The sequence below is a fragment of the Bubalus bubalis genome, chromosome 16, assembly GCF_019923935.1.
Source record: "Bubalus bubalis isolate 160015118507 breed Murrah chromosome 16, NDDB_SH_1, whole genome shotgun sequence".
In the NCBI taxonomy this organism is placed as follows: Eukaryota; Metazoa; Chordata; class Mammalia; order Artiodactyla; family Bovidae; genus Bubalus; species Bubalus bubalis.
Genome location: NC_059172.1, coordinates 4,142,019 through 4,214,107, shown reverse-complemented (window position 1 = coordinate 4,214,107; position 72,089 = coordinate 4,142,019). Strand labels below are relative to the sequence as shown.

Here is a 72,089-nt window from a genome sequence, read left to right as displayed (position 1 = left end):
TGTTAGGTCCATACCATTTCTGTCCTTTATTTAGCCCATCTTTGCATGAACTGCTTCCTTGGTATCTCCAATTTGCTTGAGGAATTCTCTAGTCTTTCCTAGTCTATAGTTTTCCATTTCTTTTCACTGATCACTTGGGGTTGCTGTCTTATCTTTCCTTGCTATTCTTCCGAAATCTGTATTCAGATGGATATATCTTTCCTTTTCTCCTTTGCCTTTCATATCTCTTCTTTTCTCAACTATTTGTAAGGTCTCCTCAGACAACCATTTTGCCTTTTTGTGTTTCTTCATGGGGACGGTTTTGATCACTGTCCAAGTACAATGTTATGAATCCTTGTCCGTGATTCCCCAGGCACTCTATCTATCAATTTATTTCCTTGAATCTATTAACCTCCATCAGATCAGATCAGAGTAGTCGCTCAGTCGTGTCCGACTCTGCGACCCCATGAATAGCAGCACCCCAGGCCTCCCTGTCCATCACCAACTCCCGAAGTTCACTCAGACTCACTTCCATCGAGTCAGTGATGCCATCCAGCCATCTCATCCTCTGTCGTCCCCTTCTCCTCCTGCCCCCAATCCCTCCCAGCATCAGAGTCTTTTCCAATGAGTCAACTCTTCGCATGAGGTGGCCAAAGTACTGGAGTTTCAGCTTTAGCATCATTCCTTCCAAAGAACACCCAGGGCTGATCTCTTTCAGAATGGACTGGTTGGATCTCCTTGCAGTCTAAGGGACTCTCAAGAGTCTTCTCCAACACCACAGTTCAAAAGCATCAATTCTTCGGCACTCAGCCTTCTTCACAGTCCAAATCTCAAATCCATACATGACCACAGGAAAAACCATAGCCTTGACTAGACAGACCTTTGTTGGCAAAGTAATGTCTCTGGTTTTCAATATGCTATCTAGGTTGGTCATAACTTTCCTTCCAAGGAGTAAGCGTCTTTTAATTTCATGGCTGCAGTCACCATCTGCAGTGATTTTGGAGCCCAGAAAAATAAAGCCTGACACTGTTTCCACTGTTTCCCCATCTATTTCTCATGAAGTGATGGGACTGGATGCCATGATCTTCGTTTTCTGAATGTTGAGCTTTAAGCCAACATTTTCACTTTCCTCTTTCACTTTCATCAAGAGGCTTTTTAGTTCCTCTTCACTTTCTGCCATAAGGGTGGTGTCATCTGCATATCTGAGGTTATTGATATTTCTCCCGACTATCTTGATTCCAGCTTGTGTTTCCCCCAGTCCAGGGTTTCTCATGATGTACTCTGCATACAAGTTAAATAAACAGGGTGACAATATACAGCCTTGACGTACTCCTTTTCCTATTTGGAACCAGTCTGTTGTTCCATGTCCAGTTCTACCCGTTGCTTCCTGACCTGTATACAAATTTCTCAAGAGGCAGATCAGGTGATCTGGTATTCCCATCTCTTGAAGAATTTTCCACAGTTTATTGTGATCCACACAGTCAAAGGCTTTGGCATAGTCAATAAATCAGAAATAGATGTTTTTCTGGAACTCTCTTGCTTTTTCCATGATCCAGCGGATGTTGGCAATTTGATCTCTGGTTCCTCTGCCTTTTCTAAAACCAGCTTGAACATCAGGAAGTTCACAGTTCACATATTGCTGAAGCCTGGCTTGGAGAATTTTGAACATTACTTTACTAGCGTGTGAGATGAGTGTAATTTTGGGGTAGTTTGAGCATTCTTTGGCATTGCCTTTCTTTGGGATTGGAAAGAAAACTGACCTTTTCCAGTCCTGTGCCACTGCTGAGTTTTCCAAATTCGCTGGCAAATTGAGTGCAGCATTTTCACAGCATCATCTTTCAGGATTTGGAATAGATCAACTGGAATTCTATCACCTCCACTAGCTTCGTTCGTAGTGATGCTTTCTAAGGCCCACTTGACTTCACATTCCAGGATGTCTGGCTCCAGGTCAGTGATGACACCATCGTGATTATCTGGGTCATGAAGAACTTTTTTATACAGTTCTTCTATGTATTCTTGCCACCTTTTCTTAACATCTTCTGCTTCTGTTAGGTCCATATCACTTCTGTCCTTTATCGAGCCCATCTTTGCATGAAATGTTCCCTTGGTATCTCTGATTTTCTAAAAGATATCCCTAGTCTTTCCCATTCTGTTGTTTTCCTCTATTTCTTTGCATTGATCGCTGAAGAAGGCTTTCTTATCTCTTCTTGCTATTCTTTGGAACTCTGCACTCAGTTGTTTATATCTTTTCTCATTTGCTTTCTGCTTCTCTTCTTTTACAGCTATTTGTAAGCTTCCCCAGACAGCCATTTCACTTTTTTGCATTTCTTTTCCATGAGGATGGTCTTGATCCCTGTCTCCTGTACAATGTCACGAACCTCATTCCATAGCTCATCAGGCACTCTATCAGATCTAGGCCCTTAAATCTATTTTTCACTTCCACTGTATAATCATAAGGGATCTAATTTAGGTCATACCTGAATGGTCTAGTGGTTTTCCCTACTTTCTTCAATCTAAGTCTGAATTTGGCAATAAGGAGTTCGTGGTCTGAGCCACAGTCAGCCCCTGGTCTTGTTTTTGCTGACTGTATAGAGCTTCTTCATCTTTGGCTGCAAAGAATATAATCAATCTGATTTCAGTGTTGACCATCTGGTGATGTCCATGTGTAGAGTCTTCTCTTGTGTTGTTGGAAGAGGGTGTTTGCTATGACCAGTGTATTTTCTTGGCAAAACTCTATTAGTCTTTTCCCTGCTTCATTCTGTATTCCAAGGCCAAATTTGCCTGTTACTCCGGGTGTTTCTTGACTTCCTATTTTCGCATTCCAGTCCCCTATAATGAGGAGAAGGCAATGGCACCCCACTCCAATACTCTTGCCTGGAAAATCCCATGGACAGAGGAGCCTGGTAGGCTGCAGTCCATCGGGTTGCTAAGAGTTGGACATGACTGAGCGACTTCACTTTCACTATTCACTTTCATGCATTGGAGAAGGAAATGGCAACCCACTCCAGTGTTCTTGCCTGGAGAATCCCAGGGACACAGGAGCCTGGTGGGCTGTCATCTCTGGGGTCGCACAGATTCAGACATGACTGAAGCGACTTAGCAGCAGCAGCCCCTATAATGAAAAGGACATCTTTTTTGGGTGTTAGTTCTAAAAGGTCTTGTAGGTGTTCATAGAACAGTTCAACTTCAGCTTCTTCAGCTTTACTGGTTGGAGCATAAACTTGGATTACTGTGATATTGAATGGTTTGCCTTGGAAACAAACAAAGATCATTCTGTCATTTTTGAGAGTGCATCCAAGTACTGCATTTAGGACTCTTTTGTTGACCATGATGGCTACTCCATTTCTTCTGAGGGATTCCTGCCTGCAGTAGTAGATATAATGGTCATCTGAATTAAATTCATCCAGTCCAGTCCATTTCAGTTCGCTGATTCCTCGAATGTCAACATTCACTCTTGCCATCTCTTGTTTGACCACTTCCAATTTGCCTTGGTTCATGGACCTGACATTCCAGGTTTCTATGCAATATTGCTCTTTACAGCATTGGACCTTGCTTCTATCACCAGTCACATCCACAGCTGGGTATTGTTTTTGCTTTGGCTCCATCCCTTCATTCTTTCTGGAGTTATTTCTCCACTGATCTCCAGTAGCATATTGGGCACCTACTGACCTGGGGAGTTTCTCTTTCAGTATCCTATCATTTTGCCTTTTCATACTGTTCATGGGGTTCTCAAGGCAAGAATACTGAAGTGGTTTGCCATTCCCTTCTCCAGTGGACCACATTCTGTCAGATCTCTCCACCATGACCCGCCCATCTTGGTTTGCCCCACGGGCATGGCTTAGTTTCATTGAGTTAGACAAGGCTGTGGTCCTAGTGTGATTAGATCGACTAGTTTTCTGTGAGTATGATTTCAGTGTGTCTGCCCTCTGATGCCCTCTTGCAACACCTACCATCACACTTGGGTTTCTCTTACCTTGGGCGTGGGGTATCTCTTCAAGGCTGCTCCAGCAAAGCGCAGCCAATTATCCTTACCTTGGGCGAGGGGTATCTCCTCACTGCTGCCCTTCCTGACCTTCAATGTGGGATAGCTCCTCTAGGCCCTCCTGTGCCTGGGCAGCCACAGCATGGGGTTGGTCCTCCCAACCACTGCCCCTTGCCTCGGGCATGGGGGGCGTGGAGTAGTTCCTCCCTCCCACCACCCCTGGCCTCGGGCTTAGGGGCATGGGGTAGCTCCTCCCGCCCACCGCCCCTGACCTCAGATGTGGGGTACTGCATGCTGTATTACCACTCTGCCCTATCCTTGGCTAACACACTGCTTTCATTACCTACTAATATTTCTGTTGCCACCACTGGACTGCAAACATTTTTGAAAGATGTGATACCCACAGCTATTAAGGTCCCTGGAGATAATAATTGAAGGGCAAATATGTGCTGAATAATTTAAGGAAAGTGCAGTGTTCTTTTAATTCAGTGACTGTACAACGATTTTCTTGGCATTTCTCTCTCAGGTAATTTTGCATTCATTGAAGACATATCTTTCTCCCTAGAAACGGAAACTCTGTAGGGAGATGATATGGGAAAAGGGACTCTCTTGTTTAAAAAATATAGGAAAGAAAACAGAATTGGAGTAGTTTTATATAGATCATAGGCACTGAATACTTAGTATGTGCCAGCATTAGGCTTATCACTTTACACGTATTAGCTTAATTAATCCTCACAAGACCATGGGCCATTAGTACTATTGTCTCCATTTTTTAGATTGGAAACTGAGGTTAGTAGAGGTTAATTAATTTCTCTGGGAGAGATAACTAATGAATTGTGAGGCTGGGATTCAAACAGACTAATAGATAGTTTTTTTTGTTTTTTTTTTTTTTTAATATCAAACAGTTTAAGAAAGAAATGTGACGAGTTTACATATTATTACATAGCCTCTGGAGGTTTGTAACATTGTACAGATGACAGAAATCAAGACCATCCCCAAGAAAAAGGAATGGAAAAAAGCAAAATGATTGTCTGAGGAGGCCTAACAAATAGCTATGAAAAGAATGGAAGGGAAAAGCAAAGGAGAAAAGGAAAGATATACCCATTTGAATTCAGAGTTCCAAAGAACAACAAGGAGAGATAAGAAAGCCTTCCTCAGCAATCAATGCAAAGAAAGAGGAAAACAATAGAATGGGAAAGACTAGAGAACTCTTTAAGAAAATTAGAGATACCAAGGGTACATTTCATGCAAAGATGGGCTCGATAAAGGACAAAAATGGTATGGACCTAACAGAAGCAGAAGATATTAAGAAAAGGTGGCAAGAATACACAGAAGAACTGTACAAGAAAGATCTTCACAACCCAGATAATCACGAAGGCGTGATCATTCACACTGTCCTAGAGCCAGACATCCTGGAATGTGAAGTCAAGTGGCCCTTAGGAAGCATCACTACAAACAAAGCTAGTGGAGGTGATGGAATTCCAGTTGAGCTATTTCAAATTCTAAAAGATGAGGCCGTTAAAGTGCTGCACTCAATATGCCAGCAAATTTGGAAAACTCAGCAGTGGCCACAGGACTGGAAAAGGTCAGTTTTCATTCCAGGCCAAAAGAAAGACAATGCCAAAGAATGCTCAAACTACCACACAATTGCACTCATCTCACATGTAAAGTAATGGTCAAAATTCTCCAAGCCAGGCTTCAGCAATATGTGAATCGTGAACTTCCTGATGTTCAAGATGGTTTTAGGAAAGGCAGAGGAGCCAGACATCCAATTGCCAACATCCACTGGGTCATCAAAAAAGCAAGAGAGTTCCAGAAAAAAAACATCTATTTCTGCTTTATTGACTATGCCAAAGCCTTTGACTGTGTGGGTCACTATACACTGTGGAAAACTCTGAAGGAAATGGGAATACCAGACCACCCAACCTGCCTCTTGAGACACCTATATGCAGGTCAGGCAGCAACAGTTAGAACTGGACATGGAAAAACAGACTGGTTCCAAATAGGAAAAGGAGTACGTCAAGGCTGTATATTGTCACCCTGCTTATTTAACTTATATGCAGAGTACATCATGAGAAACGCTAGACTGGAAGAAACACAAGCTGGAATCAAGATTGCCAGGAGAAATATCAATAACCTCAGATATGCAGATGACACGACCCTTATGGCAGAAAGTGAAGAGGAACTAAAAAGCCTCTTGATGAAAGTGAAAGAGAAGAGTGAAAAAGTTGGCTTAAAGCTCAACATTCAGAAAATGAAGATCATGGCATCTGGTCCCATCACTTGATGGGAAATAGATGGGGAAACAGTGGAAACGGTGTCAGACTTTATTTTGGCGGACTCCAAAATCACTGCAGATGGTGACTGCAGCCATGAAATTAAAAGATACTTAATCCTTGGAAGGAAAGTTATGACCAACCTAGATAGCATCTTCAAAAGCAGAGACATTACTTTGCCAACAAAGTTCCATCTAGTCAAGGCTATGGTTTTTCCAGGAGTCATGTATGGATGTGAGAGTTGAACTGTGAAGAAAGCTGAGTGCCAAGAAATTGATGCTTTTGTAGTGTGGTGTTGGAGAAGACTCTTGAGAGTCCCATGGACTGCAATGTGATCCAACCAGTTCATTCTAAAGGAGATCAGTCCTGGATGTTCTTTGGAAGGAATGATGCTAAAGCTGAATCTCCAGTACTTTGGCCACCTCATGCGAAGAGTTGACTCATTGGAAAAGACTCTGATGCTGGGAGGGATTGAGGGCAGGAGGAAAGGGGGACAACAGAGGATGACATGGCTGGATGTCATGACCGACTTGATGGACGTCAGTTTGAGTAAACTCCGGGAGATGGTGATGGACAGGGAGGCCTGGCATGCTGCAGTTCATGGGGTCACAAAGAGTTAGACACACGACTGGGCCACTGAACTGTGTTCTCTTAATTAAATTAAATTATTTCCATTAAATTCTCTTCTATTAATGAGTATAATTTTGTTTTACCTCTGGAGTTTGACCTCCATTCACCATGCCGTCTACCTCTCTGCCCTACCCTTGACTAACACACTCTGCTTTCATTACTTACTTATATTTCTAGCGTCAATGCTAGAATTCAAATCTTTGTGAGCAGAGGTGTCATTTCCATAGCTAGCACAATGCCTGGAGATAACAGTTACAAACCAATATTTCCTAAATTCTTCAGGGAGTGTGCAATGTGTATTTATTGAGGACTGTAAAACAATTTTTAGTTTTCCTGCTCTCAGGTAAATCTGCATTTCATTGAATGCATAATCTCAGCCCTCAAGCTGAAAGTCTACAGAGAGAGGATTTGGGATAATGACAAACTTGTTTCAAAGTCACAGGAAGAAAACACAAGAGGAGTAATTAGTTATAGGTAACAGGCATTGAGTAATTAATATGTGCCAGACTTAGGCTTAACAGCTACATACGTATTAGCTTAGTTAAACTTGGAAATGGTGTAGGTTCTTAGTACTAGCACCTTCATTTTACAGATAGGAGACTGAAACAAGTAGAGGTTAATTAACATTCCCTGGAACTTACAGTTAATACATTGTGAAGCTGGGATCAAACAGACTATTAGTCAATGATATCATATTGCTTAGAATAGAAATGTGGCAAGTTCACACAATGCTGCACATTCTCTGGGTATAAAGGCATTCACTTATTGATTAATCCGTTCACACATCCATCCACATAGTTGTGAAATATTCAGAGAAAATCTTCTGTTTGCCACTGTGTGGTCAATGGAGAAAGTGTAAGGAAAAGACAAAGATGGTTTTTGTCCTTCAAATGTTTCTGTTTCATGGTAGGAGGCATAGAAACTGTACAGTCAGATTCTAAATAAAAATTGAATAAAAATTATGTTGGAAAGTGGAAGGGAGTAGATCTTTCACTACTCAAAGAACTGTAATGCAAAGGTCATAGTGATAGTTTATTAACTCAAGTGATATTTATTCAGAATATTTCTATTCGAGGTTTTGTGATAAATTCTGACTTTAAATTAGTGAGCAAAGCTAGACAAGGACCTTAGACCTGGCCCTCATGACACTGAGAATACTGGGCATAATATAATCATGAGTCAATCACAATGATAATAATAAAAATGCAGTTTTAAAATTTCTATGAATTAAAGTTATATGATATTGTGAGAATATATTCTAAGAGGATATGACTTTAAGAGATCAGCAAAGAAGCACTGAAAATACAAAAGCATAAATATAACTAAATCCCAACAAACACTGAAACTGAATATTAGAAAATGAAAAAGATAGTATCTTACCCAAAGAGAAATAACAAATAATCTGGTGATACATCCATCTGCATCAGTTCAGTTCAGTCGCTCAGTCATGTCTGACTATTTGCGACACCATGAATCGCAGCACGCCAGGCCTCCCTGTCCATCACCAACTCCCGGAGTTCACTCAGACTCACGTCCATCGAGTCAATGATGCCATACAGCCATCCCATCCTCTGTCGTCCCCTTCTCCTCCTGCCCCAAATCCCTCCCAGCATCAGAGTCTTTTCCAATGAGTCAACCCCTCACATGAGGGGGCCAAAGTACTGGAGTTTCAGCTTTAGCATCATTCCTTCCAAAGAAATCCCAGGGCTGATCTCCTTCAGAATGGACTGGTTGGATCTCCTTGCAGTCTAAGGGACTCTCAAGAGTCTTCTTCAACACTACAACAGTTCAAAGGCATCAATTCTTCAGCGCTCAACCTTCTTCATAGTCCAACTCTCACATCCATACATGACTACTGAAAAAACCATAGCCTTGACTGGACGAACCTTTGCTGGCAAAGTAATGTCTCTGCTTTTCAATATGCCATATAGGTTGGTCATAACTTTCCTTCCAAGAAGTAAGCGTCTTTTAATTTCATGGCTGCAATCACCATCTGTAGTGATTTTGGAGCCCAGAAAAATAAAGTCTGACACTGTTTCCACTGTTTCCCCATCTATTTCCCATGAAGTGATAGGACCGGATGCCATGATCTTCATTTTCTGAATGTTGAGCTTTAAGCCAACTTTTTCACTCTCCACTTTGACTTTCATCAAGAGGCTTTTGAGTTCCTCTTCACTTTCTGCCATAAGGGTCGTGTCATCTGCACATCTGAGGTTATTGATATTTCTCCTGGCAATCTTGATTCCAGCTTGTGTTTCTTCCAGTCCAGCGTTTCTCATGATGTACTCTGCATATAAGTTAAATAAGCAGGGTGACAATATACAGCCTTGACGTACTCCTTTTCCTATTTGGAACCAGTCTGTTGTTCCATGTCCAGTTCTAACTGTTGCTTCCTGACCTGCATATAAATTTCTCAAGAGGCAAATCAGGTGGTCTGGTATTCCCATCTCTTGAAGAATTTTCCACAGTTTATTGTGATCCACACAGTCAAAGGCTTTGGCATAGTCAATAAAGCAGAAATAGATGTTTTTCTGGAACTCTCTTGCTTTTTCCATGATCCAGCAGATATTGGCAATTTGATCTCTGGTTCCTCTGCCTTTTCTAAAACCAGCTTGAACATCAGGAAGTTCACGGTTCACATATTGCTGAAGCCTGGCTTGGAGAATTTTGACCATTACTTTACTAGCGTGTGAGATGAATGCAATTGTGTGGTAGTTTGAACATTCTTTGGCATTGCCTTTCTTTGGGACTGGAATGAAAACAGACCTTTTCCAATCCTGTGGCCACTGCTGAGTTTTCCAAATTTGCTGGCATATTGAGTGCAGCACTTTCACAGCATCATCTTTCAGGATTTGAAAGAGCTCAACTGGAATTCCATCACCTCCACTAGCTTCGTTCGTAGTGATGCTTTCTAAGGCCCACTTGACTTCACATTCCAGGATGTCTGGCTCTAGGTCAGTGATCACACCATCGTGATTATCTGGGTCGTGAAGATGTTTTTTGTACAGTTCTTCTGTGTATTCTTGCCATCTCTTCTTAATATCTTCTGCTTCTGTTAGGTCCATACCATTTCTGTCCTTTATTGTGCCCATCTTTAAATGAAATGTTCCCTTGGTATCTCTAATTTTCGTGAAGAGATCTCTAGTCTTTCCCATTCTGTTGTTTTCCTCTATTTCTTTGCATTGATCACTGAAGAAGGCTTTCTTATCTTTTCTTGCTATTCTTCGGAACTCTGCATTCAGATGCTTATATCTTTCCTTTGCTCCTTTGATTTTCACTTTTCTTCTTTTCATAGCTATTTGTAAGGCCTCCCCAGGCAGCCATTTTGCTTTTTTGCATTTCTTTTCCATGGGGATGGTCTTGATCCCTGTCTCCTGTACAATGTCACGAACCTCATTCCATAGTTCATCAGGCACTCTCTCTATCAGATCTAGGCCCTTAAATCTATTTCTCACTTCCACTGTATAGTCATAAGGGATTTGATTTAGGTCATACCTGTATGGTCTAGTGGTTTTCCCTACTTTCTTCAATTTCAGTCTGAATTTGGCAATAAGGAGTTCATGATCTGAGCCACAGTCGGCTCCTGGTCTTGTTTTTGTTGACTGTATAGAGCTTCTCCATCTTTGGCTGCAAGGAATATAATCAATCTGATTTTGGTGTTTACCATCTGGTGATGTCCATGTGTAGAGTCTTCTCTTGTGTTGTTGGAAGAGGATGTTTGTTATGACCAGTGCATTTTCTTGGCAAAACTCTATAAGACTTTGCCCTGCTTCATTCCGTATTCCAAGGCCAAATTTGCCTGTTACTCCGGGTGTTTCTTAACTTCCTACTTTTGCATTCCAGTCCCTTATAATGAAAAGGACATCTTTTTTGGGTGTTAGTTCTAAAAGGTCTTGTAGGTCTTCATAGAACCGTTCAACTTCAGCTTCTTCAGCTTTACTGGTTGGAGCATAAACTTGGATTACTGTGATATTGAATGGTTTGCCTTGGAAACAAATAAAGATCATTCTGTCGTTTTTGAGAGTGCATCCAAGTACTGCATTTAGGACTCTTTTGTTGACCATGATGGCTACTCCATTTCTTCTAAGAAATTCCTGCCTGCAGTAGTAGATATAATGGTCATCTGAGTTAAAATCACCCATTCCGGTCCATTTCAGTTCGCTGATTCCTCGAATGTCAACATTCACTCTTGCCATCTCTTGTTTGACCACTTCCAATTTGCCTTGGTTCATGGACCTGACATTCCAGGTTCCTATGCAATATTGCTCTTTCAGCATCAGACCTTGCCTCTATCACGAGTCACATCCACAGCTGGGTATTGTTTTTGCTTTGGCTCCATCCCTTCATTATTTCTGGAGTTATTTCTCCACTGATCTCCAGTAGCATATTGGGCACCTACTGACCTGGGGAGTTTCTCTTTCAGTATCCTATCATTTTGCCTTTTCATACTGTTCATGGGGTTCTCAAGGCAAGAATACTGAAGTGGTTTGCCATTCCCTTCTCCAGTGGACCACATTCTGTCAGATCTCTCCACCATGACCCGCCCATCTTGAGTTGCCCCATGGGCATGGCTTAGTTTCATTGAGTTAGACAAGGCTGTGGTCCTAGTGTGATTAGATCGACTAGTTTTCTGTGAGTATGGTTTCAGTGTGTCTGCCCTCTGATGCCCTCTTGCAACACCTACCGTCACACTTGGGTTTCTCTTACCTTGGGCTAAGTATCTCTTCATGGCTACTCCAGCAAAGCGCAGCAGCTGCTCCTAACCTTGGGCGAGGGGTATCTCCTCACCACCGCCCTTCCTGACCTTCAACGTGGGATAGCTCCTCTAGGCCCTCCTGCACCTGTGCAGCCACGGCTCCTTGGACATGCGGTTGGTCCTCCCGGCTGCTGCCTCTGGCCTCGGGCGTGGTGGTGTGGGGTAGTTCCTCCCAGCCGCTGCCCCTGACCTCGGACGCGGGGTAACTCCTCTCGTTGCAGCCCCTGACGCGTGGTAGCTCCTCTCGGCTGCCCCCTTGATCTCGCATGCAGAGTGGCTCCTCTCGTCCGTTCCTGCGCCATCGCAGCCTGGCACTCTTGGCCGTTGCCCCTGACCTCGGACACGGGGTAACTCCTCTTGGCCGCCGCCCTTCAGGCATGGGGTCCTCCTGGCTTCTGCCCCTGACCTCAGACGTGGGGTAGCTCCTCTCGGACACGCTTAGTGCACCGGTCGTCGCAGCTGCCTGCGCTTAGTGCGCCGGTCGTCGCAGCCGCGCCGGTCGTTGCAGCCGCCTGCTTAGCTAAACAAAAATAAGCCAGAATATAAGATATTTTAAATACTGAAAGCAAGTATCTGTCTTTCTACATTCATACCCAAATAAATTCTCTGAGAATGGACAAGTGATATTCTCAGATAAGTGGATAGAGAGGGACTCTCACTGAAAGAACTGATTAAGGATATATATCACACAGAAGAAAACTAAACCATAAATGAAGAATGGGTGCCATATAATGTGAAAGTGAAGTTGCTCAGTCGTGTCCGACTCTTTGTGACCCTGTGGACTGTAGCCCACCAGGCTTCTCCGTCCATGGGATTCTCCAGGCAAGAATACTGGAGTGGGTTACTATAATAGTGAGAGAAAAATCGATAAATGTCATGAAAGTTAAAGGAACATGAACATTGAATCACCATTTAATATAACTGTAATCATATACAATAAAGATAATATTTAAAGTTCATTAATAAATAATTTACTATTGATGATTTATTCTATACCTGCAAATGACAGTTTATAAGTTAGAAGCAGGATGAATTCATAATTAAAATATTGTATATTCCTTTTGGGAGAAGACAATGGCACCCCACTCCAGTACTGTTACCCAGAAAATCCCATGGATGGAGGAGCCTGGTAGGCTGCAGTCCATGGGGTCGTTAAGAGTCAGACACAACTGAGCAACTTCACTTTCACTTTCCACTTTCATGCATTGGAGAAGGAAATGGCAACCCACTCCAGTGTTCTTGCCTGGAGAATCCCATGGACGGAGAAGCCTGGTAGGCTGCAGTCCACGGGGTCGCACAGAGTCGGACACGACTGAAGCAACTTAGCAGCAGCAGCCTATTCCTTTCATTATTTAATATCAATGTAGATATACTGATTAATGAAAACTAAGTTAAGACAAGTATGCATACACAATTTAAGGGAACTTACTAATAATAGAAAATAGAATGTGTCATAGTCAAACAAGGATTAAAAAGGAAAGAAAGTTGCAAAATATGATTTAATTCATAGTAGGTAAACAGGAGAAAAAGCACAAAAAGTTTGTGAAAAGCACAAACTAAGTTGTCAGAAATATTCAAAAGTGTCAATATCCACAATAAAATAAGAAATAGTGATCAAAAGGACTCTGGGCCTGAAAATAAAATGGTAAAAATAAACATACTGGACATAACCAACTAAAAACAAAAAATAAACAGCCAAATATATGTGAATATCAGACAAATCAGACTTTTAGACTTTATACATCATAGAAGGGATAGAAAGTATAAGTGATAAAAGGAATAAAAAAAAAAGGAATAATACCAGTTCAGTAGTTGATAAGACCTAATAATATAGTCTAAATAGTTTTAAAAACTACAAAAGAAAATAGGCAAGTCCACATCATCATTCTCCATTTTCATGTCTGAAAATTCAAACATCTGTAAAAACACTGAAGATGTGATAAAAGAAAATTTACTGGATTGACTTAATAGGATGCTGCTCTGCTCAGTTCCCATCTTTTCTAAGCATGTTTCAGTGTCATAGTCTTTCCCCCAGATATGCTTCAGGAGGAGATGCCAAAGATGAGCCCTAGTGTCCATGACATGAAGAGGTGATGGATCTGAGTTTCTGAAACAATGAAATAAAAAGACCTGCTGTTATAGCACAGGGAGGACTGCTCAATATTCTACAATAGTCTAAATGGGTAAACAATTTGAAAAATATAGATACATGTATAGTTATAACTGAGTTGCTTTGCTGTACACCTGAAACTCACATAACATTGTTAATCAACTATGCTCCAAGATGATAAGAAAGCTGTGGTACACATACACAATGGAGTATTATTCAGCCATTAAAAAGAATACATTTGAATCAGTTCTAATGAGGGGGATGAAACTGGAGCCTATTATACAGAGTGAGGTAAGCCAAAAAAAAAAACACCAGTACAGTATACTAATGCATATATATGGAATTTAGAAAGATGGTAACAATAATCCTGTATCAGTTCAATTCAGTCACTCAGTCATGCCCAACTCTTTGCGAGCCCATGAATCGCAGCATGCCAGGCCTCCCTGTCCATCATCAATTCCCAGAGTTCACCCAGACTCACGTCCATCAAGTCAGTGATGCCATCCAGCCATCTCATCCTCTGTCGTCCCCTTCTCCTCCTGCCCCCAATCCCTCCCAGCATCAGAGTCTTTTCCAATGAGTCAACACTTCGCATGAGGTGGCCAAAGTACTGGAGTTTCAGCTTTAGCATCATTCCTTCCAAAGAAATCCCAGGGCTGATCTCCTTCAGAATGGACTGGTTGGATCTCCTTGCAGTCCAAGGGACTCTCAAGAGTCTTCTCCAACACCACAGTTCAAAAACATCCATTCTTTTTTTTTTTTTTTTTTTTTTTAATTTTATTTTATTTTTAAACTTTACATAACTGTATTAGATTTGCCAAATATCAAAATTAATCCACCACAGGTATACATGTGTTCCCCATCCTGAACCCTCCTCCCTCCTCCCTCCAAAAACATCCATTCTTCAGCGCTCAGCCTTCTTCACAGTCCAACTCTCACATCCATACATGACCACAGGAAAAACCATAGCCTTGACTAGACTGACCTTTGTTGGCAAAGTAATGTCTCTGCTTTTCAATATGCTATCTAGGTTGGTCATAACTTTCCTTCCAAGGAGTAAGCGTCTTTTAATTTCATGGCTGCAGTCACTATCTGCAGTGATTTTGAGCCCCAAAAATGAAGTCTGACACTGTTTCCACTGTTTCTCCATCTATTTTCCATGAAGTGATGGGACCGGATGCCATGATCTTCGTTTTCTGAATGTTGAGCTTTAAGCCAACTTTTTCACTCTCCACTTTCACTTTTATCAAGAGGCTTTTGAGTTCCTCTTCACTTTCTGCCATAAGGGTGGTATCATCTGCATATCTGAGGTTATTATGAGACAGCAAAAGAGACACTGATGTATAGAACAGTCTTTTGGACTCCGTGGGAGAGGGAGAGGGTGGGATGATTTGGGAGAATAGCATTGAAACATGTATAATATCATATATGAAACAAGTCACCAGTCCAGGTTCAATGCACGATACTGGATGCTTGGGGCTGGTGCACTGGGATGACCCAGAGGGATGATACGGGGAGGGAGGAGGGTTCAGGATGGGGAATGCGTGTATACCTGTGGTGGATTCATGTTGATATATGGCAAAATCAATACAATATTGTAAAGTTAAAAAATGAAAAAAATAGAAAAAAATTTAATAAATGAAAAATATGGCATTGTGTGATATCCTAACACTGCTAGTTATCCTGACACTGATAGTCTATGCTGTTTTATATTTTGGATGTATGCTGGAAATTGTTCATAACAAAATAAAAAAAAATTGGAACCTCAAAACTAGTTTTGTGATGGGGATATAGATAGATTAAAACACTTAAAATATATAATGAAAATATTCTGTAGGATATTTAGGATTTACTTCAACAATCTTATGAATGAAGATTCTATTGGACCACTACTAATAGCTAAAGATATATCTTGGAATAATAACCTGAGATTCCTAAAGATTTTCACTTCTATATAATTTGAATAAAAAATACAAAAAAAAAATCCAACAAGCAAGTTCACATATTTGGTGACTATGGGTAATGTAGATAGAATAATCTGTTTTTTGCTAATTTTATACAGCAATGGCAATGCTGTTTGGTCTTGTGTCTTAACATATGTGTGGTATTATTTTAATATACTGAGTCAAAACTAACAATTTGATAACATTCTTCCAAGTCTTATAGGTGAATTATAAAAGGAAAAGAATAGTCAATAGGCAAAATGATTTGTTAATTTAAAGTGCTCACTGATTGATCAGAGAATACAGATATGTTACATACCACTGACCAAAATGTCTACACTATTTGGCAAATAGCTTCTCTTGAATCGCTCTTCTTACTGCTTTTTAAACATTTTCTCCACCAGTGGATCTTCCCAACCCAGTTCTGAAAACTGCATTTTCTGAGTTCCCTGAACTGCAAGCAGACCCTTTACCACTGAGCCATTGGAAAAGCCTCTTTAACAGTTCCAAAAATTGTAAATCACTATGCTGAACACCAGGCTTCCCTGGTGGCTCAGACTCTAAAGAATCTGCCCGCAATGTGGGAGACCTGGGTTCGATCTCTGAGTTGGGAAGATACCCTAGAGAGGGACATGTCAACCCACTTGAGTATTCTTGCCCAGAGAATCCCCATGGACAGAGGAGCCTGGCAGGCTACAGTCCATGGGATCACAAAGAGTCGGACACGACTGAGAGACTTTCAAATGTTGCATACCTGAAACTTAAAATTACAAATCAGTTATAAATCAGTTTTTTTTTTGTCTTTTACTTTATTTTTTTTAACAATGCACTCACTTTATTTTTTTAACAATAATTCATTTTAATTTTTTTATTTTATTTTATTTTTAACTTTACAATACTGTATTGGTTTTGCCATATATCAAAATGAATCCGCCACAGGTATACATGTGTTCCCCATCCTGAACCCTCCTCCCTCTTCCCTCCCCATACCCACCCTCTGGGTCGTCCCAGTGCACAAGCCCCAAGCATCCAGTATCGTACATCGAACCTGGACTGGCGACTCGTTTCATATATGATATTACACATGTTTCAATGCCATTTTCCCAAATCATCCCACCCTCTCCTTCTCCCACAGAGTCCAAAAGACTGTTCTATACATCAGTGTCTCTTTTGCTGTCTTGTATACAGGGTTAGGGTTAGGGTATTACTCAGCCATTAAAATGAATATATTTGAATCAGTTCTAATGAGGTGGATGAAACTGGAGCCTATTATACGGAGTGAAGTAAGCCAGAAAGAAAAACCCCAATACAGTATACTAACACATATACATGGAATTTAGAAAAATCAGTTTTTTAAAAAATCAACTCGATTGACCTAACAGAACCAAGTTCTGCTCAACTCTCATGTCTTCTGAATTTTCCAGCATCGTGAGTTTCCCCAACTTGTATGTCCCGGGAGAGATGCCAAAGGTGAGCAGCCAGGTCCATGAAATGGAGATTTGTGCAAATTTGAAACAAGTGTCATTGTGTGAAAACTTAATGATGATTAGTTATGCTTCGAAAAGTGTTCTTTATATCATTCACTATTTTTGTCTGTGAGCTGGTAACAGAGCATAATTAAAAAAAAAAAAAAAGTGAAAGCCTAATATAAGTTAGTGCTGGAGGCATATTGGTTTAAAAAAATTAAAAGAAATAATTTTTAAAAAATCTGAAGGAAATTTGGCATTTCTGTCAAACATTTAATCAATGAGGATTCCGTTAGTATAGTTCTTAAGTAATAATTTAAGATACCCAAAGATCTTGGACATATAATGTGAACAAAGGAAAAAACCAACCAACCAAAGAAAAAACTTTCCTCCTTATACGATTGACAAGTTTTGGAAAATAATTTGGAAAATATTAAACCCCTCAAATCAAACAAATTGGCATTCTCTTAGGATCATTGGTAATTCTGCCTTTTACAACTTTCTACCTTTATAAGTACTGTGCACAGAATTATCTGTCCTTTACTAATATTACAAAAATAGCAATGCTGTCTGGTCTTGTCATTGAATTTCCATGTGGTATTCCTTTTAAATACACTGAAATGACACAAGCTAATGATCTGACAGATTCTTTCACATTTCATAAGTGAATTTCAAAAGGAAAAACTAAGTCAATGACAAAAAGTGACTTATTAATTTAAAATTCTCTCTAATCGGTCAGAAAATACAAATATATTACATACCTCTGGCCAAATGTGTACCTAATTAAACAAAAATTTTCTCTTGCATTACTCTCCTTATTGCTCTTTTAACATCTTTGTTCCGAAGGCTGTAGATCAAAGGGTTAAGCATAGGACTCAGAAAGATATAAAAAACAGCTGCAGTTTTGGTCTGTTCTACAGATGCCTCAGAAGGCGGCCTCAGATACATCCAGAACAGTGTGCCATAAAACATAGTGACAACTGTCAGATGAGACCCACAGGTGGAGAAGGCCTTGCGCCTCCCGTCTGGAGAACGCATTTGCAGAATGGCTGTAAAGATGAAAATGTAGGAAATGAGGATGATGGTGAGAGAAAACACGAGGTTGGAACCAGCCACCACGAACATGGCAGTTTCATTGACATGAGTGTCTGAGCAGGCCAGGACTAGGAGAGGTGGGTCTGCACAATAAAAGTGGTTGATTTCATTGGGTCCACAGAAGGAGAGGCGGAGCATCAGGATGGTCTGTGCAAGACCGTTTGCAAAGCCATAAATATAAGATGTAGCAACGAGAGAGAGACAGACACCTCGGGACATTTTGCTGCCATATAACAAGGGTTTGCAGATGGCCATGTAGCGGTCATAAGCCATTGCTGTGAGCATATAGCTATCTGTGAGCCCCAAGGAAATGAAAAAGTCAAACTGTATAAAGCAACCAAGGAAGGAAATAGTTTTTCTCTTGGATAAAAGATTGACCAGCATCTGAGGAGTGACATTGGTTGCATAACAGAGATCTACAAAGGAGAGGTGGCTGAGGAAGAAGTACATTGGAGTCTGAAGCTTTGAGTCAGCTCTGATTAACAAAATCGTGCTCACATTGCCGAAGACTGTGATCAGGTAGATGACTAGGAAGACCACAAAAAGGACAGGCTGCAACTCAACTCGATCTGTCAGTCCCAGGAGGATAAACTCTGTCACTTCTGTGTAATTTTCCCTTAACATTGTGTTTGCTCAGCTTCCAATGATGTCTAAAGTAAATGAAATAAAAATGCATTTGTTTTTTATCATTTTCCATTACTCACATCATCAATGCCTACTTCTTTCAAACTTCTAAACACATATGGCATAAAGAAGTTACATAGGGGACTTTCTAGGTGATCCAGCAGTTAAAACTTCATTTTGCAATGCAGGGAACAAGGATTTGAATGCCTTTTAGGAAACTATGATCCCACATGCCTCATGGCCAAAAAAGCAAAACATAAAACAGAAGCAATATTATAAGAAATTCAGTAGTATTTTAAAATGTTCCACATCAAATTTTTCTTTAAATATCCAGAAATAACCTAGTAATCATGCACTAGATGCTTCAATATTTAACTTAATATAGAACACAATTACATAGTTTCAAATGCTTTTCTGCAAGTCTTTTCATAGTTGAGAAGCTTAGATCTTTTCTACAAATCATTATCATGAATAGGTCACTTACCATCCCTTTAAATATTGCTTTTCTTTAAAACTATGATTCTTTGTTTTCAGAATGATTTTGATGTGGTGTCTAAAGAGTCAGTAATTGAAATTCATTCTGTTCCCCCCACAGGTGAATGATTTAGGGAAACAGAACAGATAGATCTTTATAGAACCAGTGTCTGCCTACCTGCCACTCTAACCTCAAGGTCATTTTCAAACTAGTCCCTCACCCTGTGATGTATGTTCATTTTATCCACACTTGCCTACCTCAGGTTGCCCTTACATTATCAAATCTTACTTCAGTAAGGTATCCCAAGCTATCCTTAGCTTTGTATATTTCAGCCAATTATTTGGGGCAATAATTGACTTAGCAGCAGCAGCAATTGGCTCATGGGACACAAAATTAAATCAGTGTTTTTGTATAAATACAGGTAAAAATATAGTACATAAACAATATGTGATTATTTTTATATATCCAGATTTATCAGTGGTATTAAATATTAAAGGAGGCAATAATTGGGATAAAATAATGTATTAAAAATGTCCCCTTGAGGAGAAGACATTTTTTTAAAAAGTGATTGACACACTCATCCCCAAACTGTAATAATTTTATTGTAACTTTACCTCATTTTAACTCTTTCATAATGTAAGAATAAGTTGTATGATTGGGATTCAATTTGAGTTCTGTAAAGGTCACACTGATAATAATGATAGTACTTTTTATAAAACTGAGACAGTATGTAATAAATCATAAAGTGCATTTTGCAACTTTTGTACATAATAAAGGAGACCATCTCCTTGGAAGAAAATCTATGATGATCCTAGACAGCATATTAAAAAGCAGAGACATTACTTTGCTGACAAAGGTCTGTCTAGTCTAAGGTATGGATTTTCCAGTAGTCAGGTATGGATGTAAGAGTTGGACCATAAAGAAAGCTGAGCACCTAAGAATTGATGTGTTTTGGATTTTTTTTTTAATTTTATTTTATTTTTAAACTTTACATAATTGTATTAGTTTTGCCAAATATCAAAATGAATCCACCACTGGTATACATGTGTTCCCCATCCTGAACCCTCCTCCCTCCTCCCTCCCCATACACTCCCTCTGGGTCGTCCCAGTGCACCAGCCCCAAGCATCCAGTATCGTGCATCGTTTTTGAGCTATGGTGTTGGAGAAGACTCTTGAGAGTCCCTTGGACTGCAAGGAGATCCAACCAGTTCATCCTAAAAGAAATCAGTCCTGAACATTCATTGGAAGGACTGATACTGAAGCTGAAGCTCCAGTACTTTGGCCACCTGATGCGAAGAACTGACTTGGCAAGGTAGTCTTAGAGAGTAGTGGACAGAAATGGCTTGTGACACTATAAACCTTTCTATTCTTGACAGACGCTCACGACCTGAGGCTCTGTCTTGTGCCCTTTGATCTATTTCTTTTTCCATTGTGATACCACTCTATGGTATATTTATAGATATTTGTACTATGAGAAAAATAGAATTTTGCTTAGCTGGTAAAGAATATGCCTGCAATGCAGGAGACGCCGTTTTGACTGCAGGGTCCAGAAGATCCCCTGGAGAAGGGATAGGCTACCCATTCCAGTATTCTTGGGCTTCCCTGGTGGCTCAGATGGTAAAGCATCAGCCCTCAATGCAGAAGACCTGGGTTTGATCCCTGGATTGGGAAAATCCCCTGGAGGAGGCCGTGGCAACCCACTCCAGTATTCCTGCCTGGAGAATCCTCATGGACAGAGAAGTCTGGTGGGCTACAGTCCATGGGGTCGCAAAGAGTCAAACAAGATTGAGTGACTAAGCACACACCACAGCAAACTGTGCAATACCTAGTCCTACCTGAGAAAGAAGGTGACTTCCCAGTGACAGAACAAATATGTAGAAGCTGAGAAATTTATACCAGAATTGTCACAGAGGGATCAACACCTTAGGGCTCAATTATTTTTCACAGAAAATCATTTAGACTATAAACCACCATTAGTAATTTACTCTTTTTAAAATCTTAAGCCCATTGAGGACATGATTCTTGCCTCTCCCCAGTATTTTCAGGGAATCAAATCTTCTGAAATGGTATACTAATGGGACTCATTTTTTTTAACTTATGCCTAAATGTCTTGATATTTTGAGACTTGACTTGAGTAAGTTATTAAGTTATCATGCAGATAGAAGACTGAATGATATAGGAAAACCATCAGACAGTCAGATAACTTTGGCTGCATTTGAACTACTTATTTACTGATTCTGAACCTTGCTATGAACCACATAGCAAAGGGAACACCATGGATATACAGATAATATAAATGTGCTAATGATGCTTCTTTTGTCAGTCTAGACCATCTGTACAGTTTATCGTTTTTATCTTTTTTTTTTTTTTTTTTTTGGTCTAACTGGAGCTTAATCTTTAAATTCCATCAATAGGGCTCCTTGAGTGTCTAGTTTCCATATGAGTTAGGCCAATGGAAGAAACCAGGAGCATAACAGAAATGAGAGGAAGATAAAAGTATGCAAATTTCATTTTCTCCCAGTTTCACAATGAAGTGCAAAGGTGGCTGCATCTTTTCAAGGAAAATTCCTGCTAAGGTGTGTGTTGAAAAGGTGGCCTGGCATGCTCTTCCTGGATCTTGTGACACTAGAATCCTGACAGAGGCCCTTGTGTTGACTGCTTTGGGACTGGTATGAAAATTGCCTTATGAACTTAGCCTCTAGGTACTTCAAGTTCATGGACTGATTTACTTAACACTGCCAGTATTCTCCTTATTAAATTAAATTCTTTCCATTAAATTCTCTTCAGTTAAAACATCTGAGTATGATTTTGTTTTGTCTCACATCCCTGACTCAGACCAGAGTGTTGCACAATAATTATTCAATAAACGTGATTGAAGTGATATTTCTGGCTTCACCATTGCTGGATACAAAAAGGACCATTGAATCATCATCCTTCTGGGTCATGGATCACTTGTAGACTACACACAGGAGTCAGAGATTAAAATTAATAGAATTGTGCTGTACTTATTCACTCAACTAGTCTGACTCTTTGTGACTTCATGGACTGTCACCTACCAGGCACCTCTGTCCATAGGGATTCTCCAGGCAAAAATGTGAGAGTGGGTTGCCATGGCCTCCTCCAGTGGATCTTTTCAATCCAGGGGTTGTACCAAGTCTTTGCATTGCAGGCAGATTCTTTACTGTCTGAGTCATCAAGGAAGCCCAAGAACACTGGAGTGGGTAGTCTACTCCTTCTGCAGGGGAACTTCCTGACCCAGGAATTGAACCACAGTCTCCTGCATTGCAGGTGGATTCTTTATCAGCTAAAATACCAGCATTATTGCAGATAAAACTGGATATGAGAATGTGGCTTATACATGCTTCTCCACCCCCTTTCGTGAGAATTAGAGTCACCTGGGCAAGCAGAATAGTGAGATAATTCTCGCTCCCTCCTCCCCTTTGACATGACCAAGCAGTATCTCTGACTGAGATGGACATGGGTATCAACTACACAGGGCAGAAAAGGACATTTCTACTGATGATGAGGCACCTGTAGTTATCTTTTTCTTCATGTCATATGTTTCCATTCATCAAACCAGTGTAGTTAAGTGGGAATCTATACAGAGGATCTGAAGTGTCCTTCAAAATCAACACTGCTTTTACACTTGCCTCTGGATATCTTTGAAAGAAAGATAATGTACACTATTGTACAGTAGAATACACAAAAGCACAACCACTTGTACAGGATTTACACACATAATGTACACCAGTCATGAGAACTAAATTATGTGATTTGACATGTGAACAACACATTCACATTTTTGAAAATTCAGAGTTTAAAGGTTCATATGTAAAGGATTTATTGTATATGAATACAGTTTTGCTGTTTGTGAGAACATGGATTCATTTGGAGGGTATTAAACTGCTGAAATAATGCAGAAAGAGAAAACACACAAATATTGTATGATATGACATGTATGTGGAATAGCAAAAATATAACAAACTTGATAAGTAAACAAAAAAAAGAAGTAAACTCAAAAATATAGAAACCAAACTATGGCTACCAGTGGGGAGAGGGAAGTGGGGAAAGGCAATATAGGGTTAGGGGAAAATCGAGTTATTAGAATATGTAAAATCATGTGTATGAAACTTGAAAATTTTAAAACATTGAAGAATTTTAAAAATCTTTCACTAAACAATGATGGAGGTCCTAAGATGGCAGAGGAATAGGATGGGAGACCACTTTCTCCCCCGCAAATTCACAGAAGGATCATTTGAACGCTGAGCAAATTCCACAAAACAACTTCTGAATGCTGGCAGAGGACCCCAGGCACCTAGAAAGGCAACCCATTCTCTTCGAAAGGAGATGTTTTATCATCAGTGTGATATAGATGAAGAAGTCTTGAGGCTACTATAAGAATAAGACTGAAAACCAGAGGCAGGAGGCTTAAATCCAAAATTTGAGAACACCAGAAAACTCCTGACTCCAGGGAACATTAATTGACAAGAGCTCATCCAAAAGCCTCCATACCTACACTGAAACCAAGCCCCACCCAAGAGTCAAAAAATTTCAGAGCAAGACATACCAAGCTAATTCTCCAGCAACACAGGAATATAACCCTGAGCATTAATATTCAGGTGGCCAAAAGTCACACCAAACCCATAGACACCTCAAAACTCACTACTTTACACTTCATTGCACTCCAGAGAGAAGAGATCCAGCTTCACCCACCAGAACACCAATGCAAACTTCCCTAACCAGGAACCCTTGACAAGCCATTCATCCAACCCCACCCACAGGGAGGAACCTCCACAATAAAGAGGAAACACAAACTACCGGCATACAGAAAGGCCACCCCAAACACAGCAATGTAAACAAGATGAAAAAGCAGAGAAATATTCAGCAGGTAAAAGAACATGATCAATGCCCACCAAACCAAACAAAAGAGGGGGAGATAGGGAGTCTATCTGAAAAAGAATTCAGAATAATGATAGTAAAAATGAACCCAAATCTTGAAAACAAAATGGAGTTACAGATAAATAGTCTGGAGACAAGAATTGAGACTATGCAATAAATGTTTCACAAGCACCTAGAAGAAATAAAAGAGTCAATCAATAATGAATAATGCAATAACTGAGATCAAAAGCACGCTGTAGGGAACCAACAGTAGAATAACTGAGGCAGAAGATAGGATTAGTGAGGTGGAAGATAGAATGATGGAAATAAATGAAGCAGAGAGGAAAAAAGAAAAAAATAAAAGAAATGAGGACAACTTCAAAGACCTCTGGAACAGTGTCAAATGCCCCAACATTCGAATCATAGGAGTCCCAGAAGAACACAAAAAGAAAGGTCGTGAGAAATACTTGAGGAGATAATAGTTGAAAAGTTCCCTAAAATGGTGAAGGAAATAGCCATCCAAGGCCAAGAAACCAAGCAAGTCCAAACAGGATAAACCCAAGGAGAAACACACCAAGGCACATATTAATCAAATTAATTAAGATAAAACACAAAGAATGAATATTGTCTTTCAATAGAAACTCTTCAGGCCAGAAGGGAATGGCAGGACATACTTAAAGTGATGAAAGAGAAAAGCCTACAACCCAGATTACTGTACTCAGCAAAGATCTCATCCAAATATGAAGGAGAAATCAAAAGCTTTACAGACAAGCAAAAGCTGAGAGAATTCAGCAGCACCAAACAAGCTCTCCAACAAACGTTAAAGGATCTTCTCTAGACAGGAAACATAGAAAAGGTGTATAAACTCGAAACCAAAACAACAAAGTAAATTGAAATGGAATCATACTTATCAATAATTACCTTAAATGTAAATGGTTTGAATGTCCTAACCAAAAGACAAAGACTGGCTGAATGGATACAAAAACAAGACCCCTATATATGCTGTCTACAAGAGACCCACCTCAAACCAAGGGACACATACAGACTGAAAGTGAAGGGCTGGAAAAAGATATTTCATGCAAATAGAGACCAAAAGAAAGCAGGAGTAACAATACTCATATCAGATAAAATAGACTTTTAAATAAAGGCTGTAAAAAGAGACAAAGAAAGACACTACATAATGATCAAAGGATCAATACAAGAAGAAAATATAACAATTATAAATATATATGCACCCAACATAGGCACACCACAATATGTAAGGCAAATGCTAACAAGTATGAAAGCAGAAATTAACAGTAATGCAATAATAGTGGAAGGCTTTAATACCCCACTTACACCTATGGATAAATCAACTAAACATAAAACTAGCAAGGAAACACAAACTTTAACTGATACAAGGGACCAGTTAGACCTAATTGATATCTATAGGACGTTTCACCCCCCCCCAAAAAAAAATGAATTTCACCTTTTTCTCAAGTGCACATGGAACCTTCTCCAGGACAGATCACATCCTGGCCATAAATCTACCCTTGGTAAATTCCAAAAAATGGAAATCATTTCAAGCATCTTTTCTGACCACCAAGTGGTAAGATTAGATGTCAAGTACAGGAAAAAAAAAAAAACAAACTATTAAAAATGCAAACATATGGAGGCTAAACAACACGCTTCTGAATAACCAACAAATCACAGAAGAAATTTTAAAAAAGAAATAAAAATATGCACAGAAATGAATGGAAATGAAAACACAACCCAAAACCTATGGGATTCAGTAAAAGCAGTGCTAACGGGAAGATTCATAGCAATACAAGCTTACTGCAAGAAACAAGATAAAAATCAAATGAAAACCTAACTCTACGCATAGAGCAACTAGAAAAAGAAGAAATGAAGAACCCCAGGGTTAGTAGAAAGGAAGAACTCATAAAAATTAGGGCAGAAATAAACGAAAAAGAAAAAGAAAAAAAAGAAAAAAAACTATAGCAAAAATCAACAAAGCTAAAAGCTGGTTCTTGAGAAGATAAATAAAATAGCCAAACCATTAGCCAGACTCATCAAGAAAAAAATGGAGAAGAATCAAATCAATAAAATTAGAAATTAAAATGGAGACATCACAACAGACAACACAGAGATACGAAGGATCATAAGAAACTACTATCAGCAACTATATGCCAATAAAATGGACAACTTGCAAGAAATGGGAAAATTCTTAGAAAAGTATAACTTTCCAAAACTGGCCAAGGAAGAAATAGAAAATCTTAACAGACCTATCACAAGCACAGAAATTGAAACTATAATCAGAAATCTTCCAACAAACAAAAGCCCAGGACCAGACAGCTTCAAAGCTGCATTTTACCAAAAAATTCTACCATTCTACCATTTAGAGAAGAGCTAACACCTATCCTCCTCAAACTCTTACAGAAAATTGCAGAGGAAGGTAAACTTCCTAACTCATTCTATGAGGCCACCATCACCCTAATACCAAAACCAAATAAAGATGCCACAAAAAAAGAAAACTACAAGCCAATATCACTGATGAACATAGATGCAAAAATCCTTAACAAAATTCTAGCAAACAGAATCCAACAACACATTAAAAAGATCATACACCATGACCAAGTGGGCTTTATCCCAGGAATGCAAGGATTCTTCAGTATTTACAGATCAATCAATGTGATATACCACATTAACAAATTGAAAGATAAAAACCATATGATTATTTCAATAGATGCTGAGAAATCCTTTGACAAAATTCAACATCCATTTACAATAACAATTCTCCAGAAAGCATTCATAGAAGTAACATACCTCAACATAATAAAAGCAATATATGATAAACCCACAGCTAACATTATCCTCAGTGGTGCAAGATAGAAAACATTTCCACTAAAGTCAGGAACAAGACAAGGGTGCCCACTCTCACCACTACTATTCAACATAGTTTCGGAAGTTTTAGCCACAGCAGAAGAAAAGAAATGAAATCCAGATTGGAAAAGAAGTAAAACTCTCACTGTTTGCAGATGACATGATCCTCTACATAGAAAACCCTAAAGACTCCACCAAAAAATTACTAGAGTTAATCAATGAATATAGTAAAATTAACACACAGAAATCCCTTGCATTCCTATACACTAACAATGAGTAAACAGAAAGAGAAATTAAGGAAACAATTCCATTCACCATTGCAACAAAAAGAATAAAATACTTAGGAGTAAATCTACCTATGGAAAAAAAAAGGCCTATATATAGAAAACTATAAAACATTGATGAACAAAATCAAAGATGACACAAATAGATGGAGAAATATACCATGTTCATGGATTGGAAGAATCGCTATAGTGAAAATCAGTATACTACCCAAAACAATCTATGTATTCAATGCAATCCATATCAAGCTACCAACGGTATTTTTCAGAGAACTGGAATAAATAATTTTGCAATTTGTATGGAGATACAAAAACCTCGAATAGTGAAAGCAATCTTGAGAAAGAAGAATGGAACTAGAGGAATCAACCTGCCTAACTTCAGACTATACTATAAAGCTACAGTCATCAAGACAGTATAGTACTGGCACAAAGACAGAAATATAGATCAATGGAACAAAATAGAAAGCCCAGAGATAAACTCACAGACCTTATCTTTGACAAAGGTGGCGAGGATATACAATGGATAAAAGACAATCTGTTTAACAAGTGGTGCTGGGGAAACTGGTCAACTACTTGTAAAAAAAAAAAAAAAAAAAAAAAAAAAAGAATGAATCTAGAACACTTTCTAACACCATACACAAAAATAAACTCAAAATGGACTAAATATCTAAATGTAAGACCAGAAACTATAAAACTCCTAGAGGAAAACATAGGCAGAACACCCTGTGACATAAATCATAGCAGGATCCTCCCAGATTTATGGAAATAAAAGCAAAAATAAACAAGTGGGGCCTAATTGAAAGCTTGTGCACAGCAAAGGAAACTATAAGCAAGGTGAAAAGACAGCCTTCAGAATGGGAGAAAATAATAGCAAAGGAAGCAACTGACAAAGAATTAATCTCAAAAATATACAAGCAGCTCCTGCAGTTCAATTCTAGAAAAATAAACGACCCAGTTAAAAGACGGGGGCCAAAGAACTAAACAGACATTTCTCCAAAGAAGACATACAAATGGCTAATACACACATGAAAAGATGTTCAACATCACTCATTATCAGAGAAATGCAAATCAAAACCACAATAAGGTACCATCTCACGTCAGTCAGAATGGCTGCTGTCAAAGTCTACAAACAACAAATGCTGAAGAGGGTGCACAGAAAGTGGCAAAGATGATGGATGTCACTTACATAATTAGGCTATATAAAATTGTTACTTTTGTCTTGCCAGTAGTATCTCTTTCTCTCTGGATTTGAGATAAGCAGATATATTGTGAGTTTCCTTAGGAAGATACCATTGTGACAATGAACTGTGTGTGGACACTTTCAGGAGCCAACAAGAAACTGAAGCCAATGAGGTACCATCTCACGCTGGTCAGAATGGCTGCTATCAAAAAGTCTACAAACAATAAATGCTGGAGAGGGCGTGGAGAAAAAGGAACGCTCTTACACTGTTGGTGGGAATGCAGACTAGTACAGCCACTATAGAGAACAGTATGGAGATTCCTTAAAAAAAATGGGAATAGAACTACCATACGAACCAGTAATCCCATTACTGGGCATACACACCAAGAAAACCAGAATTGAAAGAGACACGTGTACCCCGATGTTCACTGCAGCACTGTTTACAACAGCCAGGACACGGAAGCAACCTACATGTTCATCAGCAGATGAGTGGATAAGAAAACTGTGGTACATATACACAATGGAGTATTACTCAGCTATTATAAATAATGTATTTGAATCAGTTCTAATGAGGTGGATGAAACTGGAGACTATTATACAGAGTGAAGTAAGTCCAAAGAAAAACACCAATACAGTATATTAACGCACATATATATGGAATTTAGAAAGATGGTAACCATGACTCTCTGTGCAAGACAGAGACACAGATGTAAAGAACAGGCTTTTGAACTCTGTGGGAGAAGGCAAGGGTGGGATGATCTGAGATAATAGCTTTGAAACACGTATATTATTGAAAGGTTGTTATTGACTCACGAAAAGATGCCAGGATTCTTGGCCTCTGGAGGAGAATTCAACCCAGGGCCAGAGACGAGGCTTGATCACTCAGAGCTTTCTTGTAACAAAGTTTTATTAAAGTATAAAGGAGATAGATAAAGCTTCTGACATAGGCATCAGAAGGGAGCAGAAAGAGTACCCCCCTGCTAAGTAGGACACAACTGAGCAACTGAACTGAACTGAACTGAGCAGTCTGTTAATGAAAGAAAGGAATATCTTAAAACTCAGAATGGCACCAGGCCCCTCATCCATAAGATGCATTTTGGGATAATCTTGGCACCAGAAGATTCATCCTGGGACATAAAATGATTGACTTGAATCTTGTAGAAGGGCAGATTACCATACAAATAGTTTTGTTTACATAGATTCAGTTCAGTTCGGTTCAGTCGCTCAGCCATGTCCGACCGACTCTTTGCAACCCCATGAATTGCAGCATGCCATCACCAACTCCCGGAGTTCACTCAAACTCATGTCCATTGAGTCGATGATGCCATCCAGACATCTCATCCTCTGTCATCCCCTTCTCCTCCTACCCCCAATCCCTCCCAGCATCAGGGTCTTTTCCAATGAGTCAACTCTTTGCATGAGGTGGCTGAAGTATTGGAGTTTCAGCTTCAGCATCATTCCTTCCAAAGAACACCCAGGACTGATCTCCTTCAGAATGGACTGGTTGGATCTCCTTGCAGTCCAAGGGACTCTCAAGAGTCTTCTCCAGCACCACAGTTCAAAAGCATCAATTCTTTGGCACTCCGCTTTCTTCACAGTCAGGGCAACAATATCTGAATATAACATAACTGGTTTGTCAAGTAGATTCTGAGCTATTAGGTGGAACCAACTTGAAGACAAAGTCTGGGGTAAATGCATAGTACATTAACATAGCTTAAAACAAACATTTCCATAAGAAAAATGCATTGATTAACTCAAGGTTTGAGAACAGTTGACTTCAAGTGAAACCAAATGTCATTATGGCAACACAGTATTTTAAGAGAAACCTTTTAAATTTGTATAGAGAAGGAAAAAAAATATCGCTAGTGTGTTTCCTCCTGCCGCTCAAGAGAGAGAAAAATGTCTGACACATGCAGTCTATTTCCTCCGTTTGGAAACCCCTAGCCTTCCTACTTGTTACCCTCTCGTTATCATATGTGAAAGAGATCACCAGTCCAGGTTCAATGCATGAGACAGGGTGCTCAGGGCTGGTGCACTGGGATAACCCAGAGGGATGGGATGGGGAGAGAGCTGGGAGGTGAGTTCAGGATGGGCAACACATGTACGCTCATGGCTGATTCATGTCATTGTATGGCAAAACCCACTACAATATTATAAAGTAATTAGCCTCCAATTAAAATAAATTAATTAATTAAAAAATATTACATTTTATATATTTTGGTATTTCTTTGTTTTTCTACAATTAATATGTTCAATTATTTTTTGACTAAGTTAGTGTGATTTAATTGTTAATATTAACTGCATTAAAAGTGGTGTTCACCGAAAATAGTATCTTTGAAATGTAAACCTTATACTATCAAATGAAACTCAAGATTTATATATAGCACATGATTCCAATTTTGCTTTATCAATTATAATAATATATGTACATAATATTATTGAGAAGCAATATTTAAAAACACAAAGGGAATTCATTCATTGGTTTAGAACACATAACTCATAAAAGTTATTTCTTCACATCTGTTTTTATTTTCTAGTCATTTATAATTAACATGTATGTTTTATCATCTGAAAAATATATTCATAAAATATGGTCAAAATAAATCTTCCACATATCAAAATTGCCTGCTTTACATGGAACAACAAGACAGTTCTATTATATTACCCACAAATTATCCTGAGGACATGTAGAAGAAATTCACATTAGCTGTTATTAGTTATCTTACTCTCATTACAATCACCATGATCATTTATAGCAATAGACTGGTCAATTCATCACCCCCAACATCCCATCCGGTATTTGTTGTATAATAAGTGGTTTATTAATACACACACACAGAAGACAAAGAAACATCAATGAAGACATAAACTATATATTTATAGTGAGTAGAAAATATTTCTTTTTGTGAAAATTATTTTGTTTTTAAAACAAGTGTATCAATTACTAAATAAAAGTGGCAATAGTTTAAAAATAAAAAATAAAAAAATAAGTGGTTTAGCTGAGTTCTTCAGGTGGTTCTAGTGCTAAAGGAACCCCCTGCCAAAGCAGGAGAGGTAAGAGATGCGGCTTCGATCCCTGGGTTAGGAAGGTCCTCTGGGGGAGGCATGGCACCCCACTCCAGTATTCTTGCCTGGAGAATCCCATGGTCAGAGGAGCCTGGTGGGCTACAGTCCATAAGGTCACAAAGAGTCAGATACAACTGAATTAACTTATCATGCACACAAAAGAGGTTTAGCCACTTCAATATGAATTTGAAAGAGAGAGAATATGAAATCAAATTGCCTTTGTGCTACTAAATGGCTGAATGACTTTGGGTAGATCCTAAAGGGTCTCCCTGTGCCTAACAAAGTAAAACTTATAAATGGAGATGATCATTTTCTCACTAGTTCATTTGTTAGGATTTAATGCATAATGACATAAAAGTGGGAACTCAAATATAATTGTGTTACTTATGATTATTTTCATACATGTTGATGTATACTCTCAATAATTTCTGAGGTAAGTTTCACACAAAGACTTACAGAGTACAAAAACATAAATCACAAATAGAGGTCAATAATTAGAATATTAAAAAATGAGAGACTCCAAATAGGTCAACCATTGGATTAAGAATTGCAAAGACTGAGTTTAAATTTGGGTCCTAAAAGCCACAGTGATTTTCAAGACTACAAAATTTAGGCAAAATGTTAAGTACTTTACAACGATTTTAAAACACATTTTCAAACTGGATATAAATCTTGACATCAGAATATTCTGTTGGCTAAGAGTGAAACACAGCTCTTTGCTTAACCAAAAGAAGAGATTGCTATACGTCATGTCCCAATGTCTAAATGATTCTGATCCTCAAAAAAAAAAAAAAATGGAACCTGGAATTCTATCACAGTTAGAGTTCTGTGTTATTCATTTCTAATCTCTATAACACAAAGTTGTTATGGACACTTAGTCATATCAAGTGAACAGATGTTTAAACTGCAATTTTATGAAAGATTTCTCTTAATCATTTGCTGCATGGCTTGGATCACAACCTTGTTCCTCATACTGTAGATCAATGGGTTCAACATTGGGCTCAAAAAACTATAAAAGACTGCAAATATTTTGGACTCCTTTACAGACTTCTCAGTTGGAGGCCTCAAGTACATGCAGAAGAGGGTTCCATAAAATAGAGTGACTATTGCCAGGTGGGAACCACAGGTAGAAAAGGCTTTGTGCCTGCCTTCCACAGAACGGATCGCCAAGATAGATGCAATGATGAAAACATAAGACAGGAGAATGATGAACAAAGAGCTCGAGAGAGTGAAACCAGCAACCACAAACATTGCCATCTTTTTGACATAGGTGTCAGAGCAGGCCAACATTATCAGAGGAGGATCAGCACAGTAGAAATGGTTGATCTCAAGGGAGTCACAGAAGGACAAGTGAAAGGTCAGCAGTGCCTGAGAGAGACCATTGAAGAATCCACAAGTATAAGGGACTGTGACTAGAAAGATGCAAATGTCCTTGGACATCCTGGTGCTGTAATATAGAGGGCTGCAGATGGCTACATAGCGGTCCAAGGCCATTGAAGCAAGGAGATAAAACTCAGTGATCACCAGGGCAATGAAGAGAAGGCACTGTGTGAAGCATCCAGCATAGGAGATGGTCTTCTGGTCTGAGAGGAAATTGTGCAGCATATTTGGAGTAACATTGGAGGAATAGCAAAGGTCTACAAAGGAGAGGTGGCTGAGGAAGAAGTACATGGGGGTCTGGAGGTGGGGATTGGTCCTGATCAGCATGATCATGCCCAGATTCCCTGCCAGTGTGACTAGATAGATCACCAGGAACACCCCAAACAGGGCCTTCTGTAGCACTGGGTCATCTGTGAGTCCCAGGAGAATGAATTCAGTCACTGCAGTGTGGTTAGGGGAAGACATATTATCATCCCTTAAAAACTGAAAGTGGTAAAGTGAAGAATTCTATCTGATCCTGATTCTGCATTTATTCCATTCTTTTGTCATTTACTTTTGACCTATCTCTCTATAAGGAAATTACTCTTCTCAACCAATGCATCAGAGCATCTATGTAAATATTTGCACCTTATCTCTTTGTGATATATTTTTCTATGTATATACTGGAAACACACTCACAAACTCACACATTCTCTTTCTCCTTCTTATTTGTAAATCTTGTATACGCATATACAATTAAACCTGTTTTCTTGGGAAACTCCATATTCAGTATTTTTTTTTTTCAAATTCTGTGAAAAAGAAACCCAAAAGAATTAAAACCAGGTCTGGAAAGCAGCAGGTCAGTGGCATCATTCAAATGGACAAATGAAGGATGCAGAGTTTCTATGGTCCCTGCACCTCTGATACACTATTGTTTTTGACACACATTAGAAGACATGTTCAGTCCAGCATTTTCTCCTGAAACCCATACTTGTCTAGCTTAAATTCATTCAGAAGACATTTAATTAGTAGATGCATCTCTTGACATATGGCTAAGAAGGTACAGAATTAAGAATTGTTCTTTCTGCTTTTTAAATTCACCCACTCATTATTTATGGAGGCTTTTTTTTTTTTTCTATTCTAGCTCCTGGGGTTACATGAGTCAGCAAATTACCTATCCTGGTGAACCATATATTGTAAGAGAGGTAATAGATATTTAGCACATAGACAAATGTTTACCGCAGTGTGTCACTTAGAAGAAAACACTATGAGGAAAATTAAAGGTGGAGTGCTTTTAGATGGCCATTCAAAGAAAATCTGAGAGGGCAGAATTTGAACAGTAAATAAAGAATTCGAATATCTGAAGAGGAATTTGTTTCCATTATTTTTTAAAACTGACACACCTCTGAATATATTTGTTTAGGAAAACACATCAGGATAATATTTAAATGCAGACTTAGCTCCTAGCTGGAATTATCATTTCTGGTTGTTTTTTTGTTTTTGTTTTTGTTTTTGTTTTTTGTGAAAGTAAGATATGACTGGAAGCATTCTGCCTCAAGAATCTCACCTTAGGGCTTTTTAAATTTAGTTTTCACATACACATCAGAAAAGCCTGTATATAATACTTGATTTTTCAGAGATGCCATGAAATATTAACATTTGAATAGAAAAGTATAAATGATGAAAATAATTTTTTCAATATTGGTGAGAATATTAATTTTCACACAAAATAAAAAACATATTTTTAGTGAACAAATGTAGAAAATGACTTACCTGTAAAACTGAATTACTATATTTTCTAAAACAAGGTGGGAAGATTTATAGTGTTTCTTAGGAATATTCCCTAGAGTATTTTTTAAAAAATTCTTATAATCCAATTAAGATAGATTTTGTTCCCTCAAGGGAATAACCTTAATTTCATGCGTTGAGATCTTTAATTTTCCTTCAAGACCAAAATCTCTATGCAACATCTTTGTACCCTGCTTTATACTATGTGGCTGAAATCTTTGGCAAAAAAAAGAAGTTCACCATCACTTTTAATAGTATGAAAGGACAAAAATATGGTTGGATGAATTTCGCATTTTTTGTGTCTAAAAGTGACTGAGAACCAGGATCATTCATAAAATTGATGTATCACAAAATTGGCAATTTAGGAGGAGAGGTCAAATATGAGTAAAGAATATGTGAATATTGTTTGATACTGCATTTGTTAGAGAATAAAGGAATTTATAGATGGTCTCAGTAGCCTCTATCTTCCAGGGCATTGATAACTCCAGCCAATTCAATCAAGGGAATTAAAGTAGAGTCTCATTAAGACAAGAGAGGCATCTCTGATTGTTTTAGATTTCCAAATACTGGGTTATAGTCTGAGAAATCAGTCAGTGAAATAAAGCTGTATATCATTATAAAAATATATATTGTCATCAACTTAGCACATTAGGAGAGATTTAAGCATAACAGTGTATTTTTCAGATTGGGGTCGAAAATATTTATTTATCCCAACATTTTCTGTTTTACCTTGATTCCTTGAACAAATTAAATAAAAATTTAAAGTGTAAAATCCTAAATATTCCCATGAAATAAAAGTTTCTTATATGATTGTAAGGCTAATTGTAGGATAGTAGAGCTCTTATTTCCTGACCCCTTAATGTAAAGATTCCTTATCTTGCATAAAGATACTTGAATGTTTGACCCTTCTTTAAGCTGAATGTCAGCGCTGGTTTCCTAAAGTACTTATATATGTATGTAAGTACATTCTGATATGGGCTTCTCTGGTGGCTCAGATAATAAAGAATCCGCCTGCCAAGCAGGAAACAGTGGCTCAAGCCCTGAGTTACGAAGATCCCTTGGAGAAGGAAATGGCAACCCACTCCAGTATTCTTGCTTGGAGAATCCCATGTACAGAGGAGCCTGGTGGGCTACAGTCCATGGACACACAAGAGTTGGACACGACTCAGTGATTAAACCACCACCACCACTAAATCCTGATATACTTTAATATAGAATAACATTGCAATAATCATAATATTTACAAACAGATTTTTCCAAGAAGAGGTAGGACTAACTCAGTAGCAATTGAACAAGTAGGGAAAAAGTAGTGAATTAACTCTGGAAAGGCAAAATAACAATACTTTTCAGTATGGGATTACTTGATCAAAATGTCACGCATAAGAAGTAAATGCTTATTTATTTTACATGTATAACAACAAGTAATACTGGAGGGCACAGAATTTACCTATCTACCATTGATACTGGTTAAAAGAAGGCTTTTCGGCATTCTTATTTTATTTTCCTAGAAAGCCTTCAGGAGATTCTATTTAATTTATATTTGAAGACACAAATGCCTTAGTTAATATCACTCTGCTTCAATTGCAATGACCAGTTGACACATGTCTGCTAAAAGAACACATAATTGCTTTAGCTACACAAATGTCAAACAGTCAGATAATTGAAACTATCTCACTGACCCTGCTATTTGTGTTCTTATGATTATTTAATTCACTATATTTTTGGTTATGGCAGATTCAATAATATACTGGAAGTTCTAACCTATGTAATAAAATTGTATTGACTGAAAGCACAAAAAAATAAAAGCATCCTATTCATAGATCGCTTAATAGTTTATATGCTGCTGCTGCAGCTAAGTCATGTCTGACTCTGTGCGACCTCAGAGACAGCAGCCCACCAGGCTCCCCCGTCCCTGGGATTCTCCAGGCAAGAACACTGGAGCAGGTTGCAATTTCCTTCTCCAATACATGAAAGTGAAAAGTGAAAGTGAAGTCGCTCAGTCGTGTCCGACTCTTAGCGACCCCATGGACTGCAGCCCACCAGGCTCCTCTGTCCATGGGATTCTCCAGGCAAGAGTACTGGAGTGGGGTGCCATTGCCTTCTCCGAATAGTTTATATAGAATCTCCTTTTAAGATACACAAATAAAATGTTAAATAGATTTATTGTGGTGATCATTAAGTTGTACATCCCATTTTTTAATATGCAGAAGAAAAGCTAAGAGTACATAATGGAAGGTCACAAGGTAAAGATCAATATGCATAGATTATTTATATTGTTATGTAAAGTCCAACCATAACTAGAAAATAAATGCTTCTATATATCACTTGGAGAAGGCAATGGCACCCCACTCCAGTACTTTTGCCTGGAAAATCCCATGGATGGAGGAGCCTGGTAGGCTGCAGTCCATGGGGTCGCTAAGAGTCGGATACTACTGAGCGACTTCACTTTCACTTTTCATTTTCATGCATTGGAGAAAGAAATGGCAACCCACTCCAGTGTTCTTGCCTGGAGAATCCCAGGGACGGGGGAGCCTGATGGGCTGCGTCTATGGGGTCGCACAGAGTCGGACACGGCTGAAGTGACTTAGCAGCAGCATATATCACTTATAATAACATCAAAAGAGTAAGCCACTTAAAAATGATTTTTTAATAAAACTTCAGGAGTTACATACAGATAACCACAAAACACTGCATGCAGAGAGAAATTAAAGGAGACTTAAATAATGGAGAGATATATCTTCCTTGTGGATTGTAATATTCAGTAGTTTTAAGTCCAATATTTTTAAGTTACCAATTTGTCTAAAATTGATCAATAGTTTTAATGCCAGTTCAGCTTGCTTATTTTTAATAGACAAACTGATTCTAAGTTATATAGTGATTGTTAAAAAAAAATCTTAAATTGTCCAAAACAATTTTGAGACAGAAGAAAAATCTTTAAATGATTTACACTATCTAATTTTAAGAGTTAATAAGGAACTACAGCACTCAAAACAATAAATTTAGCTACACTGAACAAGATATTTTCAATATGGGTGAAATAGCTTTATATTGGAAGGAGATGTTATCTAGGACTTTCAAAGCTAAAGAGAAGTCAAAGTTTCAAAGGACAAGGTTTGCCTCACTTCAAACCTTCAAAGGATTGACTGACTCTCTTGTTAGGGGCTAATGTAGCTCGAGGCTTCAATTGAAGCCAATGCTCATTTACCACTTTGAAAATTCTAGGGCCCTTATGAAGTATGCTAAACCTACTCTGCCTCTGCTCTATAAATAAAACAACAGTGTAGATGATAGCACATCTGCTTACAACATGCTGCTGCTGCTAAGTTGCTTCAGTCGTGTCCAACTCTGTGCTACACTATGGACTGTCGCCTGCCAGGCTTCCTCTGTCCACTGGATTCTCCAGGCAGGAATACTGGAGTGGGTTGCCATGCCTACTCCAGGGGAATCTTCCCGACTCAGAGTTTGAACCCATGTCTCTTGTATCTCCTGCATTGACAGGCGAGTTCTTTACCACTAGTGCTGCCTGAGAAGCATGGTTCACTAAACATTTTAAGCTCACTGTTGAGATCTACTGCTCAGAAAAAAATAAAAGGAAGAAAATAAGATTTCTTTTTAAAGTACTATTACTTATTGACAATGCACCTGTTCACCCAAGAGTTCTAATGGAGATGTACAACAAGATATGTGCTGTTTTTATGCCTGCTAACACAACAGAGCAATCACATTCCCCATCCATTCTGCAGCCTATAGATCAAGGTATCATTTCAACTTTCAGATGTTATTATTTTAAAAATATGTTTTGTAAGGCTATGGCTGTTGTAGTTAGTGATTTCTTTGATGTCTGGTCAAAGGAAATTGAAAGCTTCCAGAATTGATTCATTATTGTGAATGCCATTAAGAACATTCATGATCCATTTGGAAGACGTAAAAACACTAACATTAACAGGATTTGGGGTAAGTTGTATCCCACCTTCATGAATGACTTTGAGGAGTTCAAAATTTCAGTGGCGAGAGTAGCTGCAGAGGTATTGGAAATAGTAAGAGAACTTGATTAGAAGTAGAGACTGAAGATGTGTCTGAATTGCTGCAATCTCAGGATAAAACTTTGGTGGGTGAGGAGTTGCTTCTTGTGGATGTGCAAAACAAATCGTTTCTTGAGATTGAATCACTCCTGGTGAAAAATGTTGTACAGATTGTTGACATGACAACAAAGGATTTAGAATATTACATAAACTTAGTTGATAAAGCAGTGGCAGCCTTTGAGAGTATCAATTTGAGATTTCAAAGTTCTGCTGTGGGTAAAATGCTGTGGAACAGCATTACATGCTACAGGCAAATCTTTTGTGACAATGTCAATTGATGTAGCAAACTTCATTGCTGCATTTTAAGAAACTGTCACCACAACCCACATTTTGAGCAAGTGCCACCCTGATCACTCAGCAGTCATCAGCAGTAAAGCAATACCCTTCACCAGTAAAATGATTGTAACTCACTGAAGGCTAGATTTTAATAAAGTATTTTAACTAAAATATATATGCTTTAGACATAATGCTGTTGCATACTTAATAGACTATAATATAATATAAATATAACTGTTACATGAACTGGGAAACCAAAAAATTGTGTAATTTGCTTTATTATGCCATTCATGTATTGCAGTGGTCTAGAACAAAGTTTACACTATATTTTAGGTATGTCCATTTTGAGTTTTATGCTCCTAAATAGGGAGTTGAACTATGATAATTGGTTTTTTCAAGCATATAAGTTCTCTGGAATAAATGGGATTTGTATACAGCAATCATATTCCTGAGGATGCTTGGAATATTTGGTCCAATTCCACTAGTAGAAAAAAAAAAGCAAAAACAAAACAGGAAACCTCATGACAGAATGACATGGAGCCAGAGTAAACACATGTGGATTTGACCATTTCTAAGTTCCCTCTGAGCCCTAAAAGCCCATGCTTTGGCAATTCTAAGTACAGAAGCAAAAAGAGGATGTTTTAAAAAGGGCTGGTACACTGGGATGACCCAGAGGGATGGTACAGGGAGGGGGGTTCAGGATTGGGAACACGTGTACACCCATGGCAGATTCATGTTGATGTATGGCAAAACTAATACAATATTGTAAAGTAATTAGCCTCCAATTAAAATATATAAATTTAAATTAAAAAATTTTTTGCCAAAGGAAATTTTGACCTCCTTATTTCTCAGACTATAGATGAGAGGATTTAACATGGGGATGACCACCATATAAAACACAGACAGCACTTTGTCTTGGTCCATTGAGTATCTGGACCTGGGGTGCAGATACATGAACAGGATTGTGCCAGAGAAGATGGTGACCACCATCAGGTGGGACACGCAAGTGGAGAAGGTTTAGTGCCTCCATCAGCAGAGCGGATCCTCATGACAGCATTGAGGATGCAGAGATAGGAAGTGAGAATGGTCAGGAGGCAGCTCAGCTCATTAAAACTGGCAAAAGCAAGAATGACAGCTTCATTGACACGAGTGTCAGAACAAGTGAGTTTCAGGAGGGGTGGAATGTCACAGAAAAAGTGGTTGATGACACTGGAGTGGCAGAAAGGCAGCTGGAAGGTGAGGCCCATGTGAATGGCAGCATTTATGAAGCCAGTGAGGTATGTGGTCAACACCAGCAGGACGTTAAGTTGGGGGGGGGGGGCACAGTGACCGTTTAAAGGCGAGGTTTGCAGATGGCCACCTAACGGTCATAGGACATCACAGTCAACAGGAATCCCTCAATGTCAGCAAAAGAACCAAAACAGAAGAACTGAGTGGCACATTCATTGAATGAAATGACTGGGTTCTCTGCCCAGAAATTTACGAGTATTTTAGGGACAATGACAGAAGAGTAACAGAAGTCAACAAGGGACAGGTTACTGAGGAAAAAATACATTGGCATGTGGAGATGTGAGTCAATCTTGACTAAGAGGATCATGCCAAGATTTCCAAACACAGTGATCATACAGATGACTAGAAATACCATAAAAAGAAGACTGTAGCTCTGGATGATCGCTGAGCCCCAGGAGAATAAATTTAGTCACTGTCGAATGGTTGCTCATCCCTTTGTCTCAGAATGGATGATTGGCTTGCTGAGATAAGAAAGAAATTGGTGATATAAATTATGAAAAAAAAAAAAAAAGAAAATCAAACAGTTTATTCTCTACTGTAGAATTACTTCTAAAATGTCCAAAGAACATGTATATTAATGCTATTTATTTTTTTAACTGAAGAACAACAAAAAGATTTCTTAAGTGAACTCAGCAACTTTTATTTTAAAATGAGCATTTATCCATGTGTGTGTGAAATTGTTGATAATCAACCCCTGCTTGTCTATATCTAACCTTACCTCCCGAAGTTTTTCACCTCTTCCGTTGACCTTTTTGCCTTCACTGTCTATTATCCAGTTCCTTTACATTCTCTTTGGCAATGAAATGTAAGACATACTTGGATATATAATAAATACTTCCTGAATTCAGTTTGTTTTTTTTTCCTGTTTTCTCTTAAGCCCACTCTAATCAAACTTTCACTCCATCACTCCACAGAAATTGTTCTTGTCGAGGTTGTTAGGGTTCTTTATGCTGCTAAATTCAGTGGTCAGTTCTCAATCTTCATCTTTTTGATCTATTGATAATATTTGGCAGAGTTAATTGCTAACTACTCCCTGAAAAACTATCATCTCTTGTCTCCCAGGACACACCATTCTGAGTTTTCCTGCTACCATATGGGCTGCTCCTTCTCAGCCTTCTTTGTTTATTCCTCTTTTCTCTGACTGTTAAGATTGGAGTAGCTCAGAACTCATTTTGTGATCTTCTTCTATTTTTTTTTTCCTATTTACACTCTACCTTCGTGATCTTATTCAGTCTCATGACTATAAATACTATCTATATATTTACAACTCCTGAATTTATTTCAGCCCTGACCTCTTTCCCAAATCCCAGACTTATAATGCAATCACTTACTCACATTTTCATACTAATATCAAATAATGACTCAACCTAACTCAGAGCTGATTTGCTCATGTCTTCCTTTAATTTTCCCAAACATAACATTCTCTGTCTCAAGTCAGTGACAACTCTCTACTTCCATGTGTTCAAATAAAAAATAAATACAAGCAAATAAATATTAAAGAAATTGTTCTCTTTTCTTTCTCACATACTATGTAACTAGTCTATCAGATAATCATGTTGTCTCTATTTTCGAAATGTCTATGTCAACAAGCCAACTTTATTTATTTCTACCATTAAGGCTCAAGTCAACATCATCTTTCACCTAGATTACTACAATAGTCCTTTAACTGACCGTTCTTTCTTTAAAATCAGTTAAATTCCACCCTATAAAATACCATTTAAAAAAATTCACAGCCATTTTGTAGATCTCTACTTTATACATATAAATATATATATACATCTATATATATGATATAAATTATATTCTATATGACATATATGTGTGTATGTGTTTACATATGTTTATGTATATAGATAGATAGATAAAGGCTGACAATTGCAGTAGTTCCTCAAAGCCTGCATATAAGAGCATAAAATAATTTTATTTAATGTACTACACAGTGTATTAAATATGCCAAGTGCCTTGGCACTCTTTCTATACAAAATTAATTAAATTTCCCTGCTTCATACATGAGAATGCAATGGCAACCCATTCCAGTGCTCTTGCCTGGAAAATCCCATGGACGGAGGAGCCTGGTAGGCTGCAGTCCATGGGGTCACACAGAGTCGGACAAGACTGAAGTGACTTAGCAGCAGCAGCTTCATACACACACAAAAACACACATATATACACATAGAGATGCATGTGTACATGTGTGTTTCTATGTGTACGCCTAGGTTGAATATTCTATAAAGTCCTCATCTCTTATTAGTCGTCCTAAACTTTCTTCTAAAAAAAAAAAAAATAGTGTTAGTTTAGTGGCTAACCTTCAATTCAGTGTTTCAGACACTGCAATTTAGAGACATAGTGTTTTTAAAATTTTTATTTATTGATCTTAATTGGAGGATAAGTACTTTACAATACTGTGATGGTTTTTGCCTTCATCAATATGAATCTGCCATAGGCACGTGTGCGTCCCCTCCATGCTGAGCCTCCCTCCCTGTCAACCCTGTCCTTCCAGGTTGTCACAGAGCACTGAGAGGTTTTTGTCTTAATTCCTTGAACGCTTTTTGAATCCTCTTTGAAGCTTTCTATATCTAACCAGTTAGAGATAAATCATCTTACCTGCTGTCCTTAAGACATACTCACTGAAAGTAGTGGTGTTTATAAGTTTAGTTTTATTTATTGCTTTTTGGAGGAATACAACTTTTTTTCCCCTACAGTGTGAAATTTATAGCTTTGATGAAAATGGAAGTGGCCTAAGGACCTCAGCTGTGACAGACTTAAGATATGGTTAATTAATTCAACAAAGAATATAAGATGCTACTTCTGAATTTGAGGCTGAGGGTCAGATTATTAAGGTTGTGATGATGCTCTTGAGATTTAATCATCTTTGCAAAACACTAAAAATCGAAAGCCTGAAATATACTAACCCAAAATTAAGGCATCCACTTTTTTTTCACTGAGATAATTGAACTATTTTCTCCCCAGGGAGTCACTTATACCTTTGTGAATAAGTTAGGCATTTGAAGTACAAAATGTCTTTTATGGTCTTAAGACTCCATTGTGAATAACACTGAATTAAATTAAATGATATAAAATTTATTAGGTCTTGCCTCAAAAATTCACAATTCCACTGAAAATATAATCCATACTCATATCTATTTTAATAGGCAAGAATACTGGAATGAGTTACCATAACCTACTCCAATTGATCCATCACTCCCCAAACACCTTCCTGAAATTGCAGTTTTTTTCTCTCTTTTTATTTGCTCACTCTGTTCCATGTATAATTTGTTCCCTTACTATTCTTTTAACAAACCAAGGAGGATCTCACCTCAGGGCCTTTGAGTCACCACAGATATTCATGCAATGTTATTCCTATGCAGGACTTGCTCAAATGTTATTTCCACAGGTTGTTCTACTCCCATACAAACCTTTTCTCTCACTTTAATTTCTTTAAAGCACAACTCTTATCCATGTCACACACGTGCATCCCACACAAACAGGAGCAAATGCCTGTGCACACATGCATACACACTTTGCTGTTGACAATAAAGTCTTCCTCACTCAAAAACAAGTTTAATGAAATCAAGAATTTTGTTTTCTCACGAGGTATATCTTCAGCATGTGTTACCTGCTGAATACATTTTTCCACTAATGTCCTTGAGAGAAACGTTGGTTAATAATTAAAAGTGGAATTAACAGGAGATTGGAGGGTTGTTCCAGGGGGATAGGATGAGTTACCTCCTCCTTTGTGGTCTCTAACAAACCTTTTGGGGATGAAGTGGTCTCATTTGGAACATTGGTATTCCACCTTCTGGTCTGTAGTGGAGAGTGGTATGGAAAGACATAGGAAACAGACATTTAGCTGATTCCAAATTATTTCTTCAACATATCATCTCATGAAAGACAGTTTTTTCCCTGTTGCTCCAACATTGAAAGCCCCAACCCCACTACAATAAGCAATAAATAAATAATTGTGTTTGATAACTGTTTATTGAAAATTATGTGAAACTTTGGCTGGGCTACAGATAAAAAGTTAGAACACTTTGACTTTGAGATTACTACACTTAAATATTTCAGTTAATTCACAAAGTCAGTAAGCTATACCCCCATTATTGCTATGGCACCCTTATTATTAAACAGCTAAGACTTTCTTCTATAGTATTTGGTACTCTTGACATCCATGTGAATGGAAGAGTGTTACTATTTACAATAGATGCTGTGATATACTACCCAGATTGGATGTTCAGTATTGAAATATTTACTTCCCCAGCTTCCTAGGGCATCTACAGCTCACACCTCATAGCTGAGCTCTACTCTTGGAATATCCCTGCTGAAAGGCATTGTCATTCTGAAAGTTAGACTGCTTCCAGTGGGTGACCCATATCTAAAGCAGGTTATTATGGAGGTATAAATACCTGTTCAAATTTGAAACATCTCTGAGAAGGATAATCTCAGCTCCAGATCTCCACATGGAACTGGCTGAATACTCTGTTGCAATTTCATCACAAATTAGTTTCTTCTACCCAATCCGTTTTCCCTTACTTCTTTATCAGTATTGTTCCTGGGAACACTCTCCAGTAAATTTCCTAAATACAAATATCTGTCTCAGAGTCTATTTTCCAAGATCCAATCAAAGTCATATATATATATATATATATATATATATATATATATATATATATATATAAAATTAAGAGTGAAAAAGCTCAAATTTGAAATTGAGATTTAAATCTAGGCCAGCCAATTCCAAGTATTTTGATATTTTACCAGACACTGCCTTCCTTCACTGTATTGATTCATGGTACAGGCTAATAAATACACATTTAGGACACCAGGAATTTAAGAATACATCTCATTTTAAACAATATACTTTAACACAGAAAAACAGTTCAAGCAATTAGACAATACAATTAACATGAAAACATTCTTATTCCACATAATAGGGTGATATGTAACATGGCTTCACAGTATCTGTTGCTGTAAGATCTTCTTTAAGGCCCCTTTCACATCCTTATTTTTCAAACTGTAGATGAGGGGATTTAGCATAGGGATCACTACCGTATAAAAGACAGAGACAATCTTGTCCTGCTCCATTGAGTAGCTAGTCTTAGGACGCGAGTACATGAAGAAAATTGTCCCAAAGAATATGGTGACGGCCATGAGGTGAGAGGCACAGGTGGAGAAGGCTCTGTGCCTGCCCTCCAAGGAGGGCATCCTCAAGATGGCAACGAGGATGCATAGGTAGGAAGTGAGGATGATCATAACACAGCCGATGACAGTAACGCTGGAGAAAGCCATGATCACGATGCCATTGATGTGGGTATCAGAGCAAGAGAGTTTGAGCAGGGCTGGTGTATCACAGTAGAAATGATTGATCTTATTGGAGCCACAAAAGGACAACTTGAAAGTCATTCCTGTGTGTATGGCTGCATTTCCAAAACCTGCTAGGAATGAGGTAGCCGCTAGCAAGAAGCAAATTCTCCCAGACATGAGAACTGGATACAGCAAAGGGTTCCAAATGGCTACGTAGCGATCATATGCCATCGTAGCTAACATGAAGCACTCAGTCCCCAGGAAAGAGCCAAAGAAATAGAACTGGGCAGCACACCCATTAAAAGAAATGGCCTTGCTCTCAGCCACAAGGTTCACCAGCATCTTAGGAGTGACAGAAGAAGAGTAAGAGGCATCAACAAAGGAGAGACTGCTGAGAAAAAAGTACATGGGGGTGTGGAGACAAGGATCCATCTTAATTAACACAATCACCCCCAAATTACCCACCATGGTTGCCATATAGATCAACAGAAATAATCCAAAGAGGACGACCTGTAGCTCTGAATTGTCTGAGAGTCCTAAGAGGATAAATTCTGTCACTTCTGTTTGATTCCTGGTTTGCATCTCTTTCATATATCTGACCTGGGCTGCAATAAGAGAAAAGATGGAACATGCTATTTGGTCAGATGAATACACGACTTTTGGGGTTCCCTGCTGGCTCTATGGTAAATGAGCTCGCCAATACAGGAGCTTCAAGTTCGATCCTTGGCGGGGGGAAGATCCCCTGGAGAAGGAAATGGCAAGCCACCCCAATATTTTTGCCTAGAACATTCCATGGACAGAGGAGACTCATGGTGAAGCTGAAATGCCAATACTTTGGCCACCTGATTCAAAGAACTGACTCATTGGAAAAGACCCTGAGTCTGGAAAAGATTGAAAGCAGGAGGAGAAGTGGATGACAGAGGAGGAGATGGTTGGATGGCATCGCTTACTCAATGGGCATGTGTTTGAGCAAGCTCCAGGAGTTGGTGATGGACAGGGAAGCCCGGTGTGCTGCAGTCCATGTCGCAAGCAATCAGACATGACTAAGCCACTGTATGGATGTGAGAGTTGGACTGTGAAGAAAGCTGAGCGCCGAAGAATTGATGCTTTTAAACTATGGTTCTGGAGAAGACTCTTGCAAGTCCCTTGGACTGCAAGGAGATCCAACCAGTCCATTCTGAAGGAGATCAGTCCTGGGTGTTCTTTGGAAGGAATGATGCTAAAGCTGAAACTCCAGTACTTTGGTCACCTCATGCAAAGAGTTGACTCATTGGAAAAGACCCTGATGCTGGGAGGGACTGGGGGCAGGAGGAGAAGGGGACGACAGAGGATGAGATGTCTGGATGGCATCACCGACTCGATGCACATGAGTTTGGGTGAACTCTGGAAGTTGGTGATGGACAGGGAGGCCTGGTGTGCTGCAATTCATGGGGTTGCAAAGAGTCGGACATGACTGAGCGACTGAACTGAACTGAACAGAAGCGACTGAACTGAATTAATATCAATCTTTAAAAAAAAAAAAAAACTTAAAACAGAAGATCAAAGTAACTCAGCACCTGTGCTAATATTGATGTTAAAGGATCTACTGAGCACAGCTTGGGGGAAGGGTGGCAAGATCTGGTTCCATTCTTACAGACACCACTGTACAAGAAGTGCCTAGTCATGCTCAGATCCACTCAGTTTCCACTGGGACAGGGACTCAATACTCCAATAAGAAAAAGCCTGGCATTTTTATACAGTACTGTAATACTTTCAATGTATCACTGCACTCATTATCTTATCTAAACCTCACCACAATTCAGTGAGGGAGATAATCAAGAATAAGCCTATGAGTATTAAGAAGATACTCTTTTGTTAGGTGAGGTCAGTGAAGTATATGAATGTCTCAGCTAATCAGTGGTGAATGCTGCATAGAACATAGGTCTCTTGATGCCACATTATTTGTTCCTCAAAACTACACTGCCCCTCTTCTGATTTCACTGGGCAGATATTCAGCCTAGGTCCTTGTCCTTGGACTAAAGCTAGTTTGAATTTCACAGAAGAGCATTTTCAGCAGGTATTAAAAAGGAGGAAAGGGTCTTTTCCTCTCATCTTCAACATGAAAGCTTCCATGAGAGTACTTCTCCATCAGAAATAGCAGAGAGAATAAAATGCTCTAGAAACTTGTGTGTGTGTGTGTGTTAGGCACATAAAGAAAGGCAACAACGTGTAAAAATAGCAAGTACTAAATTAGGTTACTCATTCCCTATGATCTACAAGCTCTGTGTTAAGTATGTTTCCTGCATTATTTTATTTAAATTCTATGAGGTAAGCAGTATTATAGTCCTCTTTTTGCACATGAGAAATGAGAGGTACAAAAGATTGATGACTGCTGCTCAGAGTCCCATAGATCGATTATGGATGTCTAATTTACATCCAGTCAGTTCAGTTCTCCTTCTCTTAACATTCAAGGTCATTTATAAGGATCTTGTCAATAATAGATGTGAGCACTAATATACATAGATGTTGATATTGTAATTCTCAGAACTGTATTAATACATTAGAATCCATTTACCTACATTAGGAAAAAAAATGTGTATATCTCCTAAAAAGAAAATACAGTGGCTGAAAATTGCCTTTTTCAGAACTCACTCTCATTAATTTGTCTTTTAGCAAAATACCATTTATTTTACATCTAGCATTGTAAATTACATGCCTCATTCTCTCCTCTTCCTTAGCAAATACATTTCTTGTTTTTATGAAATATACTCTTTCCCCCAACTGAGAGTTTGCAGTCAACCATTTAGTCCAAAGATTCTTCATCTGGGTTTTCAATTTCTAAGAGTTTGTGAAAATAATAGTAAGATTTCCTTAAAATCTCTGGTGTTTAAAAAAGCATTCAAGTCATATATTATTTATTCTCCTTAGCTTTCTCCTAAAGACTAAGAAATTTTGTGTTGATAAAAGTGGACAGAACAGTTATTTAACATACTTTCTTAGTCATTTAGTATTCTTGGAACCTTGGGTCTGTGGGTAATTGGAGAAATTAACAAGATTGTGAATTTTTCTTGAGATCAGTAAGCTACATGGGACACAAGTTTAATATTTTTTTTCTTACCTTTCTTAATTGGTTGACTTCTACTTGATCCCTTTGCTTGTTCTTATCCAATGCCCAAATTCACCAGAAAAAGAAAATCAGGAGGCAAGAAAACATAAAAACTTTTTAGAAAAGTGTCCTCTAATTGTCCCAGGTTAAACAGTAGACACAGTTGTAAAGGACTTTAGACACCAACTATTACAGAGACGAGAAAACTGAAACACTTATACCTTCCCTGTCATGAGAGAATCACTCACATTCAGCAGAGACTGAGCCCTTCTTATTTTTACTTTTCCTTTAAGGTAAGAATCCCAATGTGTTAAAATGTAAAATACATTTCAAAATATACAATACATTGCTGCAGTATATTTGTAATACTGTTTGCAGCTATTTCCAGTTCGAGAGTCCCTAGACCAGAGTCTGGAGTAAGCATCCTGACATTTTAAATAGGATATATTTCTTGTTCTTATGGCTCTGGGGACTGTGTTCTCCATGTCATCTCATTTTAATATACTTGTTTTTTATTTTTTTTTCCCCTCTGCAACTAAGGGACTCACATGTCTGTTTCATGTTCCTCTCCTTTACCCTTGGGATACCTGGGGCTAAATAGAATGAATTTTCAGATGAGTAGTCCTAACCACTGTTTTGATTTTTTTTTTTTTTGATTCATTGCTTCATTGCTATGTCAGACTTTCACTAATTGCCATGAGCAGGGACTGCTCTCTCACTGCAGTACTTCTCATTATGCAGGCTTCTCGTTATTGTGGTCTTTTGTTGCAGCGCATGGGCTCCGGTGTGTGGGCTTCAGTAGTTGTAGCTCACAGTCTCCAGGGTGCTGAGTGCTGAGGCATAGGCTTAGTAGCTCCAGCACCAGGTCTTTCTGGCATGTGGGATCTTCCCAGACCAGGGATCTGAACCCATGTCCCCTGCACTGGCAGGCAGATTCCTAATCACTGAAACACCAGGGAAGCCCTGCTAATCACCATTAAACACCCTTTTATTGTCATCCCAACAGTTAGTGGTCTAGTCCCCTTGGGAGCATTACAAGTATCCACAAAAGAGCAGGTTAGTTCAATCTCTGATCTTGCCTTTTATAAGGACTTTGGGTATATAGCGGAAATTATGCTACCTGAATCATGGTAATGGACTAATTGAGGGAGGTAAAGGGATCCATATGCAGAGTATATGCAGAGCACATCATGAGAAACGATGGGCTGGAAGAAACACAAGCTGGAATCAAGATTGCCGGGAGAAATATCAATAACCTCAGATATGCAGATGACACCACCCTTATGGCAGAAAGTGAAGAGGAACTAAAAAGCCTCTTGATGAAAGTGAAAGTGGAGAGTGAAAAAGTTGGCTTAAAGCTCAACATTCAGAAAACAAAGATCATGGCATCCGGTCCCACCACTTCATGGGAAATAGATGGGGAAGCAGTGGAAACAGTGTCAGACTTTATTTTTCTGGGCTCCAAAATCACTGCAGATGGTGACTGCAGCCATGAAATTAAAAGATGCTTACTCCTTGGAAGAAAAGTTATGACCAACCTAGATAGCATATTGAAAACCAGAGACATTACTTTGCCAACAAAGGTCTGTCTAGTCAAGGCTATGGTTTTTCCTGTGGTCATGTATGGATGTGAGAGTTGGACTGTGAAGAAGGCTGAATGCCGAAGAATTGATGCTTTTGAACTGTGGTGTTGGAGAAGACTCTTGAGAGTCCCTTGGACTGCAAGAAGATCCAACCAGTCCATTCTGAAGGAGATCAGCCCTGGGATTTCTTTGGAAGGAATGATGCTGAAGCTGAAACTCCAGTACTTTGGCCATCTGATGGGAAGACTTGACTCATTGGAAAAGACTCTGATGCTGGGAGGAATTGGGGGCAGGAGGACCTGCCCCCATCGACCTGACTCAATGGACGTGAGTCTGAGTGAACTCCGGGAGATGGTGATGAACAGGGAGGCCTGGCGTGCTGTGATTCATGGGGTCTCAAAGAGTCGAACACGACTGAGCGACTGAACTGAACTGAACTGAACTGAAAGGGAGCCAGCAAGAAAAAGGATTGACCTGACTTTCAGTCATGGGTATCTGTCACTGATTGTGTGATTTTGGTTAATGCATTAAACCTCTTTATATATCAGCTTTTTCATTTCTATGTAGGAATACTGACACCCACCTCATAGATTGAATCTGTAGATAAATGGATGAATGCATGTGAATTGTTGCATCAAATACATATAGATAGCTGACTGATAAGCAAGAGTTCCCCCACCTTGACTCTCCTTCCTACTGTCTAGAATAAGAAATAGTTATTAGCGTATGTAGTCTAGATTGATGCTTACAAGTTTCCCATCGCCTAAATGTGTCTTCCATATAAGAGATACAGAGTCTAAAATAAATTGATCAACATATTACAATCATTTATATTATCTATGTCACTTTGAGAAGATACCCCAATTAATTTCTCTCATTACAATGTAATCAATGTAATTTGCACTAAATTCTGGGGGACAGAAAGACTTAAAAGGTACATTGCTTTATCTCTAGCAATTCAGACAATATTTGCATTATTTTGGTTAAATCTTAGCCTTTTTTTAGAGGGAAAATACAGTAGGCTCCTATCAACACAGAGTCTGAAACATAATTGGCAAACAATGAAGTTTACTTAATAAGTAAATAAATAACCTTTCTTCAATTAATAGTGAGTTCATTATTATACAGGAGTGTGAGTGGAAGCTGGAAGAAAGATCACATGGCACTAAGAGATCAATGGTAAGGGATATAGGACTAAAAGGACCCTAGGTGACATCACAGTGGTAGAATGAGACCACTGAACAACACAGGAGTAATTAATCATGGACAGGATAGGGGACATGTCCTAGTCAGCCCAAGCTGTGAAGCAGAAAGTCTCAAGGAGCTTCAGAATAAGAAAATAATTTCTAAACCCAGTTTAAGTGTCATTCAAAGAGGCACCAGACAGGGACTTCCTTGGCAGTGCAGTGGATAAGAATCCACCTTGCCAGGGGGCATGGGTTCAATTCCTGGTCAGGGAACTAGGATCATACATGCCCAGAGCAACTAAGCTTACCCTCCACAGCTACTGGAACCAGCTGGCCTCAACTACTGAGCCTATGTGCCACAACGAGAGTCCATGCACTGCAACGAAAGATCCCACATGAAGCAACAAAGACTCCACATGCTGCAACTAAGACCTGGCGCAGCCAAATAAATAACTATCTTAGAAAACAGACAGCATTTTATCTCCCTAACCAAGATGAGAACCATCAGAAGTTAGGATGCAATGAGAGCTCCATGGAGTTTTCTGAGAATTCACCTTGGAAATAAGAATGTGAGATTGGCACCGTAAAAGAGAAACCACTGACAAGTTGTAACACAGTTTTCATGGAGAGCCATGGGACTCTCAAGTCCAAAAAACAAGCAACTACCATTTATTCATCACGAAACAGAGGTAATGCTGACTAACGAAGATATGATTTTCCTCATATGGCTTTTCTGATTTCAATCATGGTACCATCAGAAGATTCAATTGACCAAATAAGAAATTACCCTGCAGAATCTCTGATGAATAAATGCTCATAAGGTGTTAATTTTCTGCAGCCCATTTTTTTTTCTTTTCCTATCCACTAGGCTCTCAAAAACGATCAATCTCAAAAATTTGGGTTTTGTTGTTGTTGTTGTTAAATTTCAGTCTTTTATTCCACATTCTTTCAAATTAAATAGAGAAGTATAGTTTAAATATGAGATGGTTGGATGGCTTCACTGACTCAAAGGATATGAGTCTGAGCAAACTCAGGGAGATGTTGAAGGACAGGGAAGCTTGGCATACTATAGTCCATGAGGTTGCTGAGTCAGACATGACTGAGTGACTAAACAGCAACAAAATATGGCCACTCTGTATAGCTTGTAAATTCTCATCCTCTTTGAAGTGACTTCAGCCATCAGTAAGCAGAACTTTCTAAATTACAGCCAAAATAATATCATGAAGGCAGTTTGGGGTTTGTAAAAACAGTGCAGGTAACATTCATCATTGACTCAGTTACCACAACTAGAGAGGCTGAAAAAAATTCCCTTGTGTTTCCTTCTTTTATCACTAAAGTTGAAGGAAGAGAGAGTGAAATTCCATAGGGAATGGTAGTTCATCAAATCTTTGAGTCTCCTGTGAGTGCAAAAACCATTTCATCATATTTCCTCTGGGAGAAGTGATGACTGAAACTTAAATATTTTCTGCAAATAGAGCAAAAGTGGGATGAGCGGATGGCTCAGGGACAGCAGGAGGGAGATTGCTCATCTTGGGATTCTTCTCAGAATATTTGTTCAGCATAACTCAGTAAGAGAAGAGGAGGCATTGGACCTCTCCCCAAAGGTAAAAAACAAACAAACACACACAAAACCACACAAGTTATTCCCATGTCAGCATGTTTGGGGCTAAAAAGAAATATGACCTGTTCAGAATGGAGTGTTATGCTACTAAGTGCTTCTTTGGGCATGGATTTCCTTGGCATCAGGTCCATGCCATCTTAAAGTTTACAAAAGAGATATAGACCATGGGTTTGACTTTTAGATGTCTCACTCTAAGTCAGAATTTAAACTGCTAGAATTAGAAATTTCGCAGATGAGGAAGCTGCATCTCACAGCAATTCATCAAGTTCAAACAATTAATTTAGTTGATGGTGGTATTACTATCAATCACACCAAGATTTAGCTTATTATGAATGTGTGCATACTGCATGCTTAAGTCACTTCAGTCATGTTTGACTCTCAGGATGCAGGACTGCATCCTGCCAGGCTCCTCTGTCCAAGGGATTCACTAGGAAAGTATACTGGAGTGGATTGCCATGCCCTCCTCTAGGGGATCTTCCAGACCCAGGAATTGAACCCGGGTCTCTTACATCTACCTGCATTGACAGGCAGGTTCTTTACCACTAGCACCACCTGGGAAGCCCATTATGAATGACCACACCCCAGTGAAAGATGCACTATACTTCTCTACTTTCTTGAGCAATAAACCAAATAGAGTAGATTCAGTCTGACTTCTTTCAGGTTTACATAGAGGGCACCCTATTTATTTCTAAGTTTATATTTTGGTTTGGTTTGGTTTACTCTTGCCCACTCCCTTCTTAGAATTTTTCAATGGACCAGTTATCCATAAAAACAGAGAAAAAGTTTACCAACACATGCTCCTGTGTGTCCATAGAGATGGATAACACTTTCCCTATTCTCCCAAGAGAGGAATCCTTGAATCTTAACTCTGAGTTGAAGCTGTTGGCTAGGCAATAAAATTGTCCAAAGACACAGCAGTGTTTTCATCCTTGTTATGCTCCATGCCAAAATCCTGGGTGTTTCTAAAGATCAGAGAAACCAAAGAACTAATTCCATGCCCATGAATAATAGGCAAGACAGGAAAGAAAGAAAGGTGGGCACAAAAGTAAAGATCTATAATCTCCATCAAATCACATATACACAGAAGAAGACAAAGTGAAGTAGATTCTAGAGTCAGATCCAGCTCTGCTACTTACTGGCTCTTGATTGTACAGAAGCTACTTAGTATCTAGCCTTGCTCTTTTCAGATGTAAGATGGAGATAATGTCGGCACCTACTTCATAGAGCTGTGATGAGGATGAAATTACATAATGTGTGGATGAAAGGAAAATTCTGGCATACAGTTAGCATTCTGGCCTTTTAAAAATTATCATTTTTCACTGCTTTAATCTTGTATTGCTCACCCTCTGCTCCAAGTATTTCACTTTCTGTGTATGTGTGTGTGTGTGTGTGTGGAGAGTGGGGTGGTATGATGTGTTATGTCCTGAGACCCTGGGATCTTTTTGTGTGTGTTTGTGTGCCTGTATGCAATGAGAGTGAATGTTTGCTGTCTGCTTTGTTTTAGAAAGAACGGGCACGCAAAACTATTCTTTACTAATTAATTAGGTATATATTCACACCAATCAGGTCAAACATTTGGTACTATGTGGTAAATGACTTCAGAACACCAAGGTTTTTGGAGAGGATGATTTGCCATCCCTAAGATGCTAACATCTTCTCCTATGTTGACTGAGTTCGTGCAGGAAACCCATGGCCATCACCTTCACCAAAGTCATTTGATTTGCCCTGTGGATCACTGAGTCTAATTACTGGGAGGATTTTTAAGAATCACCTCAAACAATAAGCCAAATCCAGACACACATAAAATTGAAAAGGTGGATAAAGAAAACCACTCAATGGTGACTGAGTTTATCTTTATGGGCATCACTCAAGACCCTCAGCTGCAGGTCATCTTTTTTGTGATCTTCCTCTTGGTCTACCTGGTCAATGTAGTGGGGAATGTTGGGATGATTATCCTGATCATAACAGACACTCAGCTTCACACACCCATGTATTTTTTCCTCTGCAACCTCTCTTTTGTCGACCTGGGCTACTCCTCAGCCATTGCCCCCAGGATGCTGGCTGACTTCTTAACAAAGCACAAAGTCATCTCTTTCTCCAGCTGTGCCACCCAGTTTGCATTCTTCGTAGGCTTTGTGGATGCCGAGTGCTATGTCCTGGCTGCCATGGCCTACGACCGCTTTGTGGCCATCTGTCGACCCCTTCGCTACAGCGCTCTCATGTCCAAGCAAGTCTGCTTGGCTCTCATGCTGGGCTCCTACCTGGCTGGCTTGGTGAGTTTAGTCGCCCACACTGCCCTCACTTTCAGTCTGAGTTACTGTGGTTCCAACATCCTCAACCACTTCTTCTGTGAAATCCCACCACTCTTAGCCCTCTCTTGCTCAGACACCTACATCAGTGAGATCTTGCTCTTCAGTCTCTGTGGCTTCATTGAATTCAGCACCATCCTCATCATCTTTATCTCCTATGCCTTCATCCTCATCGCAATCATCAGAATGCACTCAGCTGAAGGCCGCCTTAAGGCTTTCTCCACCTGTGGGTCTCACCTCACTGGCGTCACACTTTTTTATGGTACAGTCATGTTTATGTACCTGAGGCCAACATCCAGCTACTCCCTGGATCAAGACAAATGGGCCTCTGTGTTCTACACTGTTATCATCCCCATGTTGAATCCCTTGATCTACAGTTTACGAAACAAGGATGTGAAGGCTGCTCTCAAGAAAATAATTGGAAAGAAACCTCAATAATATTAATCACAAAAATGAAAAAAAATATTAACACAGGTAAATAATAGTGGTAGAAGGATGTGGCAGGAAATAAAAAAAATTCTAGTAACTTTCTCATAAGCCCTACAACTTACCAAATATTTGCTGAGTCAATCTTCTATTTTTTTTTAGTTGAGGTATAGTTGATATGCCATTTTGTATAAGTTTCCATGTACAGCATACTGATTCAAAATTTTTAAAGGTTATGCTTCACTTATAGTTATTATAAAATACTGCCTATGTTCCTTGTACTGTACAAGATATTCTTGTAGCTTATTTATTTTTTATGTTTGCTATATTGACTAGTTTGTTTTGTTTTGTTAGATTCCACATATAAGAGATATCATGCAGTATTTGTCTTTCTCTGTCTGACTTAATTCACTAAGCATTATATCCTCCAAGTCAATCCTAAATTCCTAAGGATTTTCAGTAATCTTTAACTCTATGATCTGAAGAAAAGATAAACTAATATTTTTGAAAGTCAAGCTGAGAAAGATGCATTAGGCTTTTCTTTTTTAAAAAATTCTTATTGGAAGATAGATCATTTTCAATGTTGTATTAGTTTCAGGTGTACATTAAAATGAATCTGATATACATATATCCACTCTTTTTTAGATTCTTTTCCCATATAGGTCATTAGAGAGTATTGAATAGACCTCCCTATGCTATCCAGTAGGTCCTTACTAATTATCTGTTTTATATACTGTAGTGTGTATGTCCGGAGAAGGCAATGGCAACCCACTCCAGTACTCTTGCCTGGAAAATCCCATGGACATAGGAGCCTGGTAGGCTGTAGTCCATGGGGTCGCGAAGAGTCGGACACGACTGAGAGACTTCACTTTCATTTTTCACTTTCATGTGTTAGAGAAGGAAATGGCAACCCACTCCAGTGTTCTTGCCTGGAGAATCCCAGGGATGGGAGAGCCTGGTGGGCTGCCACCTATGGGGTCATGCAAAGTCGGACACGACTGAATCGACTTAGCAGCAGCAGTGTGTATGGCAATCCCAATCTTCCAATTTATCCCTCCCTCACATTACCCACTGACATACATGTTTTTTTGTTTGTTTGTTCCTGTTTTTGAAATTGGATCACAGGTTGATTCGAAATGGAGACAGGACATGAAAGATGAAATAAACAACCAATCGCTCTAAAGAATATTTTTTTTCAGAGTCAAGAAGAATGATAGATTCAAATGTTGAAAATTTCTCTACTGTGAAAGGAAGTCAGAGAAAACTTAGCCAAATACATGAGGAATGGGGCTGATGTGAACGATAACTTAACTGATCCCAGGATCCTTTCACTCATATATTTAGCAAAACCTTATAAATGCCAGATATGTGCCTCTGGAGGATACAAACATGAGACACACATGTGCCAAGGACAGGGGTTTTCTGTGCTTCCAGAGAGAGTATACCGTGTTTTCTCTCTGAGACTCCTGCCACCAACAAAATCAGGAGCTATGCAAAGGGAAAGATTGAGGGCAGGAGGAGAAGGGGGTGACAGGGTGAGATGTTTGCATGGCATCATCAACCCAATGGACATAAGTTTGAGTAAACTCTGGGAGACAGTGAAGGACAGGGAAGCCTGACACACTGCAGTCCATGGGGTTGCAAAGGGTTGGACACGACTGAGCAACTGAACAACAATGCAAAGCCCAAGAATAAGAGCTGGAGACTCAGGCTCTGCTAACTAGATTTGTGAATATTGACAAGACTCTTTTCTTTTCTTTTTTGTTCCTGTCCTCAGTTTTCCCTGATGCCAAGTGGTTGGTTTCACCTAATAATCACTGGTACACTATGGTCTCTTCTTCTTAAAATTGAAAGGTGTAGACATCTGAGTTTGGTCAACTTCACATATTTACATCCTTTCAGTCCTCAAAGGATACAGTTTGGATCAATCCCTAAGGCTAATTTTAGCAAGACTGTAATGTCTATAGGACTGGCTGTCCAGCTCTCATCCTTAATTTCCCCTCTGCCTTCCTTTCCCTCTCTTCCAATTGCACGTAAACTCTAGCCTCTTGGGGCACCAAGAGTCTTCATGTTTTCCACCATCATCCCAAGGCCCTTATCAAAGAATAGTTCCATTAACTCTGACATATCAATGACTGACGATAGAGAAGGATATAATTTCTCTTTGCGTGTTGTCAATGTTATGGTGTGGGTGCACACGTGTGTCCAATTCTGTGTGATTCCATGGCTGTAGCCCTCCAGGTTCCTCTGTCCACGGAGTTATCTCAGCAACAATACTGTAATGGGTTGCCATTTCCTACTCCATGGGATCTTCCCGACACAGGGATCAAACCCCCATTTATTGCATCTCCTGCATTGGCAGGCAGATTCTTTTTTACCACCGTGCCACCTGGGAAGTGGAGAAGGAAATGGCAACCCACTCCTGTATTCTTGCTTGGAGAATTCCGTGGACAGAGGAGCTTGGTGGCTATAGTCCATGGGGGTCACAACTGAGTGACTGAGCACCTGGGAAGCCTACAAATCTTGAATTAGAAAGCAAGAGTGCTAGTATCAGGATAGGGTAAAGACAGAGACTGGGATCTAAGGACACCTAAGTTTTTCTCAGATATGTTGAAATTCCATCACATCATCCATTTCAAATACTTGCACTGTTTCTATCTCAGCCCTTCCTCCAGTCCAATATAATGAAAGGTCAGGGAAACACAATGGTTGCCTTAAAGTATAGAGCATCCACACTCATCATGAAAAGCATAAGAGAGCTTTAGGGATAGAAGCCTCAGAATTTACCAGTCATTCTAATGAGTGTCATTATATATGAGTTGAAATTGATCTGGTTCAAAATCACTCAATCCCAACATGAGTTCTTAAAATATCACTGGTGTCACATAATGGAGGAAACTATACGGGTTAATAGACAGATGTAAGAGTTGGGAGGAGAAGGAAATGGCAACCAACTCCAGTATTCTCACCTGGAGAATCATAGGGACAGAGGAGCCTGGCAGGCTGCTATCTATGGGGTCACACAGAATCGGACACGACTGACGTGACTTAGCAGCAGCAGTGTTGGCAGTCCTGAAACAGTCCAGAGATTCAACCTTCTGTCTTGAGTGTTTTTGTTTTTATTTTTAATAATCCAATGAATAATCCTATATGCTATGTGAAAAATAAGAAAATGGGATTTCCTTTCCCACTAACTACAAACCAAGCAGTATATGTCATAATTTTAAAAAAAGAAAAGAATAGTAAACAAGAAAGAAAACAAGACCAGGAGCTGACTGTGGCTCAGATCATGAACTCCTTATTGCCAAATTCAGACTGAAAATGAAGAAAGTAGGGAAAACCACTAGACCATTCAGGTGTGACCTAAATCAAATTCTTTATGACTATACAGTTGAAGTGAAAAATAGATTTAAGGGACTACATTTGATAGAGTGCCTGATGAACTATGGACGGAGGTTCATCACATTGTACAGGAGACAGGGATCAAGACCATCCCCATGGAAAAGAAATTCAAAAAAGCAAAATGGCTGTCTGGGGAGGCCTTACAAATACCTGTGAAAAGAAGAAAAGTGAAAAGCAAAAGAGCAAAGGAAAGATATAAGCATCTGAATGCAGAGTTCCAAAGAATAGCAAGGAGAGATAAGAAAGCCTTCCTCAGTGATCAATGCAAAGAAATAGAGGAAAACAACAGAATGTGAAAGACTAGAGATCTCTTCAAGAAAATTAGAGATACCAAGGGAACATTTCATGCAAAGATGGGCTCAATAAAGGACAGAAACAGTATGGACCTAACAGAAGCTGAAGATATTAAGAAGAGGTGACAAGAATACACAGAAGAACTGTACAAAAAAGATCTTCACGACCCAGATAATCACGATGGAGTGATCATTGACCTAGAGCCAGACATCCTGGAATGTGAAGTCAAGTGGGCCTTAGAAAGCATCACTACGAACAAAGCTAGTGGAGGTGATAGAATTCTAGTTGAGCTATTTCAAATCCTGAAAGATGATGCTGTGAAAGTGCTGCACTCAATATGCCAGCAAATTTGGAAAACTCAGCAGTGGCCACAGGACTGGAAAAGGTCAGTTTTCATTCCAATCCCAAAGAAAGGCAATGCCAAAGAATGCTCAAACTACCACACAATTGCATTCATCTCACACGCTAGTAAAGTAATGGTCAAAATTCTCCAAGCCAGGCTTCAGCAATACGTGAACTGTGAACTTCCAGATGTTCAAGCTGGTTTTAGAAAAGGCAGAGGAACCAGAGATCAAATTGCCAACATTTGTTGGATAATCGAAAAAGCAAGAGTTCCAGAAAAACATCTATTTCTGCTTTATTGACTATGACAAAGCCTTTGACTGTGTGGATCACAATAAACTGTGGAAAATTCTGAAAGAAATGGGAATACCAGACCACTTGACCTGCCTCTTGACAGACCTATATGCAGGTCAGGAAGCAACAGTTAGAACTTGACAAGGAACAACAGACTGGTTTCAAATAGGAAAAGGAGTACATCAAGGCTGTATATTGTCACCCTGCTTATTTAACTTCTATGCAGAATACATCATGAGAAATGCTGGGCTGTAAGAAGCACAAGCTGGAATCAAGATTGCCGGGAGAAATGTCAATAACCTCAGATATGCAGATGACACCACTCTTATGGCATAAAATGAAGAGGAACTAAGAAGCCTCTTGATGAAAGTGAAAGAGGAGAGTGAAAAAGTTGGCTTAAAGCTCAACATTCAGAAAACGAAGATTGTGGCATCTGGTCCCATCTGTTCATGGGAAATAGATAGAGAAACAGTGGAAACAGTGTCAGACTTTTTTGGGGGGGCTCCAAAATCACTGCGGATGGTGATTGCAGCCATGAAATTAAAATACGCTTACTCCTTGGGAGGAAAGTTATGACCAACGTAGATAGCATATTCAAAAGCAGAGACATTACTTTGCCAACAAAGGTCCGTCTAGTCAAGGCTATGGTTTTTTCAGTTGTCATGTATGGATGTGAGAATTGGACTGTGAAGAAGGCTGAGTGCCGAAAAATTGATGCTTTTGAACTGTGGTGTTGGAGAAGGCTCTTGAGAGTCCCTTGGACTTCAAGGAGATCCAACCAGTCCATTCTGAAGGAGATCAGTCCTGGGTGTTCTTTGGAAGGACTGATGCTAAAGCTGAAACTCCAGTACTTTGGCCACCTCATGCGAAGACTTGACTCATTGGAAAAGACTCTGATGCTGGGAGGGATTGGGGGCAGGAGGAGAAGGGGACGACAGAGGATGAGATCTCTGGATGGTATCACCAACTCGACGGACATGAGTTTGGGTGAACTTCAGGAGTTGGTAATGGACAGGGAGGCCTGGTGTGCTGCAATTCATGGGGTCACAAAGAGTTGGACACAACTGAGTGACTGAACTGAACTGAACTGAACGTAACTGAGTAGCTTCACCACCAGAAAGATCTCTGAATATCATTTCCATGTCTCAAATCAATATTCAATGACTTTAATATTAAAAAGACTATCTTTTTTTTTCTTTCTTAATTAATAGTTGTATCCAGTGAGTAAATGAATCACTTTAAATTTCTTTAGGTTCCTACAACAATGAATAGTGGTAAGCATTATTCCAATTTTAAAGAGGATAAAACCAAAATTCAGAAAGATCAATAAACTTGTCAAATGTAAGTAATAGAGTCAAAAGTTGATCCAAGGGCTCTACTTTCCACTCTGACCAATGGCAAATATTCAGGCTTTTTGAAAATAGTATTTGAGTATAGTCCTCATATAGGTTCTGCTATTTCTTTCTGTTTTAAGACTTTGGACAACTTAATAAGTCTCTATAAGCCTTCATTTCTTTACCTACTAAATGGGAATAATAATGCTAACATTTTAGCATTTGTTCAATAATATGCAGTGATCTCTATTAAAAATCTGTTCCATAAATTATTAAATAAACATAAACTCCTCCTATTTTTGCTTCATTTATATCTTAACTACAAAAATATCACTGTAACTGTGATGCAATTAAATGAGGAAACTAAGTTTTTTCCATGTAAGTGGTGGTTGAAGCATTATATCAACTTATAATGAAAAGAGAAAAGTGGATAGATGTTGGATCACCTTAGTCTTAGTCAGTCCCACCAATAATCATGTCAAATAAATCCTGCAATGTCTCTGTACTTCAGTCTTTCAACAGTAAAATGAAGGCATTATTTACACTTCATCTATCCTGTTAGTTTGCTCAAATAAGTATACATAAATGTCTGGTGTTTAAAAAGGCTTGAATTATCTTTCATACATTAAAAACTTCATCCAGCAATACAATCATAATAGAGATAAGTATTTCGATTTTGATCATATTCTCTACAATAGACTACATAGACCTTTTGAATGGCTATTCCCTTTAATCAACAAAGAACTGGTAAACTCCATACTAAGAGCAACTAAAGGCAAAAACTGATGCAGAAGCGGTTAATACAGAAGATGTCAGAGTGAGATAAAGCTGAGGCTAAATTCAGCTTCTCCACTCTCAAGCTATAAAAGCTCAGGTGAGATTGTTTTTTTAACAGTTGGTGCTTAAATCTATCTATCTGTCTGTCTATGATTTCTGACTTCACCTATTTGACATTCAGTTCAGTTCAGTGGCTCAGTCGTGTCTGACTCTTGGAGATGCCATGGACTGTAGCCTGCCAGGCTCCTCTGTCCATGGGATTTTCCAGGCAAGAATACTGGAGTGGGTTTCCATGCCCTCCTCCTCCAAGGGATCTTTCCAACCCAGGGATCGAACCTGTGTCTCTTACACTCCTGCTTCTTTACCACTAGTGCCACTTGGGAAGCCCCTTAGAGAGAATACTAGGCATAATTAGGGTCTAAGATTCCTCATCCTATCCCATGGTTGCCCCAATTTCATAACATGGAAACTGTAAAATTGCCAAAGTCCTTTGCTTAATAGTCTAAGTCCTCTTCCTTAAACCACTTCTTTGATATTTTTTCTCCCTGCTTGTTTTGTGCAAAAATTCTCCTATAAAGTTATTTCTTGAATGGCATTCACATTTTTCTACCTCTGTATTCTTCCCAGCTTTATACTCCTTCCTTCTCTACTTCCTGCTTCTCTAATAGTCTGAACTCCACGTCTTGGAATATTCAAACTTGTCTCTTCCTTCAAGGATCAGCTTACATACCACTCTCTCAAAAACCCTCATTCTCAGCACCACTTTGGGTGCTGGGAAATCGGGTCAACCACTTGTAAAAGAATGTAACTAGAACACTTTCTAACACCATACACAAAAACAAACTCAAAATGGATTAAAGATCTCAACGTAAGACCAGAAACTATAAAACTCCTAGAGGAGAACATAGGCAAAACACTCTCTGACATACATCATAGCAGGATCCTCTATGATCCACCTCCCAGAATATTGGCAATAAAAGCTAAAATAAACAAATGGGACCTAATTAAACTTAAAAGCTTCTGCACATCAAAGGAAACTATTAGCAAGGTGAAAAGACAGCCTTCAGAATGGGAGAAAATAATAGCAAATGAAGCAACTGACAAACAACTAATCTCAAAAATATACAAGCAACTCCTACAGCTCAACTCCAGAAAAATAAATGACCCAATCAAAAAAATGGGCCAAAGAACTAAATAGACATTTCTCCAAAGAAGATATACAGATGGCTAACAAACACATGAAAAGATGCTCAACATCACTCATTATCAGAGAAATGCAAATCAAAACCACTATGAGGTACCATTTCACGCCAGTCAGAATGGCTGTGATCCGAAAGTCTACAAGCAATAAATGCTGGAGAGGGTGTGGAGAAAAGGGAACCCTCTTCCACTGTTCGTGGGAATGCAAACTAGTACAGCCACTCTGGAGAACAGTGTGGAGATTCCTTAAAAAAACTGGAAATAGAACTGCCTTATGATCCAACAATCCCACTGCTGGGCATACACACTGAGGAAACCAGAAGGGAAAGAGACACGTGTACCCCAATGTTCATCGCAGCACTGTTTATAATAGCCAGGACATGGAAGCAACCTAGATGTCCATCAGCAGATGAATGGATAAGAAAGCTGTGGTACATATACACAATGGAGTACTACTTAAAAAGAACACATTTGAATCAGTTCTAATGAGGTGGCTGAAACTGGAGCCTATTATACAGAGTGAAGTAAGCCAGAAAGAAAAACACGAATACAGTATGCTAACGCATATATATGGAATTTAGAAAGATGATAACAATAACCCTGTGTACGAGACAGCAAAAGAGACACTGATGTATAGAACAGTCTTATGGACTCTGTGGGAGAGGGAGAGGGTGGGAAGATTTGGGAGAATGGCATTGAAACATGTGTAATATCATGTATGAAACGAGTTGCCAGTCCAGGTTCAATGCACAATACTGGATGCTTGGGGCTGGTGCACTGGGACGACCCAGAGGGATGGAATGGGGAGGGAGGAGGGAGGAGGGTTCAGGATTGGGAGCACATGTATACCTGTGGCAGATTCGTTTTGATGTTTGGCAAAACTAATACAGTGTTTCAGGTTTAAAAATAAAATTAAATTAAAAAAAAAAAAGCCCTCATTCTCTGATCTACTGAACCCCTCAAAAAAACCTACTCTTCTGAATAGCAAATCCTTTCATTGATAAGTTGCACTTGTTGATGCGATATTTATGCACATATGTGTATAAATGCCTTGAAACACAGACACTATATAAGATGTGCCTGAGTGTTGCCATGGCAATAGAAACCTCATAATGGACACTGAGAAACGTTTATGAAAAGAAAAGAGTGAGTTGACATATTTGATGCCTGCTGCTGCTGCTGCTGAGTCGCTTCAGTCGTGTCTGACTCTGCGACCCCATAGACGGCAGCCCACCAGGCTCCCCAGTCCCTGGGATTCTCCAGCCAAGAACACTGGGGTGGATTTCCATTTCCTTCTCCAATGCATGAAAGTGAAAAGTGAAAGTGAAGTCGCTCAGTCGTGTCCGACTCTTCGCGACCCCATGGACTGCAGCCTACCAGGCTCCTCCGTCCATGGGATTTTCCATGCAAGAGTACTGGAGTGGGGTGCCAGTGCCTTCTCTGATTTGATGCCTAGACCGCTTCAAACAACCAAATACCAAAACTAAGCAGCCATTTGAGGTGCTCTGAAAACAGCTGTTTTGGTATCTTTGGGTTTTTTTGTTTTTATTTTTGTTTTTTTATTTAACTTTACAATATTGTATTGGTTTTGCCATACATCAACATGCATCCACCACGGGTGTACATGTGTTCCCCATCTTGAACCCCCCTCCCACCTCCCTCCCCGTACCATCCCGCTGGGTCATCCCAGTGCACCAGCCCCAAGCTTCCTGTATCCTGCATCAAACCTGGACTGGCGATTCGTTTCTTATATGATATTTTACATGTTTTAATGCCATTCTCCCAAATCATCCCCCTCCTCCCTCTCCCACAGAGTCCAAAAGACTGTTCTATACATCTGTGTCTCTTTTGCTGTCTCGCATACAGGGTTGTCATTACCATCTTTCTAAATTCCATATATATGCGTTAGCATACTGTATTCGTGTTTTTCTTTCTGGCTTACTTCACTCTGTAAAATAGGCTCCAGTTTCATCCACCTCATTAGAACTGATTCAAATGTGTTCTTTTTAATGGCTGAGTAATACTCCATTGTGTATATGTACCACAGCTTTCTTATCCATTCATCTGCTGATGGATTGTTTTTAACTCTACTAGATCAAATGTTAGTGAAATAAGCCTCTTCACCAGACCTGGCTTCTGGAGACAGGAATAGGAGCCCATAATAAAATCAGTGCTATGAATGCCATCCACAGATGACACCTGAAATTCAGCATTTTCAGCTTCATCTTAGGCATTTGCTTTGACAACCCGCCTCTTAGAAGTACAAGAAACTGTTAGTCACTCAGTCGTGCCTGACTCTATGAGACTCTAAGGACTGTAGCCCACCAGGCCCCTCTGTCCTTGGGATTCTCCAGCAAGAATACAGAAGGGGGTTGTCATGCCCTCCTCCAGGGAATCTTCCCAACCCAGGGATGGAATCCAGGTCTCCCGCATTGCAGGTGGTTTCTTTATTATCTGAACCAGCGGGGAAGCCCAAGAAAAAGCGAGTGAGTAGCCTATTCCTTCTCCCAGGGATCTACCTGGCCCAGGAATCAAACTGTAGTCTTCTGCATTGCAGGTGGATTTTTACCAGCTGAGCTACTGGGGAAACCCCTTAGAAGTACAAGTTACATTGAACTCGAATATACCTTAAAATTTCTTGCTTCTAGTCCTATGCATTGAATAAAACTAACCCACCTAGAAAACACATGCTTCTGTTTTATGTCACAAATCAGTCATTACTTTTTCTAGGACTCACTCGTGAAATCACTTTCCAGATTTTTCTCATCTGTACAATGGTACCAATAATACCTACAACATGGAGTTTCTGTAAGAAGAAAGCAAGATAATATTACCATGGCCAGTTGTCCCTTTCCTTGAGAGTTTTATTTCTTTGCCTACTATCTTGGAGTAAGTATCAATTGTGCAGACTTTTACTCTCAAAAATGCCCTAATTCAGATATTAAAGTATAAGAAAATCCCAAGTAGTGTATTTAAGCATTTTGGGTCTTAATTAATGGCAGCAGTCCTTTGTGCTAGAAAAACACTGCACATGTAATTTTTCTATAACATTAAACCACATACTCTTTTTATATAAAGCCAGTGGTGCCAGTGGTAAAGAACCTGCTGCCAATGCAGGAAACACAAGAGATTCAAGTTCAACCCCTGGGTGGGGAAAATCCCCTAGAGTAGAAAATGGCAACCCACTCCAGTACTCTTGCCTGGTAAATTTCATGGACTGAGGAGTTTGGTGGGCTTCAGTCCATGGGACCACAAAGAGTCAAACAAGACTGAGCACAGGGCATTTACTTGGTAGACTGTGAAACTTTAAGGTACTCTCTCTTCACCCTCAAATCATATGATATAACAAGATTGAGCTGGTGTCCTCTATGTCTTTTTTGCTCTGGCAAGTGGGTTCTTTACCACTAGAGCCACCTGGGAAGCCCAAATGGCATGTTAATGAGCTCTTAAATAGTAGAGCTGGGAAAAGAGCTAACTTCTACTGGTTCCTAGTCCAGTATTCTGCAAACAGAGAAATGTACAGCATTATAGAAAATGATAAGTATGATTAGAATTGAGAAGAGCTTTGGGGAAACTCTATGAAGGTCTGGTACATGGCTGTATTCAATCTGATGTGTTTGATTAAATTGATGAGTCAAGATTTAGACAGTATTGTGTTGTGAAGCATTTGTTGAAAGCCCCCCATTGCCTATGGTTTATGGTGAGCTGAACCATTGAAAATTCAAATGGGCCAAAAAAGCACTATTGATGTTTAAGTGAAGGAAAACAGCAAAGTAGGTGATATCAAAGAAGCAGTTCAGCTTTCAGATGATTTTGGAATAGAGGTACTGATAACAAATAATTTGTTTCCCTGTGACTTTTCTTCTTTCCAATATTTTACAACCCTCATATTTTCTAACAGTAATGTTAAATTAATTTTGTTCATTAAAGGACAAAGATACCTATTGAGAAAGCTGGTACCTGATGTATGATGTATGATAGTAGTGTTTCTGTACTTATAGTGATTCCAATATTGTTCTTAAAATAAATATAGCATGTCCAAAAAGTGAAAACCATTTCAGTAGAAATTTTGACAGGTTTATAATATATACATTTTAAAATTATTTTATAATAAATCTGTTCTAGAGAGATTAGAGATATCTAGATAGAGATAAAGAGAAGGTTGATGGCTTTTTACTTTTTTAATGAATTTATTTCATTTTGGCTGCACAGCATGTGGGATCTTAGTTTCTCAACCAGGGATTGAATCCATGGCACCTGCATTGGAATTGCAATCTTAAATAAAAAGCCCCTGCTTTTAATTTTTTAAAACATTCTTTAAACCAGTGATGTTTCCTTCACCTGTTTAACCAGAGATAGTCCTTTTTTTGATTGTGTACAACCTTTGTATTTAGATAAATGGTTGCATTTATTTATTGGACATCTATAAAACAGAAATTATCTTCTTTTTATTTTATTCTAAATTGTGAAATAAGCAAGTGATAAAATTTTAGAAACCACTACTTCTGTGCTCAAAGGCCATCTTTAAGCTTTTTTGTTTGATTGGTTTTGCTATTCTCTTAATTTAAAGAATGATTCTTTTCTAAAGATATCAGTGGTTGAAAAGCTTCAAAACGCAGGAATCGTTTCCACGCGTTTGTGACACACATGTATACCTGTCTGCTACACAGCATTCAGAAAAACCTTTCCAAACTAGTTGTGTCATATCACCCTTCTTGATAATACTTACATATTTCTAAGAATAAATTCCTACTCCTTACCACAGTCAGTTTAGTCCTGCATGGTCAGGCTATTGTCTGCTCACCACACACCTCCTGCTTCTCACCAGTTTTCTTTATCCCCTCAGATAGAGAAAGCTGTCTCCAGTCTTTGCCCACAAACCCCCTTTACATAGAAATCTCTTCTCAATGTGACTATTTCTCCTTCCAATCTTTGTATGCAGCTTGTCTGCCACTGCCCCTTGATCAGTACTTCCCTTATTCCATTTATCATAATTTGCCGATATGTGTCCATATTATATGTATATTATAAATATTTATGTATAGATAAGGAAAGGAAGTATTTCTATTTTAATTAGCATTATGTTCTATAATCATTCAATAATACACGGTGAATGAATGAGTTTATTTATTCATTCACTTTTGACCAAATCTTCTGCTTCTGATCATTGCTATCCTCCTGTCCACACAATCAGCCTAGGACCACCAGGAATAAGCCTATAGTCAGTTAAAATCAGATTTACTGATCCACTGTAAAGAAGAATATCACACACCAGGATTTAGGGAAAAGAGTAGGGTTAAAGTAAAAGTTAAATGAAGAAATATTTGATAGATTCATTTCAAAGCAGGGCTGTGTGCAATGGGGTCAAAATCAGGTCTAAACCACAAAGTAGCTGCAGGGTCTTGGTTCCTTAGAAACTACAAAATTAAGATAGATGTGAAATGTGGCATCCAAATACCCTTATCTGAAGTTCTGCATCTGGGTTAAAAATTGAGAATTCTTCTATCAGGCCCCTTTACATACTTCATGTATAGTTAAGATAGCCAAAGTTAAGATAATTCACCTTATTGATATGATTTAAAGAGATCACTTACAGAGAGTGTATGATTTTAGAGAAGCAAGTTTTTTCTGGGACTAAGAAAAGAGTAGTCACTCGATAAAGGGTGTTGCTTTGACACATGAAAGCTGTGGTTTGTCCTTGGGGGAGCCATGATGCTTGTTGAGTTTGCAGCTGGAATGATGTGCCTTTTATGAGTTGGCAGGGCAGATACTGACCTTCAGAGCTACTTTTCACTATATCACTTCATATTCAGAAGTCAATCATCTTATAATAACAGCTGACATCGTGTCCCATTGAGAGCTCTTCAGGTCCTCTGTTTTGCTAGAGCTCTTCTTAGAGCCCCTTTTACATCTTGGTTCCTTAGGCTATAGATCAAGGGGTTGAGCATGGGTGTGATCATAGTGTAGAACACCGCGATGATCTTGCCCCCAGCCCTGGAGGTCTTTGACTGGGGTCTCATGTACATGAAGATACCAGTTCCATAAAATAAGGCCACCACTGTCAGATGGGAAGCACAGGTGGACAGAGCCTTGTGCCTTCCAGAGGCTGACCGCATCCTGAGAACTGTCAGAAGGATTCGGGCGTAGGAAACAACAATGAGGAGAAAAGGAATGAAGACAATGACGATAGTGAAGATGAAAACAACCATCTCAGTAAATGATGTGTCAGTACAAGCCAACCTCAGGATGGAAGGAACCTCACAGAAGAAGTGATCCAGGACATTGGGTCCACAGTAGGGTAAGCTCAAGGTGAAGATGTTGATGACCGTGGAACTCAGGAAACTACTGGCCCAAGAAATGCCTGCCAATTGGACACAGGTCTTTTGGTTCATAATGACTGTGTAGTGAAGAGGATGGCAGATGGCCACATATCTGTCGTAAGCCATGACTCCAAGGAGAACGCATTCAGTCATTCCTAAGGAGAGGGAGAAGTACATCTGAGTAGCACATCTAGGAAATGGGATGGTCTTCTTTCTGCCCACCATGTTGGACAGCATTTGTGGGACGTCAGTGGATGTGTAGCAGATATCCAGAAAGGATAAATTAGTGAGGAAGAAGTACACTGGAGTTTGGAGACGTGTTTCTATCTGGATGATAGTGATAATAATAATATTCCCTACCACGGTTAATACATAGAAGAACAAGAACATAATAAAAAGAATGAGCTGCATCTTTGGCTGTGATGAGAGCCCCAGGAACACAAATTCGGTCCAAGTGAAGTTTGTTGTTATCATATTCATTTTTGAGGCCACCTCTCTTCCATAGAACCATCCACTCACCTGAAGAAGAAATCAAATGCCTTCTAGGTCACAATGTTGGAAATTTAGGATGTAAGTAAGACAGCAAGGAAAAGTCTTGGTCTGATGATATATCTTTAGTATATGAGTTGTATTACAAGTGGAAAGCATTTATTCTGCTTTCAAAGGAAATATTCCAAGAGAATAGTCAAACTCAAATACTGATGAAGTGAAATAGATATACTTGTCTTTTCTCTAAGGGTGCGTGCTTTTGGCTGTTCATAATCTTTTCAAGGCTTTTTCGGGGGCTCAGTGGTAAAGAATCTGGCAGCAATGCAGAAAACACAGGAGACACATGTTTGATGTCTGGGTTGGGAAAATTCCCTGGAACAGCAACCCACACCAGTATTCTTGCCTGGAGAATCCCATGGACAGAGGAGGCTGGTGGGCTACAGTCTAGAGGGTCGCAAAGAGTCAGACAGGACTAAAGTGACTGAGCATGCATACATGCAATCTTTCCAAATTATACCCATTCTTCAAAACCTTACTTATGCTTCTCTCTTCAAATAGATCTAATTATTTCTGTGTTCTGCATCTAGCAATAGCATGCTGTAGCACTCAAGTAAAAAGCAATAAAGGGCTTTGCTTTGTGTGCTGCCCGCTAACCTTAAAGTAAAAGCCAGAACTGCAGCCTGTGTATCTTCTGTATCACCTTGATGCAGCTTTCTAGTGATTAGACACTCTGATACCCTAAGAACAGAGTGTACACACAATCACAAACCAGTGATGGATCACACTAATCGCCAGTTCTCCCAGCTTCACAACTTTCATGCAGAAGGGTCTTGGATGGTTTTATTTTATATATATATACTATATATACACACACACAATAAGAATAATGATAGAACCAATTTTTTGAGGATTAAATAATGTGTATAAAGAAAGACAATTTAAGACAATGTTTACACATAAAAGATTATTTATAAATAATACTTATTATTAATAGCCCTAAAACATACAGTGTTCCTGCATTTATCCAGAATTTATTTCTCTAATAAAAAAAAAACATTTCAAAGAAATAATAGCATTAAAAAGGATCCAGACAAGTTAAACTTACTTGGTCAATTCACTGAGAGTTCCTTAGCTTCTATGCCTTGTGTTTACCTACTCTTAACTTATGCACAGTTATCAATAGTGTGTGTGGGTAACTGATTTGCAGCAGATCAAAAGCAGGGAGTTAGAAAGGTATGGAGTAATGAAGAGTCTTAGAGGTAGGCACAGTTACAATATCCAGAAGCTGCCAGTTATTCATCTACTCATTCTTCATTCTTTATTTTTCTTTCTTTCTTCCTTTGAAATCTGTCTTTTCAATAATCTAGTATGTACCAGATGCTGGGCTTGCCCTGATAAACACAGCAGACATTTTGATACTCTCATAAACCCTACTGTCCATATAAAGTTGAGATGAAGGAAACCAATTGATTCCCAAGAAAGTGAGGAATCTTCATAAATGTCCCAAGAAGACATTTATGAACCAAGTAGTTGCAGATCATGAAAAAGACTACTTTATGCAAAACATCATTTTCAAATAATATTAATTTGCATGTGATATGTTTTAGACAGTCTTCTTATATTTTGATTTAAATCAAGGCTTTTCAAATCAAACAGTTCAGTGAGCTGATAAACCAAATGATCTAAAATATGAAGTCCCGAGATAAAGGAAGGATGGGTCTGGACAG

At 39.0% G+C, this 72,089-nt stretch overlaps 5 protein-coding genes and 1 pseudogene across 5 annotated transcripts; 1 reads left to right on the top strand and 5 right to left on the bottom strand.

Annotated features, from left to right (window-relative positions):
• Positions 1 to 17,925: 17,925 nt before the first annotated feature.
• LOC112579597 (olfactory receptor 1030-like) lies at positions 17,926 to 18,861 on the bottom strand. Its single transcript, XM_025266305.3, has one exon. It carries the CDS (start codon positions 18,859 to 18,861, stop codon positions 17,926 to 17,928), a length of 936 nt encoding a protein of 311 aa, XP_025122090.3.
• A 13,605-nt stretch (positions 18,862 to 32,466) lies between these two features.
• Positions 32,467 to 33,650, bottom strand: LOC112579406 (olfactory receptor 5M10). Its single transcript, XM_025265843.3, has one exon. It carries the CDS (start codon positions 33,446 to 33,448, stop codon positions 32,516 to 32,518), a length of 933 nt encoding a protein of 310 aa, XP_025121628.2. The 5' UTR covers positions 33,449 to 33,650; the 3' UTR covers positions 32,467 to 32,515.
• Positions 33,651 to 39,502: 5,852 nt separating this feature from the next.
• LOC102397628 lies at positions 39,503 to 40,829 on the bottom strand (annotated as a pseudogene).
• A 4,519-nt stretch (positions 40,830 to 45,348) lies between these two features.
• LOC102396679 (olfactory receptor 5AP2) lies at positions 45,349 to 46,293 on the bottom strand. Its single transcript, XM_025266304.2, has one exon. It carries the CDS (start codon positions 46,288 to 46,290, stop codon positions 45,349 to 45,351), a length of 942 nt encoding a protein of 313 aa, XP_025122089.2. The 5' UTR covers positions 46,291 to 46,293.
• Positions 46,294 to 52,186: 5,893 nt separating this feature from the next.
• On the top strand, positions 52,187 to 55,922 carry LOC102398055 (olfactory receptor 1019). Its single transcript, XM_006080641.4, has 2 exons — positions 52,187 to 52,243; positions 54,990 to 55,922. Exons 1-2 carry the CDS (start codon positions 52,187 to 52,189, stop codon positions 55,920 to 55,922), a joined length of 990 nt encoding a protein of 329 aa, XP_006080703.2.
• A 13,495-nt stretch (positions 55,923 to 69,417) lies between these two features.
• On the bottom strand, positions 69,418 to 70,353 carry LOC112579320 (olfactory receptor 2G3-like). Its single transcript, XM_025265686.2, has one exon. It carries the CDS (start codon positions 70,351 to 70,353, stop codon positions 69,418 to 69,420), a length of 936 nt encoding a protein of 311 aa, XP_025121471.2.
• Between the last annotated feature and the right edge of the window lie 1,736 nt (positions 70,354 to 72,089).

What these genes read in the sequence shown, in the direction of transcription:
- LOC112579406 (XM_025265843.3), bottom strand. Translation starts at nt 33,448, where the DNA reads ATGTCTTCCCCTAACCACACTGCAGTGACTGAATTCATTCTCCTGGGA.
- LOC112579320 (XM_025265686.2), bottom strand. Translation starts at nt 70,353, where the DNA reads ATGAATATGATAACAACAAACTTCACTTGGACCGAATTTGTGTTCCTG.
- LOC112579597 (XM_025266305.3), bottom strand. Translation starts at nt 18,861, where the DNA reads ATGTTAAGGGAAAATTACACAGAAGTGACAGAGTTTATCCTCCTGGGA.
- LOC102396679 (XM_025266304.2), bottom strand. Translation starts at nt 46,290, where the DNA reads ATGAAAGAGATGCAAACCAGGAATCAAACAGAAGTGACAGAATTTATC.
- LOC102398055 (XM_006080641.4), top strand. Translation starts at nt 52,187, where the DNA reads ATGGGACTCTCAAGTCCAAAAAACAAGCAACTACCATTTATTCATCAC. An exon ending in TTATTCATCACGAAACAGAG is followed by an intron (nt 52,244 to 54,989) that starts GTAATGCTGACT and finishes AAAATTGAAAAG; the next exon opens with GTGGATAAAGAAAACCACTC.